Here is a 53,895-nt window from a genome sequence, read left to right as displayed (position 1 = left end):
CAAACGGCAAAAAAAGTAAACAAACTATGTTTATTTTCCTATGATATGGATGACCGACACTCTTTTATTCTCCACAGTGTTTTCTATCTTTTATTTCCAAAGACTTTCATTTAATACTGTTAGTTTGTAAAATAATAGAAAATTCAAATTCCATAAATAATCATAAAAAAGATATACACATTTGTGTTATTTGTTACGCCTATTGTTAATACAACGTGTTTTTTAAACAAATTTTGAACTGGTTTTTCAACTTGATATTTAACTGTATTCACGATCCTATACCAGATTCATATTATGTGTTCAACTAGCATTAAACACTTACTAAAATAGTGGTAGAAGAATAAGGGGACTCAATATGAAAAACTGCATGTCATTAGCAAGATACCATGTCCATACCATACACTGTAAATAGAATACACAAAAGTTGATATATTTATGTTGTGTGTTTCCTTCAGATAGATGTGTCAACAATTTATAATATTTGCCTTAAAATTATTATCAAATTAAGACGAATCATTGTTTTATCAACAACAAGGATATTTAAGGACACAAAGAAAAAGTTTTCCGATGAAGTAATGTATCTTAAGAAATTAATCCAACGAAATTAGAATTTGAGAATAATACATGAACAAAATTTTCGAGCAACTGAAAAAGTCCACTTACTAAGCTGTCACCCGATTGTATTTCATAATGTTAATTTACTAACTTGCTTTTTTGGATCATCTACCAAATTGTTGATATACAATATATTGTAGTACCAGGCGTCTTTGCAGTAATTTGGTTCTGGACCGTCTTTCTCCCAGAGAGGACCACTTCCGATGTATGGAAACAGGGACACGTATACCATCAAAATCAACATATATGGAGGTGTTAATCTGTAATGAAAAGTATAGGAATAATAACAAATGTATTCGTCAGAATCAGATAAACTGGATAAAGCACATGGTTTAGCTTAATTTTAAGATATAAAAAACAACCAAACAAACAAGAAATGGAAAAGTAACTTATAGAAATTGTTTAAATGATATTTCAAACTTTTGATTTACAATAGACACGGTGGGTATGGTTGTCCTGCGAGAGAACGTACTGTGCTGGTGATTCGGTCCTGACGGGTGCTGGTGATCAATGAAAAAATGTAAACAAAGACGAAAATGATGATTTTTGACGTTTTCACTCATAAAAAATGGAAGAAAACAGTTGAGATGTTTCAATTTCGTTTCTTATGGGTTCATATATAAACCATTAAAAAAATGACCCTCTAAACTGTTTCAGTAAGCGTAACACAAAAATGCTCATTTTCAGAAAATCTCGAACTGAAAAAATAAAACAAAAATGCTCATAGAGTCCGCTTTCTATACCGCAATCCACACGACAAAACAATTTTGTGAAAAAACATTGCAATTTATTAAAATTTAGCATTTTCTCAATTTATTCATGTCCTGATACTGTGCTGGTGGGTCCTGTCATTGTGCTGGTGGGTCCTGATACGGTGCTGGTGATTTTGGATAAGAAGTTGGTCATATTTGAAACAAATGTTACAAAATCAATAAAATTAGCCAGATAATTGTTGCCAACAGGATCTATGACTCCTATTTTAGCTCTTGTGCATCCATTTGGCTGTTTAATATGTGTTTTCAAATGATCTGAACTTGTATTACATAATAACATAAAAGGGCAACATCTTTCGTCCAATATCAGATAACAATATATAGTATCTAAAATAAGTTAAAAATTCCACAATACTATATAATTCATCTTATGTGTCAATTTGTTCGAAAAAAGTCGAAAAGAAGAGACTTTTTTTAATGTCATGATTATATGTCGCTTTCTAGATCTATGCTTAGCATTTATTTCAGATGACATGGACTCCTCACCCTGATGACCCTGCTGCCTTTCATAACTTTATCCGTATACATATATTAATAGATAAACAAAAGGCTGCATGCAACACGTATTTTTGTATTTAAAATGATTCGTTGTAACGAGAATATTTGTGGTGAATGGAAACTGTGAGGGTCACAATCTTAAATTGCTTATAAATGTTGCTGGAACCAGTTTCGTTATCTGATCTGCATTTTCTGAAATGTGCAAGGTAGATAGACATTGTAATTGTTTTTACTCGGTAATGAACCATTGTGTTGATCCCATGCTAAACATAACAAAAATCTCTGTACAAAGGTCTGTGAATTTTCTACAAAAATAGTGATTTTATTTTCACTAAATTCTCTTTTTCTGCTAAATACAATAATGAACTATAAATAATAATGCTTTGCAAGAAGTTTCCCCTTGATATATGTACAAAATTATATCTCTATTATTCATTGCCTGTGCTGTTTTGATACTATTGCAGTTTGCACATTTCGGAATTGACAGGCCACAGGAGGGGTCATAAACCGTACACGAAAAGATAAAATATTGATATAAGTACTTAATTTGCATCTTTGAACCCCCACCCCGGCTTGTTTTTTTAGGAGCCTGGGGTGTCTAAAAATGGTCGATTACAGACAGCCGAGTACGCATTTTACTTTCCAGGCGTGTTATTGTTGATATATCTGGCTTTAGATTCAGTTTTTTTTAAATATAAATTAAGGCTACATTTTAATATAATAATTCTATGAATTCACAATATAAAAAAAATGCAGAAAAAAAAATGAATGAAGTGAAATATCTTAGTAAGGAGTCATTACTACAGAGATGGTGTGTTTGACACACAAAACTTAAAAGCTTAGTGATATTACCAATATTAAAATAAAAGTGTATTTTAGTTGGGTATTTTTTCCATTTACTCATTTTCAATTATAATCAAGGCACATTTTATTTTTATTCATGAAAAATATTAATATATAGAAAAGAAGGACACATTGTTCACTTCCTCTCCCGTAATTCTTTAGCAAAAATATTTATTTTGAAATAAAAAAGCTAAGAAATCTCTATTTTATTAGTGTTCTCTAGGTTATCTCGTCTTAATTCTCTGACATATTCAGCCTGCCCTTTCATAAAATAGTGATTTTTTTTTAGTGTTCTATCGAACTTTCGAGAAAAAAATACCTGATAGTGATAACCGTTTAGACAAAAAAAAAATTGTTGGAAAAATCTTACAGCAAGTGATTCTTAATAGCTATAAGATAAATTTTTCTTTTACAATACAACTTTTAAATCTTACGGGAAACTATTCCAAGCTTTCACTGTAACCTCGCTCTAACTTATCCCCATCCCTCCCCCCCCCCCCCCAAACCACACCAAACAAACAAACCCGCAATACTATTGTCATTCTTATAGTCAGCACTCAATTGTTCACAAACAAATGTGTTTTAAGCTGCTAAAGACATGATTCAAACGCTCAGAAAGTCCTTTGTTCTATATTTTGGCTCTCCATTTTGATGCAAAACCTTTTACATTTTTATTTTATGGGTTATTGTTGAAGGTCGTACGATGACGTATGGTTGTTAACACATACTTCCTTTGGTTTCTTATGGAAATTTGTCCATTGACAACAAACATACCACATCATCTACTTTATATAAGTATTGTATAAATCACAACGTATTTTGGCGATCTTGCAAAATGATCGTAATCCCGAAAATCGTAAACATATTTTCTTATCTTAAAAGGGGACAAGAAGGGTTCCATTAACAGGCCAATAAATAAGATTACAGTTAGTTTAAAAAAATAAATAAAAAATAAGGGTATTTTTTCTCTCATAATAACAGTAAACACATTCACAACAATGTCAATTTCAAGAAAGCAGACAACAGCTAATAAGTCAATAACAGTACAGCATCAATGATCTTGAATATATGCCACTTTTAACTAGAATATAAAAGCACAGAACCAGGACATAGGAGCACAGAACCAGGACCGTTTTTCTTATCACCAGCACAGCGTCAGGACAATTCCGTTTAACGAACTTGCACGACTTTTGCAATATAATATTGTTGTAATATACTTTGCATGGTACTTATGACACATCAGAGAAAAATTAAGCAACAAAACAGTCGTTTTATTGCCGTTCTGATACAATGTAAACAAACCCACCAGCACAGAATCAGGACCCACCAGCACCCGTCAGGACCAAATCACCAGCACAGTACGTTCTCTCGCAGGACAACCATACCCACCGTGATAGACACAAATTGAAGACTATAGTTTAAATTTATTAATTTTTTTTAAAACTACACCTAGAGCATTGTAGGAAAGTTACAAGAATACTCAAACTTAATTAAAATGAAAACATACAATACCTCCAAAATCTGTGAAAATAAAACATCCCCCAGTTAATCTTTCCTTCTGTTTTCTTTAAATTCTTCATGACCAAATATGTCAACAGCAGCCCACTGTGAAATTATTCACAATACAAGTAAATGAATTGAGTATGAACATTATTATCAAAAAGGAATATGACAGTTCTAAAAGCAATTTCCCTTTTCCCTTTACTAGCATGTACGACAAAGAGACAAAAGAGTACTACGTTATAATTAGTATTATTTCTCTTGTAGTATTCAGTACCTATAAGGAATTTATTGAAACTGTCTAATAAAATTACAAATTTGAGCTCTTCATTTAGTCAATTCATATTGTATCGATGTTTAATGTGTTATTTGCATAGGAACATAGACAAATTCGGTTAAAGAACTAAATGAAATAGACCTACCTCAAAGTAAAGAAAGAGTCTACTGATACAAATGAGTTGGTTATGATACTAAATGAGATTCTCTCTTTATATTTGGGTAAAGCTGTAGCAATATTATCTGAATTAAAAATATGATAAAAACTTATTAAAACATGTCGATATGGCTATATTGAAACCTTAACAAAAAGCATATGTCCCTAATGTTTTGAAACGAAGATGGGAATATGTTTTCCCGTTTAAATACATACCAAAAACATCTGATTGATATTGAATTTTTTTTAACACACAACTTATTTTCATCAGTGGCAATTGATTATATCAAAAACTCGAATATGTAGTATATTCAACTATACACATTTAATTTGTACATGTGAGGCTATTTTGCAGTTTAAGCTAGTAGTCTGTTGTTATTTATGTATTATTGTCATTTTGTTTATTTTCTTTGGTTACATCTTCTGACATCAGACATCAGTTTCTACATTGGCTAGAGGTATAGGGGGAGGGTTGAGATCTCATTAACATGTTTAAACCCGCCGCATTTTTGTGCCTGTCCAAGTCAGGAACCTCAAGCCTTTGTTAGTCTTGTATTTATTTTTAATTTTAGTTTCGTGTGTACAATTTGGAGTTTAGTATGGCGTTCATTATCACTGAACTAGTACTCATATTTGTTTAGGGGCCAGCTGAAGAACGCCTCCGGGTGCGTGAATTTTTCGCTGCATTGAAGACCTGTTGTTGACCTTTTGCTGTTGTCTGTTCTATGGTCTGGTTGTTGTCTCTTTGATACATTCCCAATTTCCATTATCAATTTTATTTCAGTAATTGCAAGAAGTTAACAACCCTATTGCAAATAAGTGAATAGAAACCAGAATTATAGATATTGATATGTGACAGGCTCCTGCATTATTTACATCCGGTTTCAGATGGAAATTTAGTATTTCGTTATGTTTTGAATTCAAGTGATCAATAAATAGCAGCGCCACGAGCGCATGATCCGCCGGTCGCATTTTCAAAGAATAGTTTCATAACACCTTAATCCCATATGAGAAATTTAATACAATCAAAACTAAATGTACGTGATTTGAATAGACATGCACCAGTCACAGAAGTTAAATGAAAACAGTTCAAAGCACTTTTGAGTTATTGTCCTCAAACTTGGAAAATCACCCCTTAGTATGAGTAAAATTCAACAAACTCACAAACGTAAAACCTTAAACTTATAAAGTTTGATAATGGCTCTACCATTACAACTTCATTCTAGCAAGTACAATTGTCAAGTAGGTGTCAGTTTTCGAGAACATGTACTGTTTTTTTTTTGTGGTTTCAACATTTAACGATACACATGGATCTTTGTAACAATGCAACTATAGAATTTACCTGCGATGCTAAAAGATGATAAGTAGCCATGCCCGAGACACACCCATGTCATGGATATAAAACGTATACCATTGATACACGTTATTGTATCTTTACTTTGCTCTGTCCTTAGGATGGATGCTCCATTTGTGTACACGGAGAACGACAAGAGAATCTTCCCAATGAGTCCTTAAAATTAAAGCAGCTTAAATAAATACCGGTGTAGGATATCTGTCTTAACACGCATATTAGTTGGTAAAATTATCATACTTTTGACGAAGTTTGTGTGTGTGACAAGGAAAAAAATATATTTAGAGTTGATAGATCTATATCCGCCTCAGTGCAACCTTTTTGTTTAAGAAATCTAAGTTGTGGCATGCACAATTTTATATTACAATTAACGCATCAACACTAAGTGCGTTTGAAAGTGTACTGGTTGAATATTGTAATAATTAGTGTTAAGTTATACTTTAACGGTTGAAATGAATTTTTATCTATGTTTAAGTAACAGCGGGAATTGGCAATTCTTGTGGATTTGTCACTTCAAATAAAGTAGAATTAAAACCTAACTAGGTATTCAATTGAATATCCGAAATAACAAGCAAGCTATGTTAAAAGTGAATAAGGTAAGCAAAATACAGACTACAATTTCCGAAAAAAGTCGATTAAACTTTGTGACAGATAAATATGACAGTCACGATGACTGTTTACGAACAGTTAACACTTACAAATAGTCTTGTTTGGCTTACATTTAATGCAATATTTATAAAGTTGTAGATGCAAATATTTAAACCATGGCGAAGCAACAAAATGATTATCAACTAGATGGCATAATTTAGTGAAGAAGTTTTTTGTTTAATGTGTAGTAAACCTTTTCATTACCTGGTTCATGAACAATTTTAGAATCAGCATTGTCTAGGAGTGAGGCCTTTTCTCCTTTCTTAGAGAATTTGACCTCATACTCAGAAGACGCCATTTTATCCTCAGTTTCCCACTTTGGACGTTGTATAAAAACAATGTCGTACAATGTTCCTAGTACCATAACTGCTATGAATAAACACACAACCACGCTTAAAGTAAATAGAAACATAATATATGAAAATAGTTAGTTTAAGAGGTCACCAAAGTCTTCATTTGATTAAACTTGCCAAGGAAGGATTTGATGTGGCACACTTCTGAACTATCTAATTAATAAACGTGTATTTACATTCAAAATGATGGACAAAAAGGACATAACAGCAAAGAAAAGACATAAGACTTTGCAGAAATTTTGCTCGTAAAAAAAAAGTTGAAGAACTCATTGTCGATCACAAACTATCATTAGTGCAGAACTAATGGTAAATTACATAAGGAATAATATCTGTATCCAAAAGGAAACTAAAAAGTTGGAAGACAATGAGATTATACAAGACCAAAATCTCCAAAAGAAAACGAAGGTTATAACACAGACTACCATATTAATAAATATACACATCGGGAGAAACGCAAATCTAAACTGGGATTTGTGATAATGACCTAATGGTAGACAACAGCAAATAAATATAAAGTAAAATAAAGAGATGCATACCGCTACACAACCCCACCCTCCACACACATACGCGAACATCAAGAAAGCATTGCCTCCTTAGTGATATAGTTAAAGTACAAGTGGATATCTGATACATATTTTGGTTTGATAAATGTTTATGACAAAATGGGGAAAACCGACTAAGATTGTAAGTGTAACAAATAAACTTACAGAACAATAATTGCCCTATCGTCAAGTGGTTTGTCTGGTTCCTGGCATTCGATAGATGAGGCTTTAAACGTATTATTGGCTTGAATATAAAGTATATATATATAAATACCATTGTATGTTATCTTAAAATATTTACAGATTACAATGTGCAAAAACACAAATCATCTAATATTGCATGAAATGTTTTTTTCTCTAACTGTAAATGACGTCTTTACGTTTAATCTAATGAATGTTGGATGTGATTGATATTTTGGTCTTTGAATGAAACTTGATTAAGTTGTTATTTGCTTTGAACTACCTATCAGTAACTACGAGTACTCTCAGATCTGATTTTTTTTTTGATTTGTTGTTTAGGATGTATAAATACCCTGCCCCGTCCTGTCTGGGTTTCTGTTTTGTACCGATCAGATGAGCTCAGCCTTTATTAACGTATGTGTATGTTGTTGATTTAACTCCATTGTTCCATGTTAGAATGTAATCATACCGCATCTCCCTATTTTTTGTTAAACAGTGGTTTTGGTTTTAGAGAAAAGGTATGTTATTGATATGTTTTACACCTTCAAATGGAAAAATCACTCCATCCTTGAAATTTGATTAGATAATCTAGTCTCTTCAATGCTAATTATCGTTTGTGGCGTCAATTATAATTTATGTTATACCAGAAATATATTATTAGGAGTCATCCCGTGTGCTCAATAAAAAACGTTATTTCTTGGCAGATTTTTGTTTTAACTTTTCAACACTTAATCATGAGTTTGAGCTTTACATTTTGTCATTTGATTAGTAACTTTTCGTTTTGAATTATCCTCGAAGTTCAGAACTTTCGTGATTTTACCTTTTATTGGTTTCTCCTGTATTGTTTTGAAATAATCTTTTTGGATCAAAACTAAGTTATTAACATACAGTGTTCAACTAAGAAGATATGATTTCCATATTAGTAAAAGGAAAGTATGTTAAAACTAAATGAAAATGTCGAACCTACCTGTATTTATGAGATATTTGACATCTGCCTCATTGCAACTGTTTGGAACACATATTCCAACAGTAATCTGAAACAGCACAATACTTTTGAATTAACAATGATTAAAATAGTTTGAGACAGGGGAAGTTGTGATCAATTGCCAATCGTAAGCTTTAATGATATTTCATTCATGTCTTGACCAATTTTGATACATTTTAATTTTTCTCTGTTGAATGACTGCATTGGTATTTTTTAATAGTCTCCAAAATAAAATAGGAACTCTCTTATATGAAGTATATTTACTAGAGAGCGGAGGGTCCTAACACACATGTCAACTAAAGGCAACAGTAGTAAAACGCTGTTCAAAAGTCATAAATCAATCGAGAGCAAACAAATACGGGTTACACACTAAAGCTGAGGGAAACACATTAGCTATAAAAGGAGAAAACAACGAAAAAACAGGAACACTGAAGTCCAAGGAAAACAAACGTCAATGCAACACGCACAGAAACGAACTATAAGATAACAAATGCTATTTTCCTGACTTGGTACAGGACATTTTAAGAAAAAAATGTTGAGTTGAACCTGGTTTTGTGGCTAGCCAAACCTTTTCAACACTTGGTAATATTTTACTTACACGTCGTATATACTTTGCCATATCTCCTGTTATTGATAAGGATGCTGTACAGTATTGTCCTTTGAAGTCGTAAGTGATGCCGTTCACTGGTTGTGCAGTAGTAACAGCAAGACATTCGTCATAGGCACCTAACCATTTAGTACTTCCACCAAGTATGTTTGATGAAGGTTTGCCTGCAGCGTCTATAACTAAAATTGTATGTTCGTATAATTAAGTGGTCAAAGTTTGGAATAAATACTGATGTAGTATTGTATGTTATATTAAAAAGAAAATCCCTATCGATTTTACCCTCAACGCTAAATTGTATAAAAACCAAATATCACGTTAATACTATGATAGGTATAGTTCTATTTGGTTCTATTTATATAACTAGTATAAATAGCACGTTTCGAACAACGACAAACCGTCCTCGAAACACGAGACAATAACATCAAAAGATTGTTGACTACTAGTAATTCTTTTTCTTGAATGATCTTTCAGTTGAAAGACAGCATATTGCAGCTTGCACGTTCACCTAGTAAGACCATGAACTGCAATATGTTGACGAATCAGAACCCACTTTTCATTAGACTTAAACAATCATCGGCATAGCAAAGAAAGAAACTGTCCAATTACATTATATTGAAGCTTGTTTGTCCATGATTTTAGTATGTGTCAAGTTGCCAACTTTTTTGTATATAAAGTTTGATAAATATATCTCAATAGTGTTCCAACAAATAAAACAAACAACTAACCCCCAGTTTCGCAGAAACTAAAGTACACACAACGAACGAAAACATGGTACATATAGCCTGGTATGGTACAGGCTCAAACTATGAGTGGGTTAAAACAATTTTAAATACGCACACCTTTTGCCTACCAAGACCATATAAAAGATTTCAAGAAGTCCCGTTGTAAAATTTGTTTAGAAACGACAATATTTGTGATCAGTATTTGGTTTTTTTTATTCGCAAGACATTTTAACTGAATTGATTAGTATGTCCTGTTGTAATATGAAAATCATTTCACCGAGTTGAAACGTATAAATTTTTAATGCTTTAGTTCTTTTTACGACGTTGCAATGGAAGGAAGGGTGAGAAATATATATATAGTATATACAACTTTTGTTTATCTAACTTGTTTTTGTTTGTTTTTTTCGTTTTTCGTTTTTTGCTATGGCGTTGTAAGTTTCTCTTTAAGACTCCTTATGAATTTTAATATCCCTTTGGTTTCTTCCGCCTCGTTTTGTGTTAATGCAATATAACACTTATTCTAAAATCGTACATCAGAGCATATTCGCGCAAACACGCCACAGATGCGGCAAAGTAATATCGCCATCTTAAAAAGTGAAGTTTGCGTGAGCAAGGTTAAAATCGTTCTTTTGTCGTATATGTTAGCTTCAGATTTCTGCAGTTATGTCTAGAATTAGACACTATCTAAAGTTATGACCTAAAAGTTCTTTTGAATAAGCTATGGTTTTAAAGTTTTTATTTCTTTAGATAATCATTGCTCATCACTTTAAATGCAAAAAAAGGTTTTATTACTTTTCTTTTATACAAAAGTGACAAGATTAAGGTAGCACAATACAAAGATTTTATAACTCCAACTCCCAAGTTTTAAAATGCTGCAACTTTCTTAATAATGTTTGAAAATTTATAAAAATGGTAGTTTTGAATAGCTAACAGATTACTCTTTCAAATTAATGCAATTTTAGTATTATGCAACAATTATGTAACCAATTATAATGTTAACTGTGTCTAAAATATTTTTCACCAAATTTCCACTTTCAAATGAAATTAGCTTCTACATAGGTATCCCTAGAGGGTTGATTTTATTATATGTTGTTCCTATGGCCATTATCTACAAAAGGGTGTCTCAGATTTCAGATAGAATGTATAGAACAAATTTTACACCTAATTAAACATTATCGTCTTTTATGTGGTTAGGATGTTTACACTAATTAGAGATTTATGAGAGAATGGAATACCATAGAGACAATCTGAGAAACCCTTTTGAAGCCCATGATATGTTGATTAAGATTTCGTTAAAATTTTCTGTATAGTTAAAGAGATGATAGAGCTAAATTCATTCCAGTGAACTTACCCATATTTTGCCACTAATTACATAATAATTGATTACATAATGATTGCGTAATAAAAATATTGCATTCATGTAAAAGATTAATCTTTTATCTATCTATGTATACCTCTTTTATTATTGTCTATGCATTCATAAGAAAGTTACAGCATTTCAAAGGTTAGTGATTGGAAGTAAAAAAATCTTTGTATTGTGCTACCGAAAATCATCAATTTCTGAATGAGTTCTGAAAAAAATTATATTAACAGCTTTATTCATTTGCCATGAGAACATATTTGTAAAAAAAAAAACTGGCATTATTATATAACATATAATTAGGTAAAAATAAACCACTCACTTGCCAAGGCCCAAGGCACTTGCTGTTCATATCCTTCCTCTACTGCTGCGCTGTGGTTTAGACATACATCAGAAATCTGAACTGTTGGCGGTGATTCTGATGTTACTTCAAGCAAGTCGTTGTTTTTCTCACTAGATATATTAGAATTATACGGTTGACCATGCTTAATGGAATCTGTTTTAATTTTACGTAGCACATTTTTGATATCACTTATAGTACCGACTGATTTAACAATATTCACAAATTCATCAGGACGATTTTTAATCAAGTTTACACGTAATTTTGAATAATTTATTTCATCAAACATATTATTGTAATCATTTTCGTTTTCTAGACATAGTACATTTGCTATAAGCAATAAAATATATATGATTGAACTCTGCATATCTATCCACTTTGGTAACGACTTACAGCCATGAATTAATAAATGGATGTTTTATTTACTGTTAATTAAAAGTAACATCAAACTTATCACTCATGCAAGGAATATGTTGATAAAGTATCAACCTTTGATATGGTAGGGTCAATAATCAAACATCGAATAAACGTGATCAAGTGCAAACACTTACGAAACAATAACAAGAAATTAGTGTTCATACTATAAAACTGCAATAAGTGCATGTGTTCGTAAGGGAGTTCGCTTCTCAGTTTCAAAACACTAGTATATATTGATAGGGAATTAGTAAAGGAATCAAAGGATTAAAAAAATTATATAGGTAATGTACTTGTTTTCGAGATATTAGCCATTGACATTTTGGCGGGAAAATATTCTCTCTAGACTTGTCATAGCTGTATCATTGAAAAGTTTGATTTCTCAAAAACTATTAAAAAATAATTAAAATTTTATAAGACTTTTATAGATGGTCATTATACATGTAAAAGATTTAAATAAAGAAAAAAAGGGGGGGGGGTCAATGGGTAATTTTCTTTAAGACATTCAAAAGGATAAAACCAGAGGATTCCGAAAATCTGACAAAAATCCCAAACATGATAAGCGAATTTCCTTAAAGTGGCTTGGTCGTCTTAATTATAATCAATAGTATTTTTTTTAATTATTTTCATCATACTTTTTTTTTGTGTGATAAAAGAAAAGTATACCATAGAATTTTTTAGATAAGATGTGAAAAGCTAGCTGTTATAACAACATGCTTGTAGATAAGAAAATGAAAAAAAATTACCGGACTTGTTAACATATTAAAACAGTTAAATGCACAACACTTTAATCATATATCTACTTTATTTGAGTTATCTCCCCGTACTTTGCATATTTGAAGAAAAAAATCAAACACAAATTGTGATTTTTTTGGAGAAAATACAGCCGCAAATATGATAAAGCACATAACATTTTCTTTATTACCATTTAAATTCTAACACAGGAATTACATACAACTCTCAAAATTGGCACATTTCAAGATCTAGATCAATTATTCATTATCTGCTACTTCGAAAACCAAAATGGAGGAAGACACCGTAGCTACCCTAAGGACCGACCGTGCAAGGGATCTATAGACAGTCAAGGTCGTTAAAAAGTTCCATGGTCGAAGCTACCTCAAGTAAATTTGTTTTTTATAATAACTCATCTTAGATGTTTGTGGAGCACAAGACATAAACGAACTATTGGTGCATATGGATGCAAACAAGTACTTTTTTCTTGATACGAATGAAATATAAGAACTCAAGTTGCGGACAAATGAAATCTATCTGACTCACTGTTCAAGACCTGTTAAAGGTTATAACTAGATTCCGTATTGGTGACATTTGAGAACTGAATGTTTGTACTTTTGTCGGGTTTAAAAGCATTAAACGACGCACGTTTCGAATAAATTTCAAAGGCGCTTCATACTAAAATTTCCTCACGATCATTTCTTTTACAAACTTTTAAAATTTCAAAAAAGGATTCAATTCTAATAATAACTTTTCTTATGCTACCACCCTGATTGTACGACTTATCTCCATGTTTCCTTTTGTTGTCCTATGCATTGCTATCACGTGGTCACGGGAACCGCGTGCTGTTATAATCTATAAAATGTCGCATCATACTTGGAAATTAAATCTTACTTTGTACAGTCTTACGATTGTTGTGAGCCAATCAAAAGTACGGGTTCTTATAAAACATACATGTTATGTACTAATTGTTTATTTCTGTTTATTACGAGTGTTCCACCTATCACACACATATAAGACAATGTTTGTTTTTAATCATACATCAGCTGACCGTGCAAGGACTGTTTAGCCAGTCAAGGTCGTTAAAAACTTCCATCATTAATCATACATCACAAACAATAGTTATATAACGGTTGATAAAATGTTATCGTGCATACTATGGATAAATATGTACTACTTTCTATGATCAGGGTCAATACTCATTAAAATATTTTAAGATTTTAAGACAAGATTATCCATACGAGGACACAAGAAGAACAATGACCATTTTGAACAGTCTTATGTTTTTATTGTATCCAAAAGGGTTCTTTAAAACAAGTGATTAACACACTCTACAATGATATACTATAAAAAGTACAATAACAAAAAATAAAAACTCCAACTAAAATCAAAATCGGAAGGTCTTTTGTCGAATGAAAAATCATTAGCTCAAACGAATAAAAAACAGCTGTTTTATTCCTGACTTTGTACGGGCATTTCGTTTTGATTGAATCATTTGTAGGATAGTCGCATAAAAATTCCATTATGTTGACAACAATGTGTAAATAAAACAAACAGACAAAATAGGTCAAAAATGACAAGAATAGGGGTTCATGCAGCAGTCAACATTGTGTTAAAATCTAAATCACTATATAGAAAGTAAACAATATGTCAACAATTATTTGCTTCACTTTTATCCTCAGAAAAGGATATGTAAGAAACAGTTTTCCTCTTTTTTTTTAATTCAGGAACTGAACAATAAACATTGTGTGTTATAGTTTAAAAAGATAAATCTTTACATATATTCCAAAAACATTTATAGATATTAGATGATGTGGTATGATTGCCAATGAGACAACTCTCCATTCAAGTCACAATTTATAAAAGTAAATCATTATAGGTCAAAGTGCGGTCTTCAACACGTAGCCTTGGCTTACACCGAACAGTAAGCTATAAAGGGCCCCAAAAGATATCTAGTGTAAAAAGTAAATTCACAAAAATACTGAACTCCGAGGAAAATTCAGAACGGAAAGTCAAATGGCAAAATCTATCGAATGGATAACAACTGATATATTCCTGACTTGATACAGCCATTTTCTTATGCATGAATTCTGGATTGGACCAGGTTTTATAGCTAGCTTAACCTCTCATTTGTATGACAGTCGCATCAAATTCCATTATATAGTCAACGATGCGTGAACAAAACAAATAGACATAATAGGTAAAAATGTCAACAATACAGCAGTCAACATTGTGTTATAATCTTAATTACTAAAAAGACAAACAAACATTTAACAAAGAAGCACAAAATGGCATATAGACCAAGCATATAAGAAAAAATTAAAGACAGAAGACACAAATTTATCATAGTCAATAACACAATGAAGGGATGTATAAGTACAAAGCCACGTAATATATGAAACAAAGACACATAAAAACCATTCAAACGGGAAAACGAAGTGTCTTATCTATATAAAAACCGAGAAATGTTTATATATATACTCCGTCTCAAATTAGAAACAATATTCGATTGACAAATTTGCTTATGCAAAATTTTGTTCTTCTCTGAACAGGATTTGAGTCCCTATGTCTAAGCTTTGTGGCATTACCACCTGAGCTGTGTCCAGAGACATAGACTACTCAACCAAGCAGGCTATATAATGTAGCTTTCTTTAGTCGAGTATAAAGACTAAATAAAGAAAGAAATGAACATCTTTATTAAAGATAACCTATCAAGGTTATTTCGTAGCCTTGTCGAAAAAACGAGATATAAATAAAAATGAACTAAACTTAACAACATCATGACTTAAATGTTATTTATTAGTGGTGTGATATTGTTTGTCTGTTTTAATCTAATTACAGTGCAAGTTTTATTTATAAAATAACTATTATCAGGGATTCAAGGATAACCTACAAATTAATACGAATATCAGTATGACGAAAATACAAAAAAATAGCAGCTAATCTTTTCTAAATTTAAATATTGGCAGGAATACTAATAATGCTATGTCTCTTTAAGTTTCTTTTTCAGATATACCTCACGGGGAAAGCGATTTTTCAAAGAAATTTGGAGTAATACTGATTCTACTGTAAATATATATACGTGTTCTACCCTAGACGTATTATCAACTTTATCATAAATTTAAGATAACAACGATGAATGTTTACAAATGGTCCGACATATTTCAGTATCTAATCAATATAATGAAAATTTTACACAGGATTTCAAATGACATTGTAAGTTTATTACATTCTTATTACTTACATCAAATTATCAATACATTTTTTTTGTTATTAATTTGTTATTTGTTTTGAAAATTTGTATGTGTTAAGATTTTTATAGCTGAAGGTATAAAGAAACCAAATTGATTTACCAAATTTAAAGTAAATAAAGGCAACAGTAGTATACCGCTGTTCAAAACTCATAAATCCATGGACAAAAAACAAAATAAAATTTAGAATACTGACTTGAACATTTAATATTTTTGAGTATAAGATATGATAAAAGTTCGTTAAATTAGTTTGGCTGATCTGTACCTTACTTTTTTAATTGAGACAAGGTTGGTACAACTGTTTCTCGTACAGGAATATTTGAGAAACCGTGCGAGGGCTGTGTAGTCAGTCAAGGTCGTTAAAAACTTTCATCATCCGAGAAAAGAGGATCAATACAGAAACAGGGTACTCGATTACCAAAAACAGCTATCTCATTAAACCCGAAACACGTGAATTAACAATCTATTTATTCTATTTCGAAATAACCGCCTAAATGTTTGAAACTGTATGAACTTGATCATCATATTTTGTAATAAAAGAGGGACGAAAGATACCAAAGGGACAGTCAAACTCATAAATCTAAAATAAACTGACAACGCCATGGCTAAAAATGAAAAAGACAAACAGACAACAGCAGACATGACACAACATAGAAAACTAAAAAATAAACAACACGAACCCCACCAAAAACTAGGGGTGATCTCAAGTGCTCCGGAAAGGTAAGCAGATCCTGCTCCACATGTGGCACCCGTCCTTGTTGCTTATGTGATACCAAATCCGGTAAATAGTCTAATTCGGTTGGTCATAACTTTCTTTTTACATGGATTTGAAAAGAAAACATTTTATTTTTCCTTTCAGATACATTCATGGATATTTGTTGTTGCGTATGGTATACAATAGAATTTAATACAAACAGACTTGGATATATCAGTATTTGATAATGACATCAACGGTTTCTTTTAAAATGGCAGTCACCGCTTATGCTAAATATGCTCTTGGATTAACTGAATCTATGGAAGACGATATATGTGTTCATAAAAATTGCTCAGGGAATGGATTTTGTCAAGATGGTCAATGTATATGTTTGGTATGTATGACATTATCCCATTGCTTCAAGTAAACCTATACAAATGTATAAACCAAGTCATTATTTTTAAAACATCTCGACTTTGTAATGACATGCAAATGACCGAATTGGTCGGTGTGAAAAGCCTACAATATTACACACAACGAAAACGAAACATTGAACCTACTTTTGCAGATATCAATTTTTTACTGTATTAAAGAGACTTATAAATTTACAGGTTTATAATATTTCGGAGAATTTCTAATACAATCTCTGGTTGGATTTTTTTTTAAATTATCAAAGGTGATCAATTTGTAGTGGCAAGTGTCTACATTTGTGAATGAATTTAAGTTATAAATCGTCATTTTGATCTTAAAATCATCAGAAAAGTATGAACAATAAATTTATCAGTCTTGTTCTCTCTTTCCGTCAATTTTCTGGTGTATCCTGATCAACTTCTTACTTTATTCTGATTATTTAAATTTTATGATTCGAGCGTCACTGGTTTTATTGTAGACGACACGGACGCCTTAGTTTAATTAATTTATACTCTACAGTAAAGTCAGTGTCGTTGAAGTCTTTTCGCTTGTAGTCAATCCTGTACTGTTAAAATATATTCTCATATGATTTAGCATTATATGTTTATGTACAGAAAAAAAACAACAACTGAACAATCCTTTCAGAGCTTTTTCAGATCGAAATAACGGTTTCAAATAAAAATTGGTTTACTAATAATGTCATAATTAATTTACTATTAACCATGATGGAAGAAAATAAAATAAACAGATGATGTCCCTATCTTATCCAGAGAAGATTGTTGCATACTCATTGAAATGTTCAAAGAACATACACAATATAATTTTAAGGTGGTGTTGACTTACTCTTACTCGAACTACTCTTTTATATACCAACCTTTATGTATAGACTGAACGAGATATGCTTTTTTAAGAGTAGACTTAAAGATAAGAACGCCAAACGCATTGTTCGTCTACATATGACTCGTCAGTGAGACTCAAAGCAAAACAGTAAGAAGCCTTGATCAAGTACAAACGTATGCACTACACAATTTGATACATAATGGAAACCCTAAGTGACTTTGCAATCTTTATTAACTAGAATTACATCACAGTTCAATTTATAATATCATCAATATTGGAATTTCAGATCCAGTTTACTGGTGGTTCATGCCAAGATGCAAACCTCGGATATTTTATGGCGTTTGGTACAATATTTGTTTTTCTATGTCTAGTAGCCTTTGTTCAACTGGTATGTTTAATAATTTTACATTATGTTAATGAATGTTGAATATCAACATTTCATGGTTGTATCTAGGCATTAACAAACTTTATGTTATAATTTTCATTCCAAATAGATTTGTTTTCCGACTTAATGTTACATAATGCAGTCTAACGAAAAGAGATAGAAGAAGATACACAGAGGATATTCGAAAAGTATAATAAAAGCAGACAATACCAAAGTAAAACGAATGATTTCATTTTCAAAAGCACAACACGAAGTTATAGATAAAAAGGACTGATATATCTTCCAAAACCGAGAACCCGGTTTGACTTCGGCAAAGATGTTCTTTCATTAAAATTGAGAATGGAAATGGGGAATGTGTCAAAGAGACAACAACCCGACCAAATAAAAAACAACAGCAGAGGGTCACCAACAGGTCTTCAATGTAGCGAGAAATTCCCGCACCCGGAGGCGTCCCTCTTTCATTACCTTTTCAATCTCTCCAAACTATCTATATAGTGTTTTAGTCCTCCACTGTTTTTTTCTGCTCTTTTCATTTATTTTGTTGTTACTATTTTTCTAACAACCATGTTATCTACAAACAATTGATAGATTTCGAAATGATACTAAAGAGACAAAACAAAGCAAACATCAATTCACAAAATTAGAAAATATTTGATTGTCTATGTTTGCTTTATTTCAGTTTTTATGTATAAGCAATGAATATCAAAAGCAAAAGACGAAGTCTTGGAAAACAGTTTTCAAAATAACAGGTCCTAAACTGTTGTACATATTGACGATCTTTGCTACAGCTATCAGAGGTGTTTATTTCTTTACAAAGGTATGTAGGAGATGTCTATAAAACAGTTAAGAAGTACAGTATACTTTATTTAGTCGATGGCAATATTGTTAAAGAACATATACTGCAAAAGAAAATTAATAATTGATTGAATCTAAATATATTGTACATATATGCATTGTATATCTCAATAATGTGTTGCAACATTTGCCTCATACAAAAAATGCTTCTTCGTTTCTTTGTCCCTCCGATTACAACGTGATTTTAATATCAAATCATAGGCAGTTCACTTTTTTGTGTAGAAATGTGTTGAATTGTCTCAAAATAATAAAAACTTACGGTGCGTAATTTTAAATCTGGAATGACATAAATGACATTTTGTTTTTACTAGTTCGAATTTCCAAGTAACTTTTGCACGATGCTTATTACGAAGTCATTGATGGATAATTGTGTACATCATAATATCTAGTTAATTCAATTGATATATATTTTTTCAGATGCACATATCGGATCAAGCCTCAATACACCTGTGGAGTGCTTACTATCCTATATTGTTATCAGGTTCATCTTTAATAGTATGTTTCTGGGCAGAGGTAATTAAACAGAACCAAAAACAAATTATTTCTTATTAGTTATCATGTAAGAAAGAAAAATTCATATTTAATCAAGATGCAATATGATAAGCAGAAACCAGCTTGATTTCATCTAAAAGGATCGGAACGAAATGTAAAATATGAAACAAAATCTAAACGTATCGTTTTTTCCTATATATAAATAAAGAGATACACTTATGGTGTCGTTTATACATCACACTGTTCTGAAGATATGAGTATAATTTAAGGATTCACACAATATACTCTTACGCAGAACATTCAGGGCAAAAGCTCTTCTGTTGCCTGAGAAAAACATTGCTTTTATCTGCATAAAATTGCATTCACAAAAGGGTATAGTTGATAGTGTATAGTATCTACAAAAAGAATTGCAAAACATTTATTTTTAAACATAACGCTAAGTATAAGCATACTTTAGTTTTCATACTTTCTCTCCTATTTTAAAGATTGTTAAACTATGTTGTATTTTGTCTCAGGCATTTCATTTGGAGGGAATTGACTGTGATAAACCAAGATTCCTTAGTAAATCTATAATAGGATTTGTTGTAATTAATGTCGTCATATCAGGATTACTAATCACTCAGCTCGTCGCTACAGATATAGATGACCCTGTCATTTCTGTAAGTATATTAAATATAAAGCGAAAGAGAGGAATAAATATAGAAAATTCTGACTGATGCAATATGAAATTACAGAGAAAAAGAGGGGCGAAAGATACCAGAGGGATATTCAAAATCATAGATCGAAAATAAACTGGCAAAACCATAGCTAAAAAGGAAAAAGACAAACAGACAAACAATAGTACACAAGACACAACATAGAAAACTAAAGACTAAGCAACACGAATAATATGCATGACTGATACATGGTGTCATACTTATTTTAGTTTGTCTTGCATCAAAGTAAAAGTAACATAATCAAGTAGATGGATGTATAGAGGTTGTAATTCCTTGGTCTCTCTGTTAAGGTCGTTAATTGAATGAATAGACTTGAACAGTAATGGAACAAATGAATATTATCGTGTTTAGAACAAGAGGCGCATGAAACAACCGACGTCTATGCTGCGTAATTTACTACAAACAACACAAGGAAAAAATGTGACAAAATTAAAAGAAACATTTACAAACTTCAAAATTAAGGTCGGCAAGGTCTGAAATAATGTTTATTTTATATGTTACATATAAACCTTTGTAAAATTTAAGTATTGAAAACACATCTAAGTATTGACAAAACAAAGAGATCTTTAAACATACTAAATAAAAAAGTCGTTATATATTAATAGTAACATAGCATTCATTTCTTCTTTATAGAATAATATATACAGAATTTGTAATGGCAGCGTTGGTTTGTTGCTCATAATTGCTGTTGTATTTTTCTTAGTATACGGAGTTGAAGTATACTTTAAGGTAATTTCTATTTCCGCTTATATATATATATATTTATATCATTGAACATTTTTTTCTTTAAGTGTCGAGTGATACTTAAGATTACTTCCCTTTTCACTCGAATATATTTAAGACATTCTGGAAGGATATTTTGCATTAATTTGTTATTGCTTTAGGATTTAATCAATTAAATTTCTTGCTGTAAATATACTCATTAAAAAATAATTGAAAAAAATACTTTCCAAACAACACTTTAAAAGTCCTTGCGTCCAAAGCGATTTTCCGGATTTACCTCCATCAGGAACGCACAAATTCAAATTTAAGAAAGCCACGGATGTATAAATATACAAAAACCTTGACATATAAATTATAGAAATATGAAAATAAACAACAGTATTTAGTATGTAGATCATAAATGACATAATCTATTCACAGTTTTTAGTTTTATCCGTTTTTATGATAATGCTGAAATTCGTAAAATGAACTATATCTCATTGTGTCACTATGGATATTTCAACGGCGTGTAAATACAGTCTTATGAAAAGCATGGATATGAATATCAATGGAGATTCTGTATCTGTAGGATATTTGTCTTCTAAAATATGGAAAAATAAACTAAAGATCCATCGAAATAATCAAAAATAGAAAAAAAGTTCACATGCATTAATTGTTGCAACACTTATGATTTCGAAAAAAAACCACATGATCTTTAAAATAAAGTGTGTTATATTTTTTTAAAGAAATATTACATTAAAAGATAACAGGAACTACCACAGAATTCCGACAGACAACACCAGCCAATAATAAACGTACAAACAAAGGAAAACAACAAAGGACACCACATAGCACAAACATAAAAGTATATACAGACAAACGAGAGTGTATTCCATATTATTCAGCCACATTATTGGTGGTAAATAAAAGTAAAAGTCTCCAAGTGAAACAACTATTTTTCCACAGTTTTGAAACCTTGTGAAATTTAATCATTTCAAATTAAAATTAAGTTAAAGCCGTAAAGAATGTCATGAAACAAGATTCATAATTCTTATTCTTTGCATTTATCGTTATCTTTCTAATACAGGTGCGAGGGGCTTTTAATAAAACCCAAAGTAATGTGGATCCTTGGCAGTTACATATGTCTAGACTGGGTTTGATAGCACAAGCATGTCTCCAACTACTAACTGCTCTGTTTCTCATATCGGATGCTTTGAGAGATAATTGGAAGAAAAGGTACACCTCTGTCATATCTTTCACATGGTTATTTTTTAGTTCAACTAGTTAAGTCTATTATAGCATGCAAGTACAAGTAATAAAATGTATCAGGAAGCATAAAATGAGATGTTTGCGTTTTAGTCGTATGCTTTGTGCTTTTTATGAAATATTCTGATATCTTCAAACATAACACCATTTGTATTTCAACAAATTTTAAAATTAGATCATTGATCCTCCGTAGGCAACCGTAGTATATCGCTGTTCAAAAGTAATGAATCGATTGTGAGAAAACCAATTGGGGTTGCAAACTAAAACCGAGAGAAACACATCAACTTTAAGAAGAAATCAGCGACACAACAGAGACACTGAAGTGCAAAAAAAAAACCGACAGTGTAAGCTCCTAAGAAACGAGCTGTAAGATAACAACGGCCATATTTCTGATTTGGTATAGGACATTGTAAGTAAGAAACGGAGGTTGAACCTGGTTTTGTTGCTATCCGGACCAATTTTCTTTAATACCATATGACAAAACGCGCCTGTAAATGCACTGCTTTAGCTACATACTATTCTCATGAGACAAATTAAAACAAATATTGCTGTCGAAGAGCTATTCATCAATTAATGACATTCAATTTGTTTGAAACAATCGTAGATCAGTGTCAAATAGATTTTTTTATTTACTGGCATACCTGTCCCTTTTCTCAAACGGTGTTACTGGTAACATTTGATTTTTAAATGTGCGTCTGTAAAATACTAAAATAAATGAGCTGATAAGTTCTTAGAATTATCTTTACAATCAGATGAAAAAAAAACTCAATCTGTATTGATGTGCATTAGTTTGGATTGAAAGAAGGAAAATAAAAAAATCAGAGACATATTATTTCGAAAGAATTACAAGAACAAAAATAACAAAATACCAATCTCCAAGGAAAATTCTAATTGGAGATGTCCTTATTAACTGTCAAAATTAAATGCTCAAACATACAAACTATTGATATGTTAGACTTCAACTTTTCGGTATTCATTTCAGCCTTCCAGTATTTGACCAAAACTTTTATGACATTGGATTCAGAATTGCCGAATTTGGTGTTGTTTTATGGTTTCCTTGTGTCCTTTGGAACTGCAAAAGGTATGTTTTAAAAAAAATACCTGATTCCTTAAAGTTACATATTTGTGAATTTATTAATTTCCTTGTGACAATAATTTTTGATCACGTGATGATTTAAACGATGCTTTCTATTTTAAGTGCCTTCTTTTATTCCGTATGAATTCGATATTGTTCCCATACTATTTGAATTTTAATACTTTCACATTTTTTGCATTGAATAACATGATAGGGATTGAATTTAGTATAATACTGTAGATTTTAATAAGTATGATACAATTCAACTAAAACTGAGTTGACAAGTTTTCTCCGGAGTAGAGAGACATTTGCATTTTTGACAGTTTTTATTTTGAAAAGGGTCGGTTTTGATTTCTCACAATGTTTTTGTTTCTGGTTGTGAATGTTTGATTTAATATATGCTTTATGGATATAATACAAAAAAGGAATTATGTGAATCATAATTTTTATCATTTCTATATATTACTGGCAATACTGGCAATCTGTCAAGATGCATTGTAATCAACAGTTTTTATCCTTAGACAGTTTTTACAACTGAAAAAACATAGACTGCAATTTGAGACGGTTGAATACTTTGCTAGTAGTCTGTTGTTATTTATGTATTATTGTCATTTTATTTATTTTCTTTTGTTACATCTTTTGACATCAGACTCGGACTTCTCTTGAACTGAATTTTAATGTGCGTATTGTTATTCTTTTACTTTTCTACATTGGCTAGAGGTATAGGGGGAGGGTTGAGATCTCATAAACATGTTTAACCCCGCCGCAATTTTGCGCCTGTCCCAAGTCAGGAGCCTCTGGCCTTTGTTAGTCTTGTATGATTTTAAATTTTAGTTTCTTGTGTATAATTCGGAGTTTAGTATGACGTCCATTATCACTGTACTATTATGCATATTTTAGGGGCCAGCTGAAGGACACCTACGGGTGCGGGAATTCTCGCTACATTGAAGACCCATTGGTTGCCTTCGTCTGTTGTTTGCTCTATGGTCGGGTGGTTGTCGCTTTGACATATTCACCATTTCCTTTCTCAATTTTACATTAAACATTTCATATCTACAAACTTAGAAAAAACCCATGTTCCCTGATTTGGAGGCACCATTTCTAAGGTCTATAATTCGATCTAAATATGTGTTAATGTTTGTTTTAATGATATCTAAATGGATCAACTTGGAAAATTACCTTAATAGACAATAAATATGCTCGAAAGACAGAGCTCCTGTGCTACTTCAGTTGTGATAGAAATGATTCGAACTACTTATGTGTTCTACTCCAAGCATAATATATAGCTACAACGCGGGTCTTGAGTTCATATTCATAGGCCCGGTATTTTAAAGCACGCGAGTTATATGGCCGAAATCTTGGAAAAATGATAGGTTACCCGAAAAGTCTAAAGTTTTGTAAGGTTGATGAAAATAGTTTGGATCAATCTAAGGGCACACAATCAGATTCAAAGCAATTAACGAACTCTCATTAAGGCATTCCTTTTTTTATCTTCGATTTGATAGTTTATTGGTGTTTGTTCTAATATATAAATAAGCATCACACCAAACACTTCCTAAAACCATCAGGAAGAGCGACGGAAATAGTTTGTACTTTGGAGACGGAAGCATATTAACAAAATCATGTTTTATATTACTTCCTCTTTTTATATATTTCAGTCCAGAAAGTTTATGGGTACTAAATCCACAGAAACTCTTTAAAACGTTGAAAATTGACAGTTGCACGCAGGAGGAAAACACGGAGCCAACGGTTCATCCAAATTATGGGACAATATCTACAGATAATGGTAATTATTTATCAATGGTACCGAATTTATCAATATTATACATACTTTTTCAATTGAATTTTAATTTTGAAGTTTAAATGTGTTTATTTAACATTACCGTCAGTCTGAAATGTGTAATTTGAATTTCATTTTAAGTCCTGATATATTTACCAGGTACAAAGCAAGATTGTTGGATATGCTATGATCCAGAACGAATTGATGCTGGGGATTTGATACAACCATGCCAGTGTAAAGGGGATGTTGCATCAGTCCATCACGAATGTCTCCGAAAATGGCTAATGGAGGTATTTCTCTGAGCGTTTTATTCTAACTAGTATATTTCTGTTTAAAAATTTTTATCTATAAAACACACATTCACACACAAAAAAACACCCCAAAAAAACCAGACGATATATGGTGCAAATGTAAGTTCGATGAAATCTGAACTCTGTCTGATGGAACATTGTAGATGTTTCGTTTCCTTTCTGAGTTTTAAAATATGGTGTCTCGACAGGTGATAACGCCAGTCTTTAACAACTGAATTATTTTCATATCCAAACGTGACGTCAGTATCATTTTAGTCCCTTTTACATTGGGTAATCCTACTTCCACACCTGAACCTATAACAACAGATGAACTATAAAATCTTAAACCGGAATAAATATCCGAGCAAATAATTCGATATGCCCCTTTAAATATGATACCTAAATTACACAAAGATTGAAAAAGCCTTCAATAGCGAGATCTTTCCAGTAAATTCGAACAAATACTTTTTACATAAAAATGATAGACGATACAAATAACTACCCCTGCAAAAGATGGACGAAAAATACCAGAGGGACAGTCAAACTCATAAGTGTTATAAACATAATACATGTTCAAATATTTTCTTGAATTTTGTAAGTTTGAAATGAAAACAAGAGTTTCCAGAATGAAAAATAATTTTGTTTTCAAGAAGAAACAATACAAACATTAAAAAAAAAAAGAAAAATAGCACATGATATTATACTACACTGAATGTTGAAACCAAAGAAACCATGAAGTCCATACAAACAAATATAGGGGTGAAGGATATGAGGTTCCTGCTTCAGAAAATAGTAATTCGGTCTTACAATATAATAGAATGTTAAATAAGACAAATATAAGAACATTACATTTGTGCTTTTCTTGTTTAAGTGTTCAGCTGATGAAGATGGTTTTAGATGTAAAGTTTGCAAGAATAAAGTAAATATATTTATTAATTATCTGGTTTATCTTCGATTTGAAAGGTTTTACTTACATTATAAAAAGTACTGAAATACCGAACTCCAAGAAAATTCAAGCGGAAAGTCCCTTATCAAAAGGCAAAACCAGAAGCTCAAAAACACCAAACGGAGGAAAAGAACTGTCATGTTCCTACCTTGGTACAGGCATTTCCTTATGTAGAAAGAACACACACACACACAAGTACATTTTAGATAACTAAATCATTGCTAGTGCGTTTAAAAGTACATTAAACTCATCATAGATACCATTCTTCAAATTTAGTACGCCAGACGCGTGTTTTGTCTACACTTGACACACAAGTGACGCTCAAATCAAAAGGTTTAAAAGCTGAATGAAAGTACAAACTTGAAGAGCATTGAAGACCAAAAATTCCAAAAGGTTTGACAAATACAGCCCAGGTAAATTTGGAGGGTTTAAAAAATATCAAAGTTTGATAAAAAAAAAAAAGTTGATAATAACAACTCCGAAACAAGCATATAATTGAAAAAATGTACTAGTATATGAAAGGTTGTATACTGATGGATATGAACCCACGGGTGTGAAATGTAAACGTATTAAACATTAGGCCGTATTTAGCAATCACAGGTGGGTATATACCTGTTTTATACTATAAGTTCTAGTTTCATGAAAATTAACTGGATTAACCTTATTTCCTGCAATATATTATCTTTCTTTATATGGATATTTCAATGCACACATGGGAACGTTATATTAGAGTATAATACATGTTCATTATATAGAGTATAAAACATCATAATTCTAACCGGCCAATTAAAACTAGTTTGTTAAAAGTAAGGAATCTGCAGGTTATAAATAAAACTTCAAAATCAAGTATCTGTTATCTATACCAAAGCCATTAGAATATTATTATTATTTTTCATAATCATTCAAGTATCAACTAAAGGAGACATGGACGTTTGTCCCACGTTATATCAAGACACGGCATTGGTTACAAACTTTCTTGTCACTTGTTATCATGGTTGGTAGTCCATTTGGAGCATACACGCTGATTCATTCGGTAACAACTGCAACATACATAGATGTTCTGACAATTGGCTTGTGTATTTTGGTGGAATTAGGATGTTTAAGGTAAGATAATGTAGAAAATCATCTTTTATTTATATACAAAAACCAATCTATGAGGAAAACACTTATAATAGCATGATACAGGCATTGTGATTCCTTAAGCAACAAATGATATACTTCAAATATACTCAAACAAGTAGACAAGCAAAAAGAGCAACAGAGGAAATAAAAACTTTGGTGATAATTACAATAATAAAAAAAAAACGATCTCCGAGGAAAATTCAAAACGGAAAGTACCAAATCAAATGGCAAAATCAAAATCAAAAACTAGAAACTTAAAGCTAGCCAAACCCCCTCACTTGTATGACAGTCACATAGAATTCAATAATATTGACAACGATGTGTGAACAAACAATAATAATATATAGGTTAAAATATCAAAAGTAGTGGTACAACAATCAACATTGTGTCAAAAATTATAATGGAAAATCTGTAATCAAATGGCAAAATCAAAAGCTCAAAAACATCAAACGAATTGAATCCAACTGTCATATTCCTGATTGGTACAGGCATTTCCTTATGTAGAAAATGTAAGATCAATCCTAAAGGAAATATCCAAACTATGTCATTAACTATTTTCTCTAATATAGTGGCATTGTGGAAAAATGTTTTATGAAATATTTTGACTAGCATGTGTCCACTTAAATTCAAAGTTTAAGCAATACTTTTATTTCAAATTTCCATGTTTTACAGGTTTTTAGCAACAAGTCTTGGTGTTTGTTACAAAAGAGGGCGGCTATCCACAATACGAATACAAGGAAATAAAACACCAGATATTCAAACAATTTTTACCCCAGCACATCCATCAGCCAATCAAGTTTCACAAAACATAGTAAATAGTAATAATTTAACAGCTGATCAAAGAGGATATTCATTTTCTGTTGAGGCAGTCGTTGAAACAAATAATAGATACAGTCGTTTTGAGTAGATTGCCAAACTCTATTGATGTCTGCAATAAATTTGAAGATCTAGATCTACAACAGTAAGATTTTGTGACGGGTGTTTCAAGATTGAAATCAAACGACCGTGGCATCTGCATATGTATTCACTGTTGGCTACATACCATAACGTATATATTTTTCTCATCCAAATTGTTATGCGGATAGTTTATGAATCGAACACATACACAATTCAAGTATCAACAAAATATTTAAGTAGATTAAAACTTGTATTCTTAACCATATTACAAAATTTTATAAATAAAATCTGTTGATTATTAACCTAGCTGGTTGATCTGTAAAATTAAAATGAATCATTATGAAAAGTCGATTAAGGGGCATTATTTAGGTAATATGGGTAATAACAGTACGTAAGACATAAAAAGGAAAACAAAGATGAATGGTTTATTGTTAAATCTCAACAAAGATGTTTATATATATACAAGTCAAACTTTCTGTACATAGTAGGTACAGAAAGTAGACATTTGTTAACAGTTCTTGTGAATTGTGAGTCCTAGACTACCTTATTGTTTTCTATTATATTATATATGTTTGCCTAGCATAATGTTTTATAAATATGTACTTGTTAATATAAATTAAACCATTTGATATTTCAAAGTTATGCAATACGAAAATAAAATATTTATGTTAAGATTATCATTTTCTTTAACATCTTATATACCATTGGAAGAAATTTAGTCAAATTATGAGTCAACCACACTTAATTGACTTATCTTTATAAAACCGTTGGGTGAAATTTATTAATATCTCTTATACATTAAACAGTTAAAGTCATCAATGAAACCAGGCTTATAATTGAGTACGCCGGTACGGCAATACGTCAGCACGCTAGACGCGCGTGTTGTCTACACAGTATTCCCCAGCAGCGCTAAAATCAACTCAGTTGGAAGACCGAAACAAATTTTATAACCGAATCAATATTCCTTGGAAGCACATGACTGCAGGCTACTGGAGTAATCTGAGTACGAAATAAGAGACGAATGAAATGATATGACCAAAATGTCCTGAATGTTCTTGCATTTATTTGTAATGTATTCCTGTCATGTAATGTTGTCATTTTAGTGTTATATTTAACATTGCCATAAAATCGCGAGGTTTGCCTAGGCACAAAACTAGGTTCAACCCACCAATCTTTTTTTTAGATTTCCTTTTCCAAGTCAGGGAAATTGCAGTTGTAATCTTATAGTTCATTTATATGTGTGTTGCATTGTCGATTGTTTTTTGTTGCACTTCAGTGTTTCTGTCCTCTTATAGTTGATGTGTTTCCCTCGGTTTTAGACCATAACCCAGATTTGTTTTCTCTCAATCGATTTATGACTTTCGAATAGCGGTATACTACTGTTGCCTTTATTAAGATAAGTTTGAATGTTCTATATAGGCCCGGTTTGTTTTTTACTCTTAACTTTTAACATATATGTCACCGTTTCCTCCAGTGTACTTGATGAAGATTATCCCAAGAAACAACCACTATTCGCGCGGAAATCGGTACCATAAGCTTATATCAAAACACCGATTTGATGACACCACTGATGGTTTTACATGTATATCACATGGTAACTTTTCACTTTGACATGATTGAAACGATGCAGTTAGAATGTGTTAATTTGAAAATAATGTACTAGTCTTTTTTAACAATAAGTTACCCTTCCGTAGCACCTGAGATCACCCCTAGTTTTTGGTGGGGTTCGTGTTGTTTATTCTTTAGTTTTCTATGTTGTGTCACGTGTACTATTGTTTTTCTGTTTTTCTGTTTGTCTTTTTCATTTTTAGCCATGGCGTTGTCAGTTTGTTTTAGATTTATGAGTTTGACTGTCCCTTTGGTATCTTTCGTCCCTCTTTTACAGGTTCCAATGGCAATTATGAATGTGACTGTTTTATTTGGGCTAATTTTATTTTGATGCTCTCAAAGATTTTGTAGATTTTGCATATGATATTTACCTGTTAGGGTTAGTTTGTATTGTTTGGGTTACTATTAAACTAAAGAGGGACGAAATATATCAAAGGGACAGTCAAACTCATAAATCTAAAACAAACTGACAACGCCATGGCTAAAAATGAAAAAGACAAACAGAAAAACAATAGTACACACGACACAACATAGAAAACTAAAGAATAAACAACACGAACCCCACCAAAAACTAGGGGTGATCTCAGGTGCTCCGGAAGGGTAAGCAGATCTAATGCTCACAAAAGGAAATGTAAGTATTCGCCATCTTACGGATTATCATACAATTATAGGACATAAGTATTTGGTAGTGAAATTGAAGTCTCTGGTATCACTTAGTTATATTTCCTCTATCATAAAAGGACCAACAATATTCGATTCGAATGGTGGAGTTATCGAAAGTAGGAAACAGAAACCTCTTTCCCTATGAAAAACATAAAAATTGTATGGCTGTCCTAAAAGATAGTGCTATATACGTTGACTAGACAACTGCTTCATAAAACATATATTCAAGTTATTAACCCTTTCAAAATAAGCAATAGCGACCTGGCATCAAACTCTGAATAAAGGGTTTAAATGTAAAGGTGTGGATTTTTGATACATTTGAACAATCCGTTAAGGTACTTTGAAATAAAAATAAAGATGCTAACATGTGTTTATATGGAGTCAACACAAAATTTAATCCTGGTATCTATGATGAGTTTATTTACTCTCCACGTGCAATCGTAATCAAACTTACAAGGGTGCCTGTACGGCTGTTCCGAGCTACTAATCCGCAGAAAATGCCTATACCAATACAGGAATATGACCGGTTTATTTTCTATTAGTTGTGTTTTTTTATAAAGTCTAACGTAGGTTGTGTCTGTTTTATGGACTTCCCGTTTTGCATTTATCTTGGAGTTCAGTACGTCGAGTAGATATGCACAAAAACATTACAGCGTCTTTTGTTTTTTTTTATATAAAAATGAGTTAAAGTACGACTTTATAGATAACTGGTCCCCATACAGTCATCTATAAAATCGTCCTTTAACCATTTTTATATTTTTAAACAAGTCGTTATTATGCACATTTACTAGACTCGTTCATGCACTCTTATGAAACATATTAAATACAGAACCTTCTCAAAGACAAAAAGAAAAAGCTTCTAGAAAAGAACTTTAATTGCGCTTCCATATTGATTGATGATGTGCTTTCACTCAATAACATACTTTTCAATGAGTCATTGCATCCTCATCTTTTCCTTGATATCTACACAGATGGACGAATTCAGACTAGATTCTATGACAAAGGTTATTACAACTTTCAACCCGTCAGATACCATGTTCAACAAGTAACATACCCTTCATTCTTTTGATTGTCTTTATGAATATAACTTTTACTGTTTAGTCTATTTTTGGTAATATCCATTTGTCGTGGCTCTGTACTTACACATCCCGTCTTAATTAACTAGAAATAGTCTAAATGCGGTGCTTAAAAGTTGCGTTAAAACGCCAAAAATCAAATATACTTCCCGTCATTGTGATATTGTGCCATTTTCTATTCGCGCGCATGGCTTCGTTAGAGACTAGATTTTGAGCTTCTTTTAAATTATACAATTCACTGAATTGACACAAAAATATGAAAAAAAAATATAAATTTAAATATCACTTGAACTTGGTGAGGTATATTATGAGTACCGATTAAGCTACCAATGTTTCCAATATTTCCTTTGTTCTGCTTTTTACGAGATTTTTAAGTCGGCTTGGTCCACAGTTGGCTGGATTGGTCATTCATTCGACCTCCTATATTTTAGTTCAACCATAGATGTGATGGCTATTATATCTATGGTTCAAGTAAAGTTCGGCCAAATAAAGTTCAGTGGTTTCTGAGAAAAAAATTAGGTAAATAGAAGATAGAAAATTACAATAACAGTCAGTGGTGGCCGTTGTGATTGATATCGGTTGGCTTTTTAATCATAATTCATATTTAAAATTTGAACTACATGTATCATTTCCGTATAGATCCCGACCGAAATTTGTCCTATTTATCTATCAAAATGATGACACTTCGCACCGAGTACTCTGACAGCATGCTGTGAATTCTCCATTAGTTATTTCCTATTTCGTTATTCCTGTTACTTTAATAATATTTTTTACATAACTATGACATAAGACACAGCTAGAGTACAATGCTGTAGAGTTTAAATACCTACGGAATGACGCCAAAGGTCAACGAGGCCAATAAATTGTACATTTTACCTGTATATACACAGGTACAAATACACATAAATTTTAAAAAGAAGATTTTATTAACCACTTACTTGATAAATTATTGCGGTTTTGTAGTTTGTTTGATAGAACGGTAGTTCAATAAAGATAGAAATATAATTTAACACGCATTTGAAGACCATCCCGAGGAAATTAAATGTTTTGACGGGAAGTTCGTCTAGAAATTGTCTCTCCTGTGTAAGATTTTGGTAAGTACTTATCTATTTCATCTTTTCGTTTAATTTTTACATAGTGTAAAATTGAGTAAATAAAACATAAATAAAACAAACAAAGACTCAACTAGCTTAGAATTTTATTACAATTTGGTTATCGTACATTTTGTGTACACGTTGATCAGACCCATTTTACAGTGTAAATTAATGGCAGTACTACATATATATGTATATAGGTAATACTTGGAGTGTCTACTCGTGAGCTCTCTTAAAACTGGGAATTAAAGACATTGTCTATTAAACTTTTTGAACTCCAAAAATATCTATTGTAAACTTTAAAAAAAATGGGAAATAGGAATTGAGCTAATCTCTAAACTAATTCCAAAAAGCAAATATTTCTTAGATCCCGATTTGACCAGAGAGAAAACACTAAATATATATATATACGATTAGACAATACTAACTGATATATCAACTTAAAAACGACCACACAATTGCTGATTTCTTTAATCACTTTTGTTAACCGATTTAAAGCTGCGAACGTTTTTCAACGGTCAAAAGATATTAAGAGTTCAATCCTTATGTGCTTTAAAACTACTGTTCGGTTTCAACAATGTTTCTGTTTAGACGAGCAAGACCAACGGTCCTCTTAATTTAGATAAGTAACTCAAAACTGGAACCGGATTGAACTTGCAATGTGATTATTAAACTGTTCGACAAAATTTTGCTATTTGCTATAAAACACAAATGATAAATTGAGTGGCCTAGCTATCCGATGTTTTGCCATATAATAAACTGTGGCCACTAATGGCTCTTTTTCCCAGAAACGGACAATTCTATAATAACACCTAAAAAAAAAAAAAACAAGAAATATATAGACACTGTTCCGACAACAATCTTACAGAGAACACTGGATTTTATCAAACATTCTTAAAGATTTTCGTGTATGTATAACTTGAAGGCTATTCAAAATTGAAATGAATGTGTATTGACGAAAATTGGTATTGTAACGTTGACCTTTTTATTTTTAATTTCGAACAAAGAAGAGTTAAAAAAAATTGTTTTAAATAAAAAAATATCAAAACAGGATAGACAGAATTATCAACAGACATATCAACTGAAATACCACTACAATTTCTGATGAGTTCATTTCCTTTCGTTGATTCAGATCTAACTTTATAGTAGCTTCGAAAGTCTTTCATGGTTCGTTAGGTTTTAAATTACTAAACAAAATACAAAATGGTCTCAATTTTATAGCAAAGCAGTAAAATTTATATTGACATCAAGTTTTAAAATCTATAGTGATATAACGTGGTCTAACTCATGAGTAACTATCACTACCATTTACCATCTACCATTAACCAACACGAATAACACTATAAAGTGTTATTTTATTGTAGAACTCAGTATATTTGCAGATTTAGTAACCGATATTTTGCAAGACAATGCAGAAACACTCTCAAATATTAAAACCATATTATATGATTCCGTGCGTACGTTAGTTTTTTTTTTTACATTAACTTCGACTGGTACGTCCGACTTTGTACTTTGTTTTGCCTCTTTTAACTTTTTTTTATTCGAGCGTCGCTGATGAGTCTTTTGTAGACGAACGCGCATCGGATGTCCAAAATTAAGCCTGATATCTATGATAAGTTCATTTACCAAATCTAGGGATAAGTTTTTAAAAAGTTGTTGTGCAGCCAGAAGTTCTAGATCATAGGCACTTTTTCTCAGATTTTTTTTTATATATATACCTTAATATAAATGTTATACTAGTATTTTAAGGTTTATAGGATTTTTTTCTGAGACAAATGCTTGTGTTAATAGATGTCTTAATATATTCAATAAAAGCCATCAGCATATTTGGGTTACAATTTAGATGTCGTAATACATTTGAATGAAAGCCAAAAGCATATTTCGGTTATAATTTAGATGTCGTAATACATTCAATGAAAGCCATCAGCATATTTAGGTTACAATTCGTTTTGGTGGGAAAGTGTCAACTACGTTTTAAGACTGGAACAAGGAAATACAAGGTGATAATCATATGTGACACAATGTTATGTATAAGAAAAAGATGTATTGATATACACATGTCCTCAGGGAAACTAATTTGAAAAGAATGAATAATTTATTGTGAAATGACACTCATATTACAGATATGATCTAGACAAATATTTAAGTTATTGGTATTTTTTTTTTTTTGTAACTTTCTTATCTTATGGATGGAAGAACCCTTCTGTGACCGACTATCATTGGATAAGATTTAAAAATTTGTCAGTAGCACACAACTTTAACAGAAAACCCAACAGCAGTTCGGTCATTTGTGTACGCTAAGAGAAACACAGCGTGTTTTCACTCCTTATATCATTCATATGTGTAGAAGGAAAAGTAACAGTTCGTATTAATGATAAAGTGGTTATTGTCTGTCTAAGAAGTCTACCCCCCCCCCCCCCCAAAAAAAAAAAAAAAGATTGTTCACATTTTAGAGTTATTGTCAATTATATCCTCATCCATCATATATATCGGTTGTCTTTAAAAAAAAAAATCAAACATAAATGAACTATACAAATATAATTGTCCAGTCGCCCAATTTTGAACATAGTCATTTTAATGGTCTAAATAAAAAAAAATAATGAATTGGTGTTGTCGAAAAAAGTCAGTCTACAGCCCTTTTTAATGGTCACTTTCTTCGGTCAACAGTTGCATTAACCTAAATGTCAAATATAAGTATTCCAAGTGTTGGTTAGTTGTCAAAGTTACTCTGTCTATTCAAAATATGACATTTATAAGATTAAAATGTAGACAAATAATTTACTTAACAATACTAAATAATCGTCGACTTAAAACTTGGCAGGGATGTTTTAATCTTGACCGGCCATCGCCAGCTAGACAAAATATATGTCACAGGAACGTTCCAATATTCATACATGAAAATACCTATAGGGCATAATGTAAGACTTGAAATATTTTTGAACAATGCAATTTATCATATCTATAATCTACAGTAAAGGCGTGGTATTTGAGTAGAGCGCTAGAATGGTCCACTTTTATTGTCTTAAGTTGTGTACAATATGTAAAAGGAGCTTTTTAAATACCTCATAGTCAATAATCTATTTGCATTTAAAGAATTCAAAATGTATGATTATTCTGCTGTCGGTTCTTGTTAAAGTTTTGAGGATTATTGCTATTAATTCGCCTTTTAATAATCGGTGTGAATAAAAGCCGTGTGAATCAGGTATGTGAAATGTATTGTATGTCATCTGTTGTCAGTATTTGGTGTGAAAAGACGCACATTTTGTTTAATGTTTAATTCAAAATTTACTACCTGGTAGTCTTATACTTAGTCATTGGGTTGTGGTTAGTCTATATTATGGAGAAAATAGGATGGAAAACGTTTTTCCCAAAAACATTTTTAGCCTATGATTAACATGAAGGTAATTCGAAATTCGTGTTTTAATTTTACGTGCACTTTAAATATCGTATCTGTAATGTATACATGAAGCAAATATATGACGAATACCTGTAAAATTAACACGTATTTTAATTTTGTTTTAAATGGGCATTAGCTACGAATTATTTTAAAGTTTTATACAAACGGATTTGTGAAACAATATTTCGTTATTAGCGGTCAGTTTTTAATCTTTTTTGTAAGAATAGGCTAAAAATATCAATGATGTTTAAATGACTTGCAAGTCAACAAATCAACTTATTTGAATTCACATTCACGCGAATTTTTGAAGTTTGTAATTGAAAAGTATTTTAACATTGTAAAATTGAGAATGGAAATGGGGAATGTGTCAAAGAGACAACAACCCGACCAAAGAGCAGAACACAGCCGAAGGCCACCAAAAGATCTTCAACACAGCGAGAAAATCGTATCAATAACATTTTTTATTTTAGCTTCAGTTATAGCAGTTACCGAAACTAGCATGATTTTATGATTTTACAGACAGAAAGAAATGCAACATATGGCAAAACAATTAAACTGTCACGTTATTAACGACTGTTAATTAATGCCACTTGTTACATCATAATATGATTTGGCCCACAGATAAGTGATAATTTATATGTTTCGTGTACATATTTCCGTCTTACATGTTATATTTCTTCCCTAAAGAGTCTCATATAAATTTGTATATCTACCCCGAAGAGTCCCATATAAATAACTGGTCTCTAAGTCTTGTTTACAGTTAATGACTCTGCAACTTGAACATTGAGCTTTAAGCTGGAATTCTAAATAACGATTTACAATAGTTTCAATTCTTGGTAGCAGAAATTCACAAACAAAAGGAAATATTTTTATGACTGAAACATACCTTATCTGAAATCACTTTTAAGTGTGTTCATATTATATCATATCAACACAATCAATAATAAAGTTAAAACATGCATATTTTTATTGTTAAAATTCGATTTTTCCGTCTTCCCTCCAGCGTTATTCTATACTTCTTCCTAAAAATCACTAAAACAAATCTACCAGCTGTTAAAATATTATATTAATATAAACTGATCAATTATATAATATGTCAATACATGGAAATTAGACAAATGCAAATAGGTCGATTTCTTTAGTGTGAAATGTTGTATTCAAGGAAATAAAACGAGTACAAGTTCAGTATTATAAGGTATGTAATGACTTTTAAAAATACGGTTTCAATATAAAATATAAAAAAGGGTATTGTTTTATAGCAAACGAGTTCTGCTTTTCGCGACTTCATACCGTTTGTTAAATTGAAAAAAGTAAAACAACATCAAAGTTGTAGGTTGGAAAATGTTTCAATTGTTATCAAAATGCGATATTAATTTAAAAATAGACACACTGTAATTGATTGATTAAAGGATAAAAACGCAGTGGCGGATCTAGGTGAGGGGTCTGGGGTTTTCAATGTATTTTAATGGGGACATATGGTTGGAACCCCCTTTATTCTTGGTTGGGACACCCTTTTGAAAATGGATGGATCTGCCCCTGAAACGAGCCCAGCAAATGAATTCATAGCATCTAAAGAAGTAAATGATGGTACATGTAGGAAGCTTTTAAAAATGTAAACCATGCATGAATGTTAAGAGACAGTTAACCTTGACAAACAGTCTTTACCGCTCAAACGCAAGTACGTCGCATATTCAGTACGTGACTTTTGACAGAATCGCACGAGCTGTTACGTCTTACTTTGACAATCATATTATATAACAAATCCAAAATACAAAGTGATGTAGAATTAGTTAATTTATTATATTATCCTCACGATGCATAAGTACTTCTTTGTTGGATTTGGCTTCATGTTTGTTTTTGTTTTTCAACGTCTGTCGGATACTTTCTGCATGATTTCCAATATTTATTTCTTTAATTCTTTAATAGCCTTTCGAAATGTCCCTATAGTGCTGCAAAGTAATTTAGGTTTTTTTTTTAGTTTTGTATATAGGACAGCTTTTTTTTTTTTATTTCATTGAACATTATACGCATAGAAAAATAGGAGCACATGACACATTTTTTTTTTAATTATTCGACCGACGAGTTAATGAATGTTTATCCCTATTTTAATGCAGAATTCTTGTCAGCACACAATGTTAGACCAATAATACTATACTTCTAGACACTGTTGAATAAATACACAAAACTCAGCTTAGCATGTGTATATTGCATGGTTGCTAATTCGTTAACATTTACCCAGACAACTTCTTTTAATCCGCAATCTTCAGGTGTCAATATTCAGTTTCGGTTTTGTTTATTTAAAATTACAACTAACAAGTGTCTATTAAATGGGACTACTTATTGAAAAGTAATGACAAGGACAGAAGGGCCGGATTTGTTATCCGACAGCCACTGGAAACTCTAATATTTCGCCTAGTTGCATCAACTTTCTATTTATCAGCAAAACAAAAACTAATATAGGTTAAACTCAAAGTAGAAAGGTAAACACTGGAAATACCTTTTTTATTATCTATGTTAGTCGAGTATATATAGTTTTCTATTTGTTTAGAAATTTTTACGATTTCACAATTGATAATCTAATTCTTATTGTGTTGGACAATAGGTACAATTTTAAGAGGTTTTTATTTCACAATATTATATTAGCATACTTTAGTCTGGTTGAAATTATTTCTTTCAATTGTATATCTAATTGCACTATAAATTTCATTAGATTACTATGCATTTTTTTATAATATAGATTAAACGCCCATCGAGTGCATTTCAATTAATCTGTTATGTAGGTAAAAATCTTATATAAAGACGTTGATTTTCGTTTTTCGTTTAATTACACATGAAGTTATAAGAAACCACACAGAAAATCACTCACGCCATATCATTTCAATTCCAACAAAAATATCCCTTACAGAGTTGTTCATGGTAACATCATAATAGATAAAACAAATGTAAAACTGTCTTTTAAATTCTTTTAATGTTTTGCCTTAATAGACAAGGGTTTACTATTCAATTGTTTTGCCTTAATAGACAAGAGTTTACTATTCAGTTGTTTTGCCTTAATAGACAAGAGTTTACTATTCAGTTGTTTTGCTTTAATAGACAAGAGTTTACTATTCAGTTGTTTTGCTTTAATAGACAAGAGTTTACTATTCAGTTGTTTTGCCTTAATAGACAAGAGTTTACTATTCAGTTGTTTTGCCTTAATAGACAAAAGTTTACTATTTAGTTGTTTTGCCTTAAAAGACAAGAGTTTACTATTCAATTGTTTTGCCTTAATAGACAAGAGTTTACTATTCAGTTGTTTTGCCTTAATAGACAAGAGTTTACTATTCAGTTGTTTTGCCTTAATAGACAAAAGTTTACTATTCAGTTGTTTTGCCTTAATAGACAAAAGTTTACTATTTAGTTGTTTTGCCTTAATAGACAAGATTTTACTATTCAATTGTTTTGCCTTAATAGACAAGAGTTTACTATTCAATTGTTTTGCCTTAATAGACAAGAGTTTACTATTCAATTGTTTTGACTTAATAGACAAGAGTTTACTAGTCAGTTGTTTTGCCTTAATAGACAAGAGTTTACTATTCAGTTGTTTTGCCTTAAAAGACAAGAGTTTACTATTCAGTTGTTGTGCCTTAATAGACAAGAGTTTGCTATTCAGTTGTTTTGCCTTAATAGACAAGAGTTTACTATTCAGTTGTTTTGCCTTAATAGACAAGAGTTTACTATTTAGTTGTTTTGCCATAATAGACAAGAGTTTACTATTCAGTTGTTTTGCCTCAATAGACAAGAGTTTACTATTTAGTTGTTTTGCCTTAATAGACAAGAGTTTACTATTCAGTTGTTGTGCCTTAATAGACAAGAGTTTACTAATCAGTTGTTTTCGTAGGTTATTGTATGCCATATTTGTTTTTCTTAAACATGTTTTGTTATAAATTAGGCCGTTAGTTTTCTCAATTTGGTTTCTTTCTTCATTTAACATGTTGGGGCCTTTTTATAGCCGATTATACAGTGTGGGTTTGTTCTCATTATTGAAGGCCTTACGATGGCCTACTATTCCTAACATCCACTTCATTTGCACTCTAGTGAAGTGTCTCATTGACAATCATAGCGCATTTCCTTATTTTTACGTAAGTGATAACAAAAGTTATATAAGAATTGTAAGTTGTTGCGTCTTGACTGTCCTTTTCTGAAGGTTGCGATGAAGGATATATTGTCTCTTTTAATAAGAGCACATTATATATATAATGTTTGTTATCTTCTTCCCTGTATTGATTTTTTACTCAAATGTTTGCATTGCACTATCACGGCATGAAATATTTGACACTGTTAGTTAAGAAACCATCAAACAGTCAATCACTGTGCAAGATCTAGTTTCCTGTGCTCATCTTGACGCGCTCATCTTGACGTAGGAGGTACAGCGCCAGCAAAAAGAGTGTGAAAATCATCATTGTCTCTTCTTGTACTTTCTGTCGTCTATGTTGCTGTCTCAATCGAGTTAAGCGGGGGTTTTCTATTTTTTTATGTATACCATTTTAAGTATATTGTGACATGTGTACCATTGTTTGTCTGTTTGTCTTTTTCATTTTTAGCCATGGCGGTGTCAGTTTATTTTCGATTTATGAGTTTGACTGTCCCTTTGGTATCTTTCGTCCCTCTTTTATCACTTCACTGATTTGATTCCAAAATAAGGACGGTTGAATACTAAATCCTGTCTAAGGTTATGTGCCTGTCCCCGGTCAGCAACCTCTTCATGGGTTCAGTGCTTTCCTAATACCTTAAACTTTGTCCTGCTTCATTTCACATTTAACACTTTAAAAAATTTAAGACATTTGTCATAAAAGACACTTGTGTATTGGTGAAGTCCGACAATATGTCAAAACCTAAACATATTTTGTGATTTGTTTTTCTGGGTTTCTCTATTTTGTTTGTTTGTTTGTTTGTTTGTTTGTTTGTTTTTTTTTTATTGTTTTGTTTTGTTTTGTTTTGTTTTGTTTTGTTTGTTTGTTTGTTTTTGGTTGTTGTTTTTTTTGGGGGGGGGGGGGGTGCAGTTTCATTGACATAAATCTATATATCTCTTTTTATTTATATTTTTGGTTGAAAAAAATGCCAGATTACATTGGACTTTCTGTATATAAAAGACATGTACAACACTTTCTGCATGGTTATTTTTTTAAAACTCTTATAACATGTACAAATAAGTTATTCATGTCAGAATCGTTCTATTTAACGGTACCTTGGAACTGAAAGCAGTTCTACATCATAACTGACATTGAGTCGTACTTGTGGAAGTTTCACCTTCAAACCACGTTTAATTTAACACAGAGTTCTGGTTTACCTATTACTCAAGGTGGCCAGATAAGGGAGGTGAACCGCTACTGGGAGTGGTTTGACTGTAACAACGTATCTTTTATGTTTGTCTAACGTCACTTTAAAGAGATTTACATGTGTACTACAAGGTGAAACTTTAATGGGTAAAATCTTGTTTTATCTACAAACATGTCACTATTTTCATAGACAACCTGCATGAGTCACATCTCTCTACCGTGTACACGGACTTTGTATGGAGATAAGGAAACATGTAGGTTATGTAACTTTGATTCTTAATTTTGTTTTCTACACATGATTTAATTTTGTTATAAATTTATCTTTTTTGTAACATACGTTTTAATAAACTTAATTCTATTATAGGCTTTTAACTAATTTTTCTCACGGATAATAACTAAAGCTTAAATTTTATTTTAGGGAGAATATCCCTTGTTACACACCCAATAACTCCAACACTAAATATGTATAAAGGCCTTATTTTAAAAATGAATTTGTTGTGTTTCAGTGACATTCGACTTTATCTAGTATCTCTAACAATATTGTACTGAACAATAGACCAAACAAATCTCACGAATCTTTAAAAGTCGTTTGTCCAAAACACTATAATAGTTTAATTTATATATAGATTGAAAGTATATTTAAACTGTAATTTCGCCCGTTATAAACCACGCCATTTCCCAAAAGAGTATGTTACCACTTCACACATTTGTCAACGCAATTCATATTTTGGTACCATTGCTTACAATGTTTTACTTTTTTTTCAGATATTCACACATTAGTTAACTGTGTAATGCATATTTTGGTAACACTACTTATAATGTTTTACTTTTTTTCAGATATTCACCATGTAGAAGTGGCTATGAATCTATTGGTGAGAATTCTATCCTGTATTACAATGGTATTAACGGCTCCTGTTTTAAAATGTAAGTTGTTATAAACAAATTAATACACTTTAGATTTTTAATTTAATTCTTAAATCTGTGTTGAATACTTATCCTTTGTGTATTTGGTCGATTATGTCACTGAAAATTTTGAAGAGGCTTAGATGAATGTTTACCGTTTATTGGCGCATATTACAATTACATTTAACATACAAAAAATTATCATGATAGTTTAAAATCACATGATTTCATAGATAAGCACACTACTGATTTGTATACAAAAAGTGTGATTTGTTGGTTGAGAGGTTTTGAGAAAGTAGAAAAAATTGATGGTGACTTAAAATTATAGTTAGATTAAGATGAAATGCTGCTGTTAACTTGTTCACACCAATCAACAACAAAAACAACAGCAAAAATAAACAAATAAACAGACAAACAATGCTTTGAAAGGCCTTGTGGTTTTATTTGTATTGCATTGTTGAAAATTAAAAGAGCCAATAGCTTACGCATGTCCATATAATATTCTTTGATTATAAAGTCTTCATTACATGTATTTCAGACGATGTAACAAAGCGATGTAGCAATATACAATGTGAAAACGACAGTCATTGCATGGAAGAAACCTTTGTGTTAAATGGTATGAACTTACTGGAAACGGAGGCAAGATGTATATGTCATGGTCATTTTACTGGGCCTCGATGTGAGGCAAAGCTCATTCTTACTCCAGATGTGATAAAAGCGCATTATATAGGCTTTAAAGTTTCATTTCATAACGTTTCTAGTGGAGAAGTTATATCAAGTGATTCTTTTCAAGACAGTTTATCATATTCTATTCAGTATTGGAAAAACTCATCTGAGCGGTCATGCTCGATTGCTACAAATATTTACTCCCCTATCGACGGATTAGATGGTTTACAAATGGACACATCTTTCACCTTGTGTGCCGTTACTGATCCCGCTGGTTGGTGCGTGCCACGAGAAGTGAATTTAACATACGATAAAAACTGTTTAGTTATAAAAACTTTGAACACTGAGTATTCCTTTTGGTCACAATCATTTATACTTCCGGTTGCTATATCTGTGATTGTTGTTTTATGTTTATCTATTCTTGTTATACTTTGTATGATAAAAAGAATTTTCATGCCATCAGACAATCATCAAAAATCAAGACAATCGCAAACGGACTGGGCAAAGAAAAGACGGAGAGAAAAACAGCGCGAACAATCAAAAGAAGTAAATCTAGTAAAAGTATCGTCGTTGGACGATCTTCTGACGGACAGTTATCCGAGTCCGGAAGATTCATCGATAGATCGGAGAACTACTCGGAAAGCTGGAACTACAACATTTGCACCTGTTTTCAATCAAAGTAGTTTACCAAACGTAATGGAAGAACATACCACGGAGGATATATTATTAAATCAAAACGAGTCTAGTCATATGTTACATCATACAAACGGAAGTGTCTCAGAAGCATAATCATTTTAATTTATCAGTATTTAATGTTGATTTTTATTTTATTTTAACTATTGAATGTTTTACAAAGGATTTAACACAGTTTAAAAATATCAAAATAAGAAATAAAATATGCTAAAATCATTTGCATTCTAGACAATCCGCTTACTTCCCAGTAATATCTTCTGATGACTGCTGTAGTCATATTCACTGAGAATCCTGTCTATTTGCCAATGGTGTAGTTTCTTTGTTTGTTTTTTAACATCTATTGTATTAATATCTGGTTGTGAGATTAGTTTTCAATACATTTTAGGGAAACAATCCCTAATTGAAAAAGGAATTGATAGGGACGTCAAGACTTAGCTGGATTTTTTTTTTAATATCGAAGCGTTTCTTCGACTATCATTTACAATGCAAACCTATCAGAAATGTCTGTCATTGGCAATATCTGAGGTGAAAGAGGGTTTCTGTTAATTTAAAATGTCATTTATAAAAGGAGTTTCCAAATCATTACTGTTTTAATACTATGTTATGGTTCAATAATGTCTGTTGGTACTGTTTTTGTGTATATATAACAATCTTCCACGTTCAAACTGAAAGAAGCATCGATGACAATGTTGCTGTTCCCCACAAAAATAACATTTTCGATTCTTGGTGGTTGCAAAGACATGTTTTTAACAATGTAAAGGCCATATTATAGTTGTAGACTTATTGGTGATGTTTCCACCATTTCTTGACACGATGTTAATTATTTTCAATATTGTAGTCTGATGTAATTGTTTAAAAAAAAATGTGTGCTATATGTTTATCCAATCATTGGTGCTCTTGTTTTGTTGTTCATTATATTTACTCTGAAATAAACCAGCACCATGGCAGTAAGGGTTTTAACAGATCAAGTGATTGCTTTGAATTAATAGCTTTAGAAAATCAATATTGCGCCTAGTAAAACAAAGATACGGACAGGCTCGTACGGAATTATTTAGTTAATGTCTGGGAATAATAAACATTCCCAGATAACGTTTTTATTAATTATTCATATCAAGGATATTTGTTCGTGTAACTGTTTGTATGAAACTAAATTTGTTTGAAGGATTCGTATGAAATGGAGGATGCAATATTGCATTAAAGAATATACAAAGGTGCAAGGCATACGTCTTTAGGCGAATTTGGTTTAACTAATTATCACAGTTTATAACTTGTAATTGGCATCTTTACTTTCTACCGAAATTCTAATTAAATACATCCAATGGTGACTGCATGGCTGAGGTATAGAACTAGGAAGATGTGGTATGAGTGCCAATGAGCTCGAGACAACTCTCCATCCAAGTCACAATTTATAAAAGTAAACTATTATAGGTCAAAGTACCGCCATTAACACGGAGCCTTGGCTCACACCGAATGGTCACTTTTAATCCTTCTTCCCGAAGTAAAACCATTGTCAAAGTGAGACGTCCGTTCGAGTGTGCGGGTTTTATAAATTAGATCATGGCCATGTCTTGACAGATTGCAAGAATCTCTGTACGTTTAAGAACCATTGCAACGCGCCTTTGTGAGTCCGTAGATGGCAAGTTACAAGGCTATTCAAGACACTCATTTCATGTGGCAGTCCAGACTTCTCGACCATCATATCGTTCGGCTAACTTGTAGAACCTGCCTATTGCCTATTCATTGTTAATTGGCCTCGTCCTGAAAATGCATGACATATTTGCCACTGGACATAAATCAAATTGCTAAGATTAACAAGAATCATGTGGCGAAAACCTGAAACTTCGATGTTTTTCGAATTTCTAAGGTCATACTTTCTAAAGTAACAAATGAGAAATTTGTCAAACTTAGAAAACGTTATGTCTAAGTTGTTTAGAATAAGCTAATCGCGTGAAGCAGAATTCATACAATCCCTTTCGAAGAAAAATATGGCTTAGTTCCCCTTTCAGATATATTGAAGAAATATCCTCTCACTTCAGTCACCACATTTAAAACAGAATCTATGAAAAACGTGATGATTTCAACTTTCTGATTGTCAACTCTTCATTCCTCAATAGTAACATATCCTCTGTCCAATACTATGGCGTTTACATATCTCTTTTGATAAGTCACGCTCGAGCATTTTTAGTATATGAATTAAAATGTCGGATTCTCTCTTTTATCCTTTCAAATAAGAAATTTGGTGTGTTCTCATCCTGAACATACATGAAATATTTGCCAATGGACTTTAACCTATCATTAACCAATTCAAACAATCATTAAATAAACTAATAAAATTGAGAATGGAAATGGGGAATGTGTCAAAGAGACAACCCGACCAAAGAGCAAAAAACAACCGAAGGCCTACAATGGGTCTTTAACCCAGCGAGAAAATACCGATACTGATTACCGTTGGTTGGTAGAGTAGAACTAATAAAGGAAGAAAACAATGCGTTATAAAGGTTTTATTTTCATCTCTATAGATTTTAATGAGTATTTATATCCTTTCCAGTGGTACCAGTTTACGCCTACAGCTAGAGCCTCGTGTTCACCTTTTAGGTATTCACCATTCGGATTGGCATAATGACAGTTATTGTACCAAAATCCTCCTTTAAATGACTTTGCGCATGACCCTGGAGCTCCATCATTGTCGACATCATGCGTCGAAAATTTCATCCCGTTTGCAACCTGCATAGAATTACCTAAAATTTACAAAATATGTAATCATTGATAGTTATTGTATTAATATAGAGGAAAATTGCCCAAACAGTATGTGATATTGCACGAGCTTTGTAGTTGTTGGACTTATATTGAGCAATATTTTCCCGAGCTGCATGTCATATAACAAATATTTACAAAATCGAATTAGCACCATTTGTAATACACAATTACTCACAAATTATTATAATAAACTACGTTTTTAACAAAGACCGTATGGAACATTTACGCAACAACTTACAAAAGACATTCTAAAATAACACGAATAGAATTTCCTATTATATAATAGAGGGCACAGAGAAATGCGCGTAATTGATTACTTTTAAAATAAGGAAAGCAATTACAATACGATTAATACCAATGCAAAATAAATGAAAAGGACAAAGTCTTTTGTCATTTATTTTTATTGTACTTGAATTGTGTAATAATTGATAGTTATCGCAATGATATAGAGGGAAATTGCTCGAAGCAGTATATGGTATTGCACGAGCTTTCCAGTTGTTGGATTAATATTGACAATATCGTCCCGAGCTGTATATAATATTGCATGAGCTTGCGAGTAAACAGCACTTTAAGAATATCACCACTATATACTAAGTAGCTTTCTCCGAAAAGAACCACCACTATAAATTTGCTAACATTTCAAGACATGCCATAATTTCCGGATTGCTCTCCCTCAAAGATTCAAAATGCATTTGCAGAAAACTCAACGAAAACTTTGCGGCCATTTAAAAATAATAGAATATCCACAAACTTAGACGTATCAGCAATAAAAAAATTATCGTTTTTGTAATTCTAACCGACAATGACTTGGCAGTATTTTCAGATTATCCTTAACGTGGGAACCAGTAAGGACCCGGCAATTCATCTTTTTGTGTTGGATAGTATATAAGTTCTCATTTTTTTAAAACAGTTTTGATTCTAAATTTGTTGAAAGAAGTGGTTCAGTAAGAAAGTGGAAAAGCAGCTTAATAAAATAAAAAATGCTTGTTCCTGTATGATTTGTACAACTATTCCAACACACACAAAAAGGTGAAAGGTCGGTGTCAAAAGAATACCAACAATCAACCACTTTCCAGCATTTCGCGCATTCCAACTTTCATCGACTTACCTGCATCTCCCGAGTATCCAACAACAGTCAGGGGGTAGTTACTGGAGATATCACCAACTCGAAAGATTTTGTATTTGGCGTATTTACTTTCTCCCTCAAAATCAGACATATCTACACGTAGCTGGTACCATCCTTGATTGGTTATGATATTGAGTAATATATTTCCTGAAATGATAGTTTATGAAAAAATTAATCTGTCTAACCATAATATAATACTGAACTTATATACTATCGTTACATATAATTTGTATAATCCAAATATATGATAAAAGGAAAACACAAATTTTCTTGGACTTACTATCACCAGCGACATATATCTCTGTTATCATTGTGACGTATATAAGCTGTTAAAGAAATAGTGATTACACATACCTAACCAAAATTCATTTTTGATATCACCAAATCCTACTGTATAATTTTCCCAATTCCGATAAAAGTCAGCATTCCCATTTAATCTTCTTTGGAAAACCTGTAACAAAATAATATCTGTGTATTTCTTGTTTAAACCAATCAGAGATATTAAAATGCAGACAGCAAAGAGCACAAAATGCTGTTTATGAACATGCAGGATTCTCATCTTTAAAAATTCGCAAAAATAACTACATAAATAAACTCATCATAGATACCAGGATTTGTATTTACACCGACGCGCGTTTCGTCTACACAAGACTCAATCAATGACGCTCGAACGCGAAAAAGTTAAAAAGGCCAAATAAAGTACGAAGTTTAAGAGCATTGAGGACCAAAATTCCTCAAAGTTTAGCCTTATGCAGGTAAGGTAATCTATTCCTGAGGAAGAAAAGCCTTAGTATTTCAAAAATTCAAAAGTTTTGTAAACAGTTAATTTATAAATATGACCATATCATCGTACAACCTTCAATCGTGAGGAAAACACATACCGTATGTATAGGAAGCTTTAAAAGGCCTCGGCATACAATACATGTAGGGTAAACAAATTTTAAAGCGAAAACCTACGAGCTGAGTTTTGGAAAAATGTTAAACGCAAAAAACGTGTATGTCAAACAGCAACCAAAGCAACCACTGGATTTCAAACTCCTGACAGGCACAAACTAACTGCTTTTAATGTCTTAAACCTGCCCTAACCTGTGACAGAGGTATTACAGTACTGTATAAGATTATAAAACAAAAATAGCAGTTCAAAATGACTTATATAGCTGACTCTACGGTATGGGCTTTGCTAATTGTTTAAGGCCGTACGGTTACTTATAGTTGTGTCATTTGGTCTCTCATGGAAAATTGTCTCATTGGCAATCACACCACATCCTCTCTTTTACATTGACTCATCTGATCGACATTGATAAATATTCCGATTATAAAAAGGTTTCTACATGTACAGCCAAGCTTCTAAACTAGATATCTAGATATAAGAACATGTGGAATGACTGCCAATGAGACAACTCTCAATTCAAGTCACAATTTGTAAAGATTAACCATTATAGGTCATAGTACGGTCTTCAACACGGAGCCTTAGCTCAAACCGAACAGCAAGATATATATATGGCCGGTATATCTGTATATATGGAAGAATTAAATATAGGTGTCAAGTAATGTGAGAACTTCTTGCTTGTAAAAGTTGTTTTGTGTATTCAAAGTTTACATAGTCAATAACCTTATTGTCTGTCAAGGTAAAGAGCACTGCAACTGGTTCATGATTATCAACAAAAGTGAAGAACATTGTTAACGCATTTTTTAGCTACTTGCAATTTTCGAATCGAAGGGTAGTGATGACACTTGATAAGCATTGTAAACTAGTTATTTTTATACGCCCGTCAAAATTTTGACGGACGTATTATGGTATACAAATGTCCGGTGTCCTTCCGTCTCTCTGTCCGTCTGTCTGTCTATCCGGCGTCCACATGTCGCCCCGTAACTTGAGATCCACTTATTCAAATTTCATGAAACTTAAAATAGTTGTTTCTTATGGTGTTCAAACGATCTGTATACATAAGATTTAAATTTTTTGAGTTACGGGACTTTATAACTTTAACAGGAGGTGTTTTTTCACATGTCGCGCTGTATCTCAAAAACGATTTATGATTATTGCTTGAAACTTTACACACTTCTTAGTTATATTAATCTAAAGATCTGTATACTTTTTGGTGATCATTCAAAATTTCATCTTTACGTTATTGATTTTTTTTTAAAAGGGGGGTTGGGGGTCACATGTCGCACTGTATCTCAAAAACCATTAATGGTTATTGCTAAAAACGTTACACACTTCTTATGTATATTAGGTTAAAGATCTGTATATTTTTTGGTGATGATTCAAAATTTAATTTTAGAGTTCTTGAGTTTTTTGTAAAAACTGGAAAAAGGAGTTTTTCACATGTCGCACCATATCGCAGAAACTATTTATGATTATTGCATTAAATTTCACACACAAGACGAAGGGCGTATCATGCGCTCGTGGCGCAGCTGTTTATTATTTCTTTTAACGCATTTCATTCTGTCAAAAAATTAGTTTAATAAATTCCAAAAGACATTTGTCTTCGCATTCTTGAGTTTGTAGTGCTTGCTATAAAATTAGAAGGCAAATGAGCCAGTTTCTTTCTTGAATGACGTAATATTCATTGAATATGATGTTCAGATATACTATAAAACTAATATTGAAAACAAATTAAATGCAAAAGTACTTTTAAAAGTTTCTAATAATCTTTTTCGAATGTCCATTAGTATTTTAGTTCTACCACATTGACATTTATCCCTTTTCATCTCGGACTTCTTTCTCACATCTGGGAACAGTATATCTAATGAATATATATATATATGTCCCTGCTCACATTCAAAACAAATTGCCATAGTAAACCGAATTGGTCATTTAGCAATATACTTACCAACCAACCACCACTATCATTTTCCATATCACAAAACACATCTACGCCACCTTTTATTCCTTCCGGATAAATCTTGTAAACACCCGAGGCCTCCTCGCCCATCATCTGAATATCAAAACAATCTCGCGGTAACACTTCGCCAGCTGTTAAAATAATGAAAAAAATGTTTTAGCTTAGTATTAAAACGTCAAATCTACAGAAACTCAGATAATTACACCTCTTTTTCATAAATGGTTGATGCGCTTTCAAAAAAGAGAGATATTTAATCGCACATGATGTAATTTATTTCCAACAAATTGGTGATTTCCTTGGAAAACCGCAAATAATGTTCTCTGACTATCTATGCTTTCAGGTTATAATGGTTATTATTTTTCTCGCTGCATTCTAGCGCACAAACACGTATGTTCATGCACAGCAAATCTCTTTGTAGACCAATTAAGAGAGAGAGCTTATAACTTTAAAAAAGAGATATATTGGAATATTCTTAGCGCTCTTTATATGCATTAAAGCTATATTTTCAAACCACCCAAATGGAGGTCCGAACAATATTATAGAACAGAATAGTAGTTTCCAGAATCATATTATTTCCCCATTAATTGAATGCTTAGCAGAAAGGTTTAAAGCATGTATACCTTTATTCTGAGACTGCTATAACACTTATAGCCTTCTCAACCCTTTTTAAGTGATTTTAAAATCTCTTTGCATGATTTTAACATCTCTATTATTGATTTAAACCTCTGTACAGTAGATTGGGGAGGGAGTCTAGGTAATCTAATGAGATGTTAAAATGCTCTTATGTATTTGTTGCGAGCGTAAAACACTGAAATAAATTAGCGAGAAATGAAAACAAGTTAACAACGGGTGCAATTATTTTAAGAGAGTGCTTTTATTTGAATTTCTTTCGATTGTTGCATTCTATATCATACACAACTGACTTCATATTAAGAAAACATCATAATTACGATAGAATGTGTTGAACCCCTATTTTTGTAATTTTTTGATATAATCTTCTTTGTAATGTTGTGTCTTTTAGGTGTTTTGTGTTGCTCTGCTGCTGTTTTATGGTTTTATGAACATAATAAGATGAAAAGTGAAAAATCGCGAATTATTCCTTTAATGAATGTCACATAATACCAAATATCACCGTTTAATAATATATGGTCTATTTAACAAGAAATACCAATCGGATGTCATTAATTTGAACTTTGACACTTTCTTTTGAAAATTGAGAATGATTCAAACGATAACACTATGCTTTGATTTTTCTTTACTAAAATGACTGACTTACCTGGGCGAGATTGTTGCTGGGTATGTTGATGTTTGCTACTGAATTCCACATTTTGTAATATCTGAACAAGATTTGTTATTTCCACTCCTAGTTTGTGAGTCTGGAACCAAACTCCTGCAGTGATTGCAGCAGAAGCTACAATAACCACCAACAGAACAGAGTTGTTTGATTGCGGCATGTTTGTGGGAACTTTTTTACTCTCCCCGGTCATGTCGTTACCCTGCCCGACATGTATTTTGTGTTCTTTTTCCTTTTTATCTTCCTCCATGCATAATGTATTGACGTTTATCACGATTGTATTTTCTATAGAATTTACCTATTATGAAAAGCCACCAGGGTGTTTAAATCTCTGAATGAACTTGTTCGATAGTTTGTCAATGCATAAGGGCGTGTTCGTCAAGGTTGATATGAATTGAAATTTCACTTTTATCTAATTTAATTTATTCATTTTACGTTTTTTACAGAAAAATTTAAAAACACACATTTAGGATTAAATTAAATCAAACGCTTGTAAAAAAATACATTGGTTCTTTTGAAATAAGATTGAGCTACCAAGTTTATCATTTTCAAGGTAAAATTCTGCATCCAGCCATCATGTTGTAAATAATTTTCGGTATAGCTAGAAATATGATCGTGAAAGATTACATAGAATTGAGTTATCTCCCTTAGTCTGTAATTGTAGACAGAACAGCTAGAGTAGATGCACATACAATACAGTACTTTCTGTATATATGGTCATTAATACAAGATTGAAAACACTGAAATGTCACCGGAGGAGGATTAAGAGGCTATTTCCCCCCCCCCTTTTGTGGAAAACAAATGGTTGACTACATATGGAATCACTGAAGCATGACTGGAGCGACCCCCTTAGGCAGTCCTCCCATCTCCCCCACCCCCGCCACTGGTCTCTCTTGTTACACTGATTTTGTATCGAGAGTCTGTAAGATAAAGGTTTTACTACAAGTTTTACCAAAATAATCTAATAATCAATGATCCATGTAAATACTGGGCATACATCGAAAATATGATCTTCGTCATCGATATAAAGGAACCAGACCAGCATTGCTTCAACAAACAACCTAAAAAGCTGTACTCCTATATAAAAGGCAAAAGAAAGGAAAACACCGGCATTGCATCTTTAAGAAGTGAAGGCACCCTCCATACAAATCACTCTGAAAAAGCAAACATATTAAACCAGCAATTTCAATCTGCTTTCACATCAGAAACTAACACAGAAATACCAACGAAAGAAGCTAGTACATACCCTAAAAAGGTGTATACAAAATCATAAAAAACATAAACACCAATAAAGCTACAGGACCAGATAATTACAGTGGACAATATTACAGTGGACAAAACCTTAAGAGAACACTTTTTTAGCAAACACCTTAACAGTGGACAGCATTAAAATAGACATAGGGACAGTATTACAGTGGACAATATTACAGTAGACAAAACCTTTAGTGAACACTTTTTTAGCAAACACCATAACAGTGGACAGCATTTTTACAATAGTCACAGTGGACAGTATTACAGTAGAGATCATTACAGAGTATACAAATACAATGGACAGTATAACCGTGGAAACCATTATAATAAACAATATTACAGTGGACAAAACATTTAGAGAACACATTTTAAGCCAACACCATTACTATATATAAACACAGTGGACAGTGTTATAGTAGACACTATTAGGATGGACAGTATAACAGTGGAAATTATTATAGTAAACAATATTACAGTGGACACTATTACAATGGACAGTGGACAAACCTTTAGATAGCATTTTTTTAACCAACACCATTTCAGTGGACAGCATTACATTAGACACAGTGAACAGTATAAACA

The 53,895-nt window shown here is 31.9% G+C and overlaps 4 protein-coding genes across 8 annotated transcripts in view; 2 read left to right on the top strand and 2 right to left on the bottom strand.

The window, feature by feature from the left end:
- LOC139511614 (nose resistant to fluoxetine protein 6-like) overlaps positions 1-12,413 on the bottom strand; it is a gene marked incomplete in the record, with an annotated part of 16,898 nt that extends 4,485 nt beyond the window's left edge. Inside the window, 10 exon segments of the mRNA XM_071298525.1 lie at positions 323-402; positions 707-875; positions 4,242-4,334; positions 4,652-4,748; positions 6,005-6,172; positions 6,866-7,053; positions 7,722-7,800; positions 8,704-8,770; positions 9,320-9,507; positions 11,733-12,413. Coding sequence (XP_071154626.1) covers positions 323-402; positions 707-875; positions 4,242-4,334; positions 4,652-4,748; positions 6,005-6,172; positions 6,866-7,053; positions 7,722-7,800; positions 8,704-8,770; positions 9,320-9,507; positions 11,733-12,117 — 1,514 coding nt within the window.
- A 3,590-nt stretch (positions 12,414-16,003) lies between these two features.
- Positions 16,004-29,295, top strand: LOC139511613 (uncharacterized). The gene is made up of 14 exons (XM_071298524.1): positions 16,004-16,112; positions 17,007-17,235; positions 18,379-18,480; positions 19,157-19,294; positions 19,750-19,845; positions 20,340-20,483; positions 21,174-21,269; positions 22,330-22,478; positions 23,491-23,589; positions 25,242-25,369; positions 25,523-25,653; positions 26,525-26,572; positions 27,507-27,703; positions 28,394-29,295. The coding sequence occupies exons 2-14, from the start codon at positions 17,089-17,091 to the stop codon at positions 28,626-28,628; spliced, it is 1,710 nt and encodes a 569-aa protein (XP_071154625.1). The 5' UTR covers positions 16,004-16,112; positions 17,007-17,088; the 3' UTR covers positions 28,629-29,295.
- A 3,357-nt stretch (positions 29,296-32,652) lies between these two features.
- LOC139511612 (uncharacterized) lies at positions 32,653-44,252 on the top strand. Of its 5 annotated transcripts, none has more exons than XM_071298522.1 (3): positions 32,653-33,059; positions 42,612-42,698; positions 43,216-44,252. In XM_071298522.1, the coding sequence occupies exons 2-3, from the start codon at positions 42,635-42,637 to the stop codon at positions 44,130-44,132; spliced, it is 981 nt and encodes a 326-aa protein (XP_071154623.1). In that variant the 5' UTR covers positions 32,653-33,059; positions 42,612-42,634; the 3' UTR covers positions 44,133-44,252. The 5 variants fall into 5 exon arrangements, with proteins under 5 accessions (XP_071154623.1, XP_071154624.1, XP_071154622.1 ...); XM_071298523.1 differs by lacking the exon at positions 32,653-33,059 and adding an exon at positions 36,063-36,261; XM_071298521.1 differs by lacking the exon at positions 32,653-33,059 and adding an exon at positions 37,572-37,651.
- A 2,270-nt stretch (positions 44,253-46,522) lies between these two features.
- LOC139511611 (microfibril-associated glycoprotein 4-like) lies at positions 46,523-52,361 on the bottom strand. The gene is made up of 5 exons (XM_071298518.1): positions 52,045-52,361; positions 50,757-50,899; positions 48,274-48,370; positions 47,902-48,066; positions 46,523-46,774 (listed from the first exon to the last, which is right to left on the bottom strand). The coding sequence occupies exons 1-5, from the start codon at positions 52,310-52,312 to the stop codon at positions 46,527-46,529; spliced, it is 921 nt and encodes a 306-aa protein (XP_071154619.1). The 5' UTR covers positions 52,313-52,361; the 3' UTR covers positions 46,523-46,526.
- Positions 52,362-53,895: the final 1,534 nt, after the last annotated feature.

Source organism: Mytilus edulis, chromosome 2, assembly GCF_963676685.1.
Source record: "Mytilus edulis chromosome 2, xbMytEdul2.2, whole genome shotgun sequence".
Lineage (NCBI taxonomy): Eukaryota > Metazoa > Mollusca > Bivalvia > Mytilida > Mytilidae > Mytilus > Mytilus edulis.
This window is presented reverse-complemented; position numbering and strand designations above follow the sequence as displayed.

Bases quoted from the DNA above. Each gene is read 5' to 3' on its own strand.
- LOC139511613 (XM_071298524.1), top strand. From the start codon at position 17,089: ATGACATCAACGGTTTCTTTTAAAATGGCAGTCACCGCTTATGCTAAA. The intron at 20,484-21,173 runs GTAAGTATATTA...TCTTCTTTATAG, and splicing joins TAGATGACCCTGTCATTTCT to AATAATATATACAGAATTTG. The intron at 21,270-22,329 runs GTAATTTCTATT...TTTCTAATACAG, and splicing joins GAGTTGAAGTATACTTTAAG to GTGCGAGGGGCTTTTAATAA.
- LOC139511612 (XM_071298519.1), top strand. From the start codon at position 41,974: ATGAGTCACATCTCTCTACCGTGTACACGGACTTTGTATGGAGATAAG. The intron at 42,029-42,611 runs GTAGGTTATGTA...ACTTTTTTTCAG, and splicing joins GTATGGAGATAAGGAAACAT to ATATTCACCATGTAGAAGTG. The intron at 42,699-43,215 runs GTAAGTTGTTAT...CATGTATTTCAG, and splicing joins AACGGCTCCTGTTTTAAAAT to ACGATGTAACAAAGCGATGT.
- LOC139511611 (XM_071298518.1), bottom strand. From the start codon at position 52,312: ATGGAGGAAGATAAAAAGGAAAAAGAACACAAAATACATGTCGGGCAG. The intron at 50,900-52,044 runs GTAAGTCAGTCA...TTATTTTAACAG, and splicing joins CCAGCAACAATCTCGCCCAG to CTGGCGAAGTGTTACCGCGA. The intron at 48,067-48,273 runs GTATGTGTAATC...CTATCATTTCAG, and splicing joins CAAAAATGAATTTTGGTTAG to GAAATATATTACTCAATATC.